Source organism: Lynx rufus, unplaced genomic scaffold (assembly GCF_022079265.1).
Source record: "Lynx rufus isolate CCGP_SWC_20201006 ecotype Redwood Valley unplaced genomic scaffold, mLynRuf1.p SCAF_10, whole genome shotgun sequence".
Classification (NCBI taxonomy): Eukaryota; Metazoa; Chordata; class Mammalia; order Carnivora; family Felidae; genus Lynx; species Lynx rufus.
Genome location: NW_025814824.1, coordinates 71,985,405 through 72,057,493, shown reverse-complemented (window position 1 = coordinate 72,057,493; position 72,089 = coordinate 71,985,405). Strand labels below are relative to the sequence as shown.

Sequence of the window (72,089 nt, the reverse complement as noted above, 5' to 3'; positions counted from 1 at the left end):
AATAACAAGATACTCAATTTCATAGGACATTTCATTAAATGGACTTAGTTTATAATCTGTTAAGTCAAACAGAATTTTATAATCATGTAAGATTAATCTGAATAAAAGAACTGAAACTATCAAAATAAAAAAATTTCCCACCACTCTTCAAAGGCACACATAAATTTGTTTCTAGAACTTTAATATTAGGTATAAAGCATAATAAAAGTAATCTCTCCAAATTCGTAAGTATTGTTAGTCCTCCTGAAAAAATAAAAACATTTTAATAGCAATTAACCATGATGTTTTAGGCAGCGTTATGGTGCTAATAAGGATGTTGTCACGTTCTTTTAACTTCAGAACATGTTGATACCTACTTTCAATACTTATTCATAGGAACAAATGTTTATCTCTATTATAGATATTCGCCATCATTTTCCAGCCTTGTGTAGAAAGTTTTCTGTTGAAAGCAATGATTAAGACAACAAAAAGCAGACAAAGCCAGTCTGTGCCGTATAAAACTGAATTATGCTCATCTCCAAGAAACACTGATGCAGTATAATGGTAAAAAGTTTAACTTTGTGACTTCAAGTGAAATCTTTAGCCTCTCTGAGCCTCACTCTTCCTCATCTGTAAAACAGAGATAATATCTACCCTTCTAATTTTACAGGGTTATTTCAACATCAAGTGATACATTATAAAAAAAATGTTACAAATACAGAGTATTTTACTATTATATTGTCACAGCCCAGTTCATAAATAAGGTAACATATAGATCTTTCTTAATTACACAAACACGTTGAAAAAAAAAAAAATCACAGCATTCTGAAATGCTGCTCTGAATGTTCACAAATAAAACATTTCTTAAAACCTCTAATTTTGATCAATTTCAAATAGAGATAAATGCCAATCTCTTACTGAGCTACATAGGTTGAAGAACTCTACACGGGGTTATGATTTGCTTCTTTATCACACAGGAAACCTATTTTGTCTTTCTTTTTTTTTTTAAAGTAAACTCAGGGTACCTGGGTGGCTCAGTCAATTAAGCGTCCGACTTCAGGTCATGATTTCACGGTTGGTGGGTTTGAGCCCCGCGTCAGGCTCTGTGCTGACAGCTCAGAGCCTGGAGCCTGCTTCGAATTCTGTGTCTCCCTCTCTCTCTGCCCCTCCCCCTCTCATGCTCTGTCTCTCTCTCTCAAAAATAAACATAAAAAAAAAAAATTAAAGTAAACTCTTCCCCCAATGGGGGGCTCAAACCCATGACCAGAGATCAAAAGTCGCTTGCTCTACCAACTGAGCTAGCCAAGCGCCCCCTATTTTGTCTTATGTCCAAAGAGTGTTAAAGAGTAAAACCACAACAAATTCTTTACTCTCTGTAAGGGAGGGAGTACAACAGAAACCATTATGAAAATTAAAAATCTTATTTAACCTAGAGGCTGTCTTTCTAGCATGAATTATTTAGTATTCATAAAATTGTAAATAAAGGCATTTCAAAATCTACACCCAGTGCTCTACTACCACAGATGAAGGCTCTGGGGTCTATTCAGGACCTCCTGACTCTTCCAACGTATAGTTTCTGAGATTTGAAATGAGTTTGCTAATGACAATATCTCCTCTATACCCATTAAAATCATTATATGTTTTCTAATAAGAATTGTGAGTTTGAGCACATTCTCAGTGACAATTCTCTTAAATTCAGTACATTCAAACTATTTTTTACCTCTGACTAGAATTTGAAACCAAATAAACTAGTATCTAGTATAATGAAATTTAAATATATTTAAAGTCTACTCTACAGCACTATTTGGAGGGCCAGTATGAGAACTGTCTGTTATTTAGAGAGGGCTGAGTTCAGGCTGTTTTTATTTTCAAATTCACTCTTTGAATGTTCTTTTCTGTTAAAAAAAAAGATTTTCTTGTGGCAATTGGCACATGCCTCAACTGTCAATCCATTATTCTTTCTATAAGGCATATTTTATAGCTTCTAACCTAAAAAGGGCAAAACTTTATAGGTCATACAGATAGCTCTGAAGACTAAAACCCACATATCTTGATGTATCTCATTTTGAGTACTTTAAGGCATCTTTTAAGAATTTTTCCATTCTCCCTCTAGTTTTTGCTTTTTGGACTAATTTTATAGAAATGTTCTGCTTTTGGCCTGAAATCTTTGACTTTTCATTCAGCCTCCCAATCTTGGTAGATGCCTTTTGAAATGCGTTTCTTCAAACACAATTCTTCTTGCTCCAACTCGATTACATGTAGTAGTTTTGAAACTAACTGCCACACTGATCAGATTCCTAAAGAACTCCAGCCAGCATCATTATCTACACAGAGCCCTTTGCCCAGCCTGACTGTACTCCTCCTGGTTAAAGTATACAGCACTGTCTTTGAGTGTGACTGAAATCTGCTATGTGAATGTCATGGGTCCAACAGTTATCCTCTCGTCTTTGTTCTCTTAGTGAAGGTCACAATCCATAGAATGCAGATATCCCTATTCAAACATTTCACCCAGATCTTCTACCACGGTCACCATCTTCTCACTGGTCCCTAAATTTGTGTCTTACTTCATTGAGTCCTGAGCTCTTCTAATAGGATGGTCAACTAATGTTCCAGCAACCAGCCACTCCAAAATCTGAACCTTGTGTCTGGCCTCTCTGCTGCAACCAGAGCCTGTGAAGTCTATTCAGAGCCCTCTAATGAGGCCTCAAATTAATTCCTGCAAAAGGTTTCAGGATCAAGTCTGACTTCACAGGATGGTTTTCTTTTCTTTGGGGTCACCATAAATTTATGACCCTGTTTTTGTCACGATTAAAGACAAGAAAGGTTGGCCACCTCCTTGTTATAGGATTTAATCAGCCAGAATCTTTACTCTTGGGTTTATAGCTTTCTCTCCAGATTGAAGAAAATTATCTTAGGCTGAGGTATGCATAATATACCTTGGAAGGTATTCAAGGTTGGCACAAATTGGAGAGTTAGTTTTCAACAGTCTAAGTCAAAATTCTACTCTCTAGTAGCCTACAAAGTTTAGAATCAACCTAGTAAGAATACTAGGTTACCAACGATACCAGGAATACTAGCAAAAAAGGATACCAGGAATACTAGCAAGGATACCTGGAATACTAGCAAAAAAGAAAAGACAAGAGGCTGAGACCCAATTGAAAGCTACAGGTACATACATATTTTAAAACCATTATATTTATTTTTTCTCCCACCCATCCTGGAACTCAGTCCTCAATCTCCAGTGATTCCCTGTGGCTAGTAAGTTAAAATTTCTTGACATGCAACAAGGCCTCCATAACTAGTGCACTCTTACCTAGCAACATCTCATCACTTGCCCCTCTTTTGCCCACAGCAAACATCAGATAGTAATTTCTGAAATTTGGTGTGTTCTTCCAGTACAGCATGCCCTTTCATACCTATGTCTTTGAACATATAATTCTTTCTACCTCAAATGCCCATCCCTTTCTTCCAACCTCATGAGCTCCTATTAATCCTTTAGGACACTCTTATTACATATGTGACCTATTTATTATAGCACTTATCACATTGTAATCATTCGTTTTTTTCTTTTGCTTGAGTGAGAACTTCTGGAACATAGGTAGGGTGACACATTAATCTGTGTATATCCAAGACCTACCATAGTGCCTGGCATTCAGTAAGTGTCATTTAAAAAATGAGTAAAATTTTGTAAAGGCTCTCCCTCACTATACACAGGTCTTCATCTCACCAGGAAGGCCGGTGATTATTTCACAAAAACTTGGGCTTAGCAGAAATGACTGCTTGATTTCATAGCTTATGAAAATATGCTACTGTGGCTAAAACAGCTTAAACCTTAAAACAGTTTAATGTCTTACCTTTCAATAAGGTAGTATTTTTTCTTTCAGCAATTTTGTGGATCTTAAGGTCCCAGGGTCAGGAGATTCCAACTTCTTTCCAAAACCAAAACCTTTATACTTGTTTCTTCCTCCTCTCTGTCCTGAGCCTTGACCAGCAGGGCAATAAGCTCCTTGTTTCTAATCTCTACAGGAAAAAATGGTGCTTCTGCTGGTGTCCACTCCACTCCCAATCCTCTTGGGCATATGCAGGAGGACTGGAACAGAACCACCAATATCTAGATCAAAAGTGAACAAGAGGAAACCCACAAGCAAAGAAAGCACTGAATCCTTCCTTCTCTTATGAAAATGATCATTCCCCCCCACCTCCCCAGAGGCAAAAATATATTGTGTTCTTGCCCTTGAAGAAATAATGAATTGTTTGGTCTCAATATACATAAATTGCAATAATTTGTATTGCAGCCACTTATACATTAAAATTTTTCTGTTACACAGATAGTAGAAACCATTTTAGGTTGGATGTTAAAGGCCAGGAATCAATAGTATATTAAAAAAAACGTAGTAATATTTTTGTTCACTCTTAAAAATATATATTAATCCCATTTGAAAAGAAATACACACACACAAATGATCCTTTAAAAAAAATAACATCTGTTCCTACATTTTTATCCAGGCCATTACATCCTACTACAGAGGAAGGAAATTTACTGCTGTCAGTTTCATTTCTCTCCCTGCTTCCTGACCCCAGTCACTATGCCACTGTCTTCCCATGTCTTCTCTTCAACTTCCACGATTTGCAGTATCACCTACATACTAATGATACTCGGATTTGCTTTTCCTGTGTCCTCCTATTTTCAAATGTCTCCTAAGCATTTCCTAAATATAACATAACTATCTCAAAACAAACATGCAAATCTGTCCCTCCGTCTCAGTTAATAGTATAGTATCACCATCTACTTGGTAACCTGAGCTTTTAAAAACCTTGGTTATTTTCAAATCAGGGGCATAATTACACGGGGCATTAAGCCTGTGCTCAATTCAAAGGAGGATAAAAAGACAAATAAGATAACGTCCTGGTCTCAAGAACTCTTCCATTTAGAACAATCTAGCAAGAAAAATGCAATTTGATGTGCTAAGGAAGAAAAGACTAACTCTGCCTGAGACCACTGGTAACAGAAACCACAGCAGAGAAGAAATAAGTACTGGATCTTGAAAAGCAAGTACAGTGTAAAATCTGTTCCAGGCACAGGTAACATCAAGTGTTGAAGTACAGAAGCATCAATGAATTTAATGGATTCAGAGAAGGTTGCACAGTAGGGAAATTTAGGAAGAAAGTGTAGTAAATGTGCCCAGGAAGACAGATTTGGATAAGAACCATGGAGAGAACCTTGTATGCCATGCTGAAGTGCTAGAGTAGTATTGTCTGTGCTATTCAAAAACAAAATGTTTTAAAGCATGAGAACAATACCACTAAGTAGAAGTGTTTATTTTTGAAAGCTAACTCTGACAATATCGTGCTTAATGGAATGAGGGTGCCTGGCTGGCTCAGTCCACTAAGCATCAGACTCTTGATTTCAGCTCAGGTCGTGATCTCATGGTTCAAGAGTTCGAGCCCCATATGGGGCTCCACGCTGATGGTGCAGAGCCTGCTTGGGATTTTTTCCCTCTCTCTCTGCCCCTCTCCTACTCATGTACTCTTGCTCTCGCTCTCTCTCTCTCTCTCTCTCAAAATAAATAAGCTAAAAAAAAAAAAGAACAGGATATCAAGTTTAGAGAAGATCATAGAGAAAATAGTGGAAGATTCTGAAAAAGGAAGAAAAAAATTACTGGAATCTTTTCAATTCTTGGAGCCTCCTGGGATTATCTATTCCTGAAGGAGGGTTGCACCTTTATAGGGACAGAAGTAACATGTAGAAAACTGGAAGTAATGCACATAATTCTTCTTCACAGAAAGATAAATTGTGTCCAATGGAATACAACTGACTATTGCCTTGTCATACTGGCCAGTTTTACAGGCACTTTAGTGTTCCCTGTTCGTGAATGTGTGGCAATTTTTCTCTTTTGAACTGATTTTAATATCTTAGTGGTTCCTTCATTAATTAATTAAATAAAATCTGACAATGTTCATTTTGTGTTTATATGAGTCATAATTACATCCTCTTTTAAAATGTATGCTTTAACAAACATAACAAGATTGACTTCTCAAATGTTTAATTTTGGGTAACTATGCTACAAAATGAGACACAACTGAAAATATGAACCCAGAGAACACAGATTTTAGAGTTGTCACAGATGTAGTTGAGTTTCACCAGGAAGAGATTAGAAAACAAAAATAAAAAAGAGTACCCAAAGGATAGAACTCTAAGGAAAAGCAATGTTTAAGGTGTTGGCAGAAGAAAAGATTATAAAGACTGAAAAGAAATGACTAGAAAGACAGGTGAAAAGGGAGAGAATAACACTGAGGGTGTTTAGGGAGAACAGCTTAAAGAACTATATGATCAGCAACATCAAATGCCACAGATCACACCAGGAGGGAGAAAGGAAGAGCAGCTCTCAGATCTGACACCTAGAGCACCACTGTTCACCTGAAGAACAATTCCAGTATGTGTGCTGATACACGTCAGTCTACGGCAGCTGGAAGGAAAAGGAGGTGAGGAAGTAAAGACAGCCAACAGTGAAAAAAGAAGAAAGATGTGACAGTAGCTTTGAAAGAAGCAAAATTAAGTGAAAGGAATGTGAAATGAACCAACTAAGAGATTTTCAAGTTACCAAAGAAGAATGACAAAATTCCAGAAAATGGTGGAAATGAATTCAGTCAAAAACCTCTCCGTCTTCCCTAACCCATTCTCAATATTGTTCTCAGAATTTTCTTCCTGAGAGAAACATCAGGTTGTGTTATTTCTCCTCTTTAAAACCTCTGGTAACTATTCGATACATAAAGTTCGAATTCCTGAACACAGATTAAAAGGTTGTTCATTATCTGATCCCAAACTATGTTCCAGTCTCCTGAAACATCTCCTTACCATATGCCTGACAGGCTTCTAACCTAAAAGTAGTGGATCCTCTAAAATCTGTGAAAAATGCTATAAGGGTCTCTGTGCTGTGAATATCTCAAAATGTTCTTTTTACCCATGATAAATCTGCACAGGCTAAATTAAAATCTCAAGTGCTCAGTTTCTGGCCAGAATTCTATCAACTCAGTCGTTTTTGTGTTAATCAAAAGCTCTGATTGGGTGTTGATAACATCATGTGTCAGGTAGTCACAGAACTAAAATTAAATACATCTGGTATACAATCAGTCTTTGCCATAAGTAGGGAATAACAGTTGAAATTAAGGGATCAGTAAAAAATAAACACTTAGGACTCACAGCAGAAATAGTGTGTGTGGTGCATAAGGTACCACACCCTTCTTCTGGGCCCATGGGAGAAATCACTATCGAACATGTCCTCCTTCCTTCTCACTAAACCCAGACAAGATCTCAAAACCTTTACAAGTGTTTCAGGGAGTCATAACCAATCAGAGTTGACATGTAAAATGAAAACTATCTGCCATCAAGCTTAATTAAGTTGGCTGTTTATCAGCATCATAACTGTATTCAAAATTTACATGCTTTTTATTATTTTTATGAATACCCAATTATTATGAATGATTGATTAATCTGGATAGATGCTAGGAAAGAAAAACAATAATTCTAAGAAATGCAGTTAATTGTTCCTCAAAACAAAGAGTACTTCAGAGAAATATAATAAAAGTGATCATTGGTGGAGAAAATACTATTATAATACCTTACCAAACTAGATCTCATTCCTGGAATGAGTCTTACATACTCATGACTCCATGTTTTTGTTGATCAGGTTTTCCCTCTACCAAAAATATCCCTTCACTGTCAACTGTTGGTGACTGTTCTAGATCCAGATCAAAGAGTACATTCTTCTCCAATCCCCAAAGAAGAAATAATTGTGTCCTCTCAGTGCTGCAATATAACCTACACATTTTATTATATAACTTAAATAAATAATAACCACACAATAAGTACCTGTCTCCTTGTTATGTTAAAAGATTAAAGGCAAGAACTGTGCCTTCTTCATTGTTATTGTCTCCTCCCTCAGCGCCTCCCTCAGTACCAGTTACAGAAAGGACTGAATAAGAGAATAAACTAAGGAAGAACAATAAACAGTCACATAAAAGGGTAGGGTGTTCAGAATCCCCCCCCCTTATGCCCAATTCTTCATAAGTGCTAAAGCTCTGCTACACCAACTAGACTGATAGAAAACTAAAGTGTTCTTTTGACTTCCCTGCCAAGACAAGGCTAAAGTAGTAAAAGGCTCTCACTACAGATCTCCTACCTTATCAGATAACATTCATGCCAAGATCTTTTGGCAATACTGCCAAGATCTTTTCTGTTCTTTTGTGATTTTGCAAAATGGTGTCAAATTCTATTTTCCCATTTTCTAAGTGCATTCTTTCCACCTGTTCCCTCATCTGCTTACTTCTATGCCTTCCGTATTCCATCTACTTCATCCAATTGTTATCTATATTCAAAAAGGGTTAATGTTTTCACTCAAAAAAACAGAATTTATCCTTAAAAATAGATGTGCATTTTCTCTCATGCGGGAACTTTTCATTCATAGCCATCCAATCTACTTTATCTATACCACTCTTTAAAACTACAGTTAATTTAGGGTAAAATACCAAAGTAGGCTTCACATAACAAGGTCGCAATGTCAGAAATCCACTTTCAATTTCCATTCAATCTGAATCTCTCTCCAAATATGAGTTTTCATTTAACAAACATTATCTGATGTGCCAGACACTGAGCTAGGTTCCATGGATATACATACAAAAAGGCAAGGAGATGGTTTAGTGAAGAAAGGAGGGCTACTCCATATTTACAGTGCAGTGTGATAAGTGCTATATCCACATAAAAAGATTCAATGTTGACACAGCAAGTGAGAGTCCATTTACTTAACTTCCAAAGTCCACAAATTCCCTGAATCCCAGTAGTCGAATACACTAAATACTATTTCATTGTCTTAGCTTTGCTTATATGATGAAGCAAATATAACACAGTGTGTAAAATCATAATGGTTTGACGTCCTGCTGAGAACTGCATTTTTAAGTTATTTGAAAATCTGAACTAAGCATGACTTGATGAAAGCATCTGACCAGTGCCTTCGCCTTCCACAATTACCCATCCTTCTTTTTCTGGTTTTCCTCAGTATCTCTGTGCACAGGTAGAATCCGTGTTGCTAAAATAACAATGACCAAGTGTGATATCTCCTGTCTTACCAACTGTATTTAAATCCCATTAGTGTACTTATTTTTTTAACAACCGCCATCTTAAAAAGCCTCTCTCTCTCAAAGAGGTAATTATTTGACCAAGACAACTTTAGGCATAAATCCACAAGAATTCACAAATATAAGTTCCCATTTTGGTGATGTATTTTATTATCAACATTCAGAGATCCTTGGTTATTAGAAGTTTTGATGGAAAACCACTATAAGCTTATAATGAAGATATAATGTAGCTTCTTATATCACATATATTAAAAATATTAAGAGACTTGAACAGACTAATAATAAGAGAAATCAAAAGGTTATCAAAAAATTATGGGGGAAGAAAAAAGACTCCTAGCTCCAATGAATTTATAAGTAATCATTTCAGATTTCAAGAAAGGAAAAATTTCTTTTAGATACACTGTTTCAAGATGGAATCTACCTGTGCATTTTACAAAGCAAATATAAAATCACCTTCTTCCATATGCCAGGAATAACTGCACATGGCTATGAAGGAGGACACAGTCTTCCCAAGTCCCTTCCTCTTTCTGGCTGGCTTTGTACATAGTACACCTCTCACAGGGTGTACTGTTATTCTTTATGGAGAAAGATACAGCGCATACCAAAACTAGCAAACAGAAAAGAAGTGGTCCCAGGTAGGCATCTGCTACCTCCATGAGATGATATGTGGAATTCTAGATAGGCTTCTGCATCTCCTTATTCCAGAGCCACTGGAACCTACCAACTCCTCCCACTATTCTATCTGATCTGCTCTTAGCAAAGGCCATGTGAACCTCTTATCCCTCACAAGCCCTGATTCCAGCCTGCAGATATAACTCAAGTAGTAGTTACATCCCCATTGCCTCAAAGGGATAATTTGAAGGCTGAGGCTGTCCAAATTGGATGACCCCAGTTCACTAGATCAGAAATGAATTCTCTGGCCGCTTACTCACAGTTTTTCATTATGACAGAAATAAAACCTGACCACCCTGTTTGTTTTTAATAACTTCCACATACAGCAAATCAAAGTCCTTTTCTTTATTCCAGGAGAGGGAATCTGCAATGAAGTTTGAAAAAGAAAAGTTTCTGGAAGTGTTCCACTTAGAAGTCCATCTCTATAACTGTAAACTGTTTTCATAGAGCTGAGCTAGGTCTGATTTTCAGGGTCCAAACCATCCCTAGACATCCCTTTCCTCTGACAGTAACTCTGAATGGGGCTGGGGAAACTACTGCACATTCTCTCACTCCCTCCTCCATCAGCACAACTCCAATTGTTTCCTGTTTGGAGACATTTGTAGTACTGCAAACCTCTTGTTGGAATCAAGATTAAAAGTGTTACTTTTGGGGTGCCTGGGTCACTCAGTTAAGCATCCAACTCTTGATTTCGGCTCAGGTCACAATCTCATGGTTCATGAGTTCCAGCCCCATGTCAGGTTCCACACTGACAGTGCGGGAGCCTGCTTGGGATTCTCTCTCTCCCTCTTTCTCTCCACCTCTCCCCAACTTGCTCTTTCTCTCTAAATAAATAAATAAACTTGAAAAAAAAAATTAAGTGTTACTTTCTCCAGACATACCAGTTTTTAACTGCCAAAAAGTGCACAAATTATTTCATTGAGCTTTCATTAGCTAACCAATCAACCCTAAACTTTAGGGGTAAAACCTTTTAGAGGCAACCAATGCAGATCTGCCAAATCAGCCTCCAAATATGTGTCTGCAAGAAAATGGCAAGAATAGTTAAGAATCTTGGGGTTCCTCCCAGCAAGAATTTATCTACCATCTCTCATTCTTGGTTCTCGTTTACTAACATGCTCACCACTCTCATGCCAAACCATCTCCAACCCCAGCATAAGGCAACAGTTGCCAGTGTTTCTGCTGCCCTCTCTTCTGGAAGTTCTCCATCCCTCCAGTGCTTCCTTATATGCCACCAGGTCCTTCTGCCTGTTTGTCTGAACCACTAGATTTCCTCACTGCAGAAAAACACAGATTGGGGCTTTAGATGCTGGGTTGTCCTGGATGGAGAAGTTCTTTCCCATTTTGGGGAAGTCTTTCTTCAATCACTCTATATCCTAAATAATAAGCAACTAAACCCTCTGGTATCTGCACTTTCCCCATGCCCCACTCATTTCTTCAGTTAAGTGCCAGTAAGAATTACAATCTAAACAATGCTAGTCATAATTTAGCAAACTCAGCACACTCATTAATATGACTCCGTATTATATAAACTGCTCTGGAAAGCATGAATGAAAAGCCTTTAACTCCTTGTTTCAGTATTTTCAGCTCTGGGAAGCTAATCTATAAAAATAATCCATGGTTAAATTACAGTATACCCAAAGTAGTCATTAAATTAAGCAGACAACATAGCAACATGGAAAACTTTGACTCCAAAAAAAAAAAAAAAAAAAAGGAGGGGGGCGCCTGGGTGACTCAGTCAATTGATCACTCCACTCTTGATTTCGGCTCAGGTCATGATCGCAGGGTTGCGGAGCAGCTCAGAGCTGAGTGTGTGTGGAGCCTGCTTGAGATTCTTTCTCTCTCTCCCCCTCTACCCCACCCCCACCCACCGCAAACATACTGGTGATCTCCCTCTCAAATTAAAAAAAAAAAAATATATATATATATATAAATATAAAAAATATATATATGTATATATACATATATATATATATTTATATTTATTTTTTTTTTTAAGGCTGGAAAGAAGTACCTTACAATTGCTGTAAATTGCTGGTACATTTGCATGATGGGGCCCTTGAAGCAGTAACATTTCCATCCAATAGGAGTTATACTTGTGATTCCTTATATGGTTTGATTTTTGCAGTAGGAGAAGAGAACAGGATCAGGCTAAATCTCCCCATCCCCAAAGGACTCCGTAAAGCCTTTGTCAAATGACTACACACATATTCACAAACTTTTCCTGTCAAAAATTCTCAGAGTCTTGAATCCCAAGTCATTAAGCACCTATTTACAGGTCCTATACAGTGGATTTCTCACACTTATTCAATCCTCATAATAACCCTCTGAGGAGGTATCTCGGCTTTAATTTTGCATATGAAGAAACAGCTACTGTGACATATTGAGTCACTATCCAAGGTCATACTTGGGGTGTAGGAGCCAAGAGTCAAATATCCGGTCTTCTGACTGCTTGTTCATTGTTTTGTTTTTCTAGATCCGTAAACCCATGCTAAATGGCACATTTAATACCATGCCCAGAAATCAAGTTTCTGTCATGTCAAATTGGCGCCATCACAGTCATTCAATATTGGAGACCTTTCCTGTGTTCTATCACAGATCCTGGTAATAACAACTACCTTGCTTTACAAGTGCAAGCTACACGTTTTTAAAGCGCTTTCACTAAATCCTTAGATGCCCAAAGCTTTGCAAAACTGTAACAAAAAAGGAGAGGGCTGTCCCCCAAGGCCCGAGGGGGCTCCCATCTTTGTCAATGAGCCGTATGGGTTCTTTCGCGGGGCCACGTAGGAAATCGCGAACATCCTAGATAGGAGTCGTGGCGGTGGCCGCGCCCGGAGTCGGGGTCACCGAGAACCCTGCTCCGCAGGCCAGGAGTCTTCGCAACCCATCTGCTCCCCCAGACCTCACCTTAAGAGTCTCGTAGGCGGTCGCCACCAACAGGAAGGCCTCTTCGGCGCTCTGCGGCGTCAGTCCCGGGCCCTCATCGCCAGGCTCAGGCCGGTAGCGGTCGGGGTGGTAGCGCCGGGCCAGCTGGCGGTAGGCCCGCGCTATCTCCGCCTTGCCTGCCGTGCGGCTCACGCCCAGCACCTCGTAGCAGTCGCGCGTGCCGCAGTAGAGCCCCTCCACCAGGGCCCCCGCGGGCCGCACCAGCAGCAGCACCAGCAGCAGGGGCGGCAGCAGCACCAACCAGCGCCGGCCGGCAGCCCCGGCTCCCCGGCGCGGAGCGAGCGGCGCCGCCATCCCGGCCTCGGCCGCTGCTCCACCAGCACCTCTGCCGCACACCGCCGTGCGCCGGGCTCCGCCTCCCCGACCTAACTCCACATCAGCAGGCGCCGCCTCCGCGCAGGCGCACTGGGCACTGCTGCGACAAGCACTTGTTTCGCGACCGTTGCTAGGGGAGAAGGACGCCTCATCCGCCGGGCCGCTTCCGGTATGCAGCTGACCTCTTTCCTAGCCTCAGCTGCTGGAGGATTTGTTGTTAGACTTAAAAGATGTCTCAGTGTCGCACGTAACCAGTGTGCGCAGAGCGCTTTACGTAACGTCCACGGTACCCTTCACACGCGATCTTTTGTACGGCCTTACTTCATCTGCGTCAGTTGGTAGTCTGGCTCTCTTACCGTCTGGTTATCGCCGTGAAGATGTGTGCACAGGGTTTTAAAGCGAGTCCCGAGCCCCAGACGCCTTCCTTTAGTCCCGTGCTGTCTTTCCCAAAGGAAGATGAACTTAGAGATTCTAGTCACTCTCTGCCTGCTGGGGACCCTTAAAGGGTTTCTCAGCCTCCACACTGGTAACATTTTGGAGAAGATAATTATTTGCCAAGTAAAGGGCTGGCCTATGCATTGTAAAATGGTTAGCAGCCCTGACCTCTACACGCTAGTAGTACCACCTATCTGAGCGTGACAGTCAAAAATGTCTCCAGATAGTGCCAAATGTGTTCTGGGTGTAGAAAAACAATACAGGCGGCTCACTTAAATTTGAATCTCTGACACAACAAATAATTTCTTAGTGTAATTGTATCCCAAATATTTCACGGGACTATACAACAATATGAAGAACTTTGCCTCAAAAAATGTGTTTCTATCATTCGCTTAGTACATATTTATTGAGTCTCGAATAGGAGCTAGGCACTGTTGGAGGCTCTGGGGACATAGTGGTGAGTAAGGTAGACAAAAGTTCTTGATCTCAGGGAACATATATTCTGGTGGAGGGTGACAGACAATAAACAAGAAAATAAGTAAACTTTAAGATATAATAATTTCCTTTAAGAAAATGAAACAAAGAAAAGATACACATATATGTATGATATATAGCATACATACATAGAAGAGAGAGAGAATTAATGAAACACATAGGAGAGTCACCTAAGCTGAAATTATTAGAGCCAGGGTCAATTGTTAGGGTCAATTCCAGGACATCTAAACCGAGTTTGAAGGACAAATAGAGGATGACTTGAGGAATGGGAGTTAGGGAGTTTTGGGATAAGGGAGTTGTGAAGGAAGTACCACGAAGGGGAAAGAGGCAGGCAAGAAGAGAACATGAAGCTTTTCAAGAAATAAAATATAGTCCATAGGACTGGGATGGGAATGAGGAGTGAAGGGGATGAAACCAGAAGCAGCCAGATTGTGAGGGGACATTTTATTCCATGTCGAAGAAGTTACTTTTTATCCTAAGAGCAATGGAGAGCCAGAGTGGAATTTTAAGTAGTAAAATGACACCTTCAAATTTGCACTTCAGAAAAATTACTTTGCTGAGAAAATAAGTTGGGAGATGTTAGGACGACCATTATGAGACAGTTTTAAGAGTCCAAGTAAGAGATGCTACAGGCTCATTTCAAGGTAGTACACTGAGAATAGAGAAAGCATAGTGAAAAGTTGAGGCACTTTCGTGAAACAAAATGGGCAGTTTAGGATCATTGGTTCTGGAGAAGCTAAGGAGAGGAATAAGTCATGATAATGCCCACATTTCTGGATTGGACAGCCAGGTGCCGTCTCTAAAATAAGGAACACAGAAGGAAAGTGGGTTTATGGTGTAAGATGATGCATCCATTTGGGACATACTGTGTTTGAAATTCCATCCATGTCCACATCAGAGCATGGCACATCCATATTTGAAACATTTGATGATTCTCATTGAACCTCACATCCCATGAGGCTCTCAGATATGCAGATTTCCCAGTCCACTTCCTCCATGCAAGCTCTTCTTATAGAAGCTCATTGCTACCTGTTCAGGCTCTCCTTCCCAACTGGAAGAACTTGCTGTTCTACCTTGAGTTAAAGGAAATTTTCTACATTACAAATGTGATAGTGTTACTCTCACTCGACTTTGCCCTCAGATTAGAGTTCAAATACTTTAGCAGGCTCTCAAGATTCTGTGACAATCTAGGGCCTCATACACTCTGCTTTTGCTCACACTGGTCTGTCTGTGTAAAATATCATCCCTCCCCTGCTGCAGTCCCCTCCAACCCCCTATATCCTGCAGGACTTAGAGATAGTTCTCTTCTATTTGAACTCTCCCCTTGTCGTGTCATAGTCCCACAGCTGATTTGGAGCTTTGTACTCAAGATCAAACTAGCAGAGGGAAAGCTCACTTCAGAGCAGACAGAACTGTGGTGGATATTAATTTAGTGCCTCTGAGTTGCAATCTCACAATTCCTTGCCCTGGGGAACAGGACTCTGCAGACTGCATTTCCCTCATGGCCACCTGACTGTTAAACTCTACCTACAGAGGGTGCTGGGGCACACTGCAAGGCTGGAAAAGAAAAAGAGCATTGCATTTTTTTTCTCAAACAGATCAATATGCAAAATTCCCTGTTCAGCACCACTTTCTTTGCCACCATGTTGGTGATGGCTCCTACTATGGGTTGATTCATGTCTCCCCCCAAAAGACATGTTCAAGTCCTAACCTCTTGTACCTGTGAATGTGAACTTTTTGTTGGAAATAGAGGCTTTGCAGATGTAATTAGTTAAAATAGAGTCATGTTGGAGGTGCCTGGGTGGCAGTTAAGTCAGTTAAGCATCTGACTTGACTTTGGCTCAGGTCATGATCTCATGGCCATGGGATGGAGTCCAGAGGCTGACTCTGTGCTGATAACACAGAGCCTGCTTGGGATTCTCTCTCTCTCTCTCTCTCTCTCTCTCTCTCTCTCTCTCTCTCTCTCCTCCACCTCACATGCTTTCCCTGTCTCTCTCTAAATAAACTTTTTTTAAAAAATGAAAAAAAGAAAATGAAGTCATGCTGGATACAGGTGGGTTCTAATCCAACAACTCTTGTCCCCTTAATAAGAAAGCGGCCAGACACACAGGGAAAATGACCATGTGAAGACAGAGGCAGAGATTGGAGTTATGCTACCCCAACCCAGGGAATGCCAAGGATTGTCAGCAGCTGCCAGAAGCTAGGAGAGAGGCATGGAAAGGTTTGCTCTCAGAGGCCCCAGGAGGAACCAACTCTGCCAACAGCTTGATTTCAGAATTATAACCTCAAGAACTGTGAGAGAGTAAGGGTATGTAGTTTTAAGCCAGCCAGCTCATGGTGATTTGTTACAGCAGTCCTAGGAAATGGATAAATCTCCAGTCAGGGTCTTAGTCACCACACGGGCGGCAGCTGTTAGCTTTCAGCAGTTTCTTCGCCACAGCAGCAGGCAGCCTGCTTCGGTGATAACCACACTCTCTCCTCAGAGCCAAAGGAATTACAGTAATATATAATAAATGCATGCTTAATGGATGATGAAAAGTTCTGGAACTAGATCATGGTGATGGCTGCACAAAATGGCTAAGATGGTAAATTTTATTAAAAAGAAATAGTAAATACGGGGTGCCTGGGTGGCTCAGCCGGTTAAGCAACCGACTTCAGCTCAGGTCATGATCTCATGTTTCATGAGTTCAAGCCCCACGTCAGGCTCTGTGCTGACAGCTCAGTAGGCCTGGAGTCTGCTTCAGATTCTGTCTCCCTCTGTTTCTGCTCCTCCCCACTCACACTCTGTCTCTGTCTCTCTCTCAAAAATAAACATAAGAAAGAAAGAAAGAAGGAAAGAAAGAAAGAAAGAAAGAAAGAAAGAAAGAAAGAAAGAAAGAGTAAATGCAAAATGCAAAGGGTAACAGCTACCCCTGAGGCTAAGGGGAAAAGGAAACAAGGAACTCAGAAACTCAGAGGAGTGTCTTGCCCCACATCTGAGATTAATTCTTTTTATTGAGGTAAAATACACATAAAATTTATCATCTGGACCATTTTTAAAATGTACAGTTCAGGGGCACCTGGCTGGCTCAGTCGGAAGAGCGTGCGACTCTTGATCTCAGGGCCATGAGTTTGAACACCATGTTGAGTGTAGAGATTACTTAAAATGAATTAATTAAATTAAAAAATAAAATTAAAATAGGGCACCTGGGTGGCTCAGTTGGTTAAGCATCCGACTTTGGCTCATGTCATGATCTCACATTCGTGGGTTCAAGCCCGGCATCAGGCTCTGCACTGACAGCACAGAGCCTGCTTTGGATCCTCTGTCTCCATCTCTCTCTCTCTCTCTGTGCCTCCCCTGCTTGCTTACCTGCTCTCTCTTTATTTCAAAAATAAATAAACATTTTAAAATAAATAAATAAATAAATATATAAATAAATAAATAAATAAATAAATAAATAAATAAAATGTACAATTCAATGGCATTAAGTACCTTAACAGTGGCCTACAGCCATTTCCATGATCTAGTTCCAGAACTTTTCATCACCCCAAAAAGAAATGCTGTATCTGTTAAAGCATGCAATGCATTTACTACTTCTTTTGCTCTGTACCCCTTAGAGCTCTCTTTAGCCCCCTTTTAGTCACTATGGCTGGCACCATGAAGGAGTATCCCTAATCCAGGGTTAGAACTCCGAGGGAAGGTAAGGCAAACCAGAGGGCAGCCAAGGAGGGTCACAAAAAGCCAGGCCAGACCAGGATCAGGGGGCTACATCCTGGTAAGAATTACCCTACTCAGAGAGGTGAACAAGGTGCTCTAAAAGTGTTGACCCACCTATGTGTCACTTCTTCTCTCTCACTATAGGAAACTCCATGAATCAGAATCTGGAATAAAATATCAGGAAAACTCCTATATGGGTAGTAAATTGGAAAATTTGGATGAGATGCAAAAGTTCCTAGAAATATATAAAACGCCAAGATTGGTGTTTATGTAAATATGAAGGAAACTGAAAAGTCATCAAATTTTTGGGGTTTGAGGCTGTTATTACCTGTGACTCAACTGCTTAGGTAAAAACATGTTCAATAAATTAGAAAAATCATCTGGGTAGGTTTGGTTGACCACTATAACCTATCTGAGTAATAATATCTTAAGCCAAAATATCCTTATTACTTAAACTCTGGCCTTTGGTTCCACTTATTATAGTCCAAAGTTCAATATTAGATGATCACAGATGGAATTTTGAGATGTAGTTTCTACAGACCAATTATCTGTACCTTGAATTTTTTCCTAAGGTATACGAAAGGAGAAATAATAAGCATGGTAAATAGTGATTTCTTCACAGATAACCCTTTGCCAAATGACTTCAATGAGTTAGTAGGTTCATAGGCTAACCAGGTTTGTGATTAGCAACTTGATGACAACTGTATTTAGGATTCTGGTAATTGAGATTGAACTCTACATCATTTCTAGGTTTTGATAAACCATAGTGGAAAGTCATATGGAACACAATTGATTTTATAGCGTCAGCATGGTCTTGAGACTTCCATAAACTTTATTTCACTTGATGTTAACTTGTTACATTTGGAATAAGCACACAAACTTGTTCCAAAATGTAAGTCTCTATTAAAAGTAACATTTGAGGGACGCCTTGGTGGCTCAGTTGGTTAAGCCTCCAACTCTTGATCTCAGCTCAGGTAATGATCTCACGGTTCATGGGTTTGAGCCCCACATTGGGCTCTGCACTTACAGCATGGAGCCTACTTGGAATTCTCTCCCTCTCTCTGCCCCTACCCCACTTGTGCTCTCACTCTCACTCTGTCTCTCAAAATAAATAAATTAACATAAAAAAATAAAATAAAAGTAACATTTGAAATATTATAAGTACAAGCATAATTAATTTACACACATAGCAGAAAGTCTCAAAATTTAAATCACTCTGTTCAAAGTGGAGGAAGAAATGCCTTAATTCATATATATTTAAAAAATGAAATTATGGTTTAAAAAGCTAAGTCAACTGGAGTATGGTGGTGACTTAAAAAATACGACACCAAACTCCTAGGGGCGCCTGGGTGGCGCAGTCGGTTAAGCGTCCAACTTCAGCCAGGTCACGATCTCGCGGTCCGTGAGTTCGAGCCCCGCGTCGGGCTCTGGGCTGATGGCTCAGAGCCTGGAGCCTGTTTCCGATTCTGTGTCTCCCTCTCTCTCTGCCCCTCCCCCGTTCATGCTCTGTCTCTCTCTGTCCCAAAAATAAATAAACGTTGAAAAAAAAAATTAAAAAAAAAATACGACACCAAAGATGCAATCCATGAAAGAGATAATTGATAAGCTACACTTCATTAAAATTAAAAACTTATGACCTGTGAAAGGCAAGCTCAAGAGAACGGATGAGCCACAAACTGAGAGAAAATATTTGCAGAGAGAAAATATTTGCAAAAGACACATCTGATGAAGGACTGTTATCCAAAATATACAAAGAACTCTTAAAACTAAACAAAGAGAAGGGTGCCTAGCTGGCTCAGTCAGAGGAGCATGCAACTCTTGATCTCGGGGTTGTGAATTTGAGCCCCACATTGGGTGTAGAGATTGATTAAAATAAAAATCTTAAAAAAATAAAACACTCAACAATGAGAGAACAGATAACCTGATTAAAAGGTGGGCCAAAGATCTTGACATCTCACCAAAGAAAGTATATCAATGTAAAATTAGTATATGAAAAGATGCTCTGCATCATATGTCCTCAAGGAAATACAAAACAAAACAACAATGAGATATCACTACATACCAATTAGAATGGCCAGAATCTGAAACACTGCCAACACCAAACGCTAGCAAGGATGTGGAGCAACAGGAGCTCTCACTGAATGCTGGTGGAAATGTAAAATGGTACAGATGCTTTGGAAGACAGTTTGATGTTTTCTTATAAAGCTAAACATACTCTGGGACACTGGCTGGCTCAATTGGTAGGGCGTGCCACCCTGGACCTCACGCTCATGAGTTTGAACCCCACATTGGGCATAGAGATTACTTTAAAAAAAAAAAAAAAAAACCAGGCGCCTGGGTGGCTCAGTCAGCTAAGTGTCCAACTTGGGCTCAGGTCATGATCTCACTGCCCATGGGTTCAAGCCCCACTTTGGGCTCTGTGCTGACAGCTCAGAGCCTGGAACCTGCTTCAGATTCTGTGTCTCCCTCTCTCTCTGCCCTTCCCCCACTTGCGCTCTGTCTTTCTCTCTCTCTCTCTCTCTCAAAAATAAATAAACATTAAAAAAAACACTGCACTAAGTATACTCTTACCATATAATCCAGCAATTGCTCTCCTTGGTATTTACCCAAAGGAAGTGGAAATTTATGTCCACACAAAAACCTGCACATAGATGTTTATAGAAGCCTTATTCATACTTGCCCAAACCTGGAAGTACCAAGCTGTCCTTCCGCAGGTGAAATGGATAAACTGAAGTACCTCCAGACAATGGAACATTATTTAGTATTACAAAGAAATGAGCTGTCAAGCCATGAAAAGTCATAGAGGAAGCTTAGATGCCTATCACTAAGTGAAAAAAGCCAATCTTAAAAGGCTACATATTGTATGATTCCAGCTATATGACATTCTGGAAAAGGCAAAACTATATATGGAGACAGTAAAAAGATCAGTGGTTGCCAGGCAAGAGGGAGGGATGAAAAGGCAGAACACAGAAAATTTTTAGGGCAGTGAAAATGTTCTGTATGACACTGTAATGACAAGTACATGCCATTATACATTTGTCCAAACAAATAGAATGTACAACACCAAGAATGAACACTAGTATAAACTATGCATTTGGGGCGATTATGATGTGTCAATGTAGGCTCCTTAATTGTAACCAATGTACTACTCTGGTAGAAGACGTTAATAATAAGGGAGGCTATGCATATGTGGGGGCAAGGGCCATATGGGAAATCTCTGTACCTTCTTCTCAGTCTTGCTGTGAACCTAAAATCGCTCTTTGAAAACGTCTATTAGGGGCGCCTGGGTGGCTCTGTCGGTTAAGCGTCCGACTTCAGCTCGGGTCATGATCTCGCGGTTTGTGAGTTTGAGCCCCGTGTCGGGCTCTGTGCTGACAGCTCAGAGCCTGGAGCCTGCTTCAGATTCTGTGTCTCTCCATCTCTCGGCCCCTCCCCTGCACATGCTCTGTGTCTCTCTGTCTCTCAATAATAAATAAATGTTAAAAAAATTTTTTTTAAGTCTATTAAAGGGGTGCCTGGGTGACTCAGTTGGTTAAGCATCCAACTTTGGCTCAGGTCATGATCTCATGGTTCATGAGTTCTAGCCCCACATCTGACTCTGTGCTGACAGCTCAAAGCCTGAACCCTGCTTCAGATTCTGTGTCACCCTCTCTGCCCCTCACCTGCTCACTCTCTGTCTTTCTCTCTCTCTCAAAAATCAACATTAAAAAAAAATTTTTAAGAACTAAAAAAATTCTATTAAAAAACACTAAGGGGACACCTGGGTGACTCAGTCACTTAAGCGTCTGACTTTGGCTCAGGTCATGATCTCATGGTTCATGAGATCAGTCATTGCAGAGCCTGCCTGGGATTCTTTCTCTCTCCCTCTCTCTCTGCCCCTCCCCTCCTCAAAATAAAAATCAACTTTAAAAAGAAGCCACTAAGGCCATGCCTTCTAATTCTTTGTATTCTTTTAGTGTCTTTATGTAATTAGCATTCAATAAATACATTTCAACTGATGCACAAATTGATTCATCTACCAGGTGAATAATCTGGGTAAAATAGTTTAGAATCGATTGGCTTTTTCTGTGTCTCCAATGGTGAAACAGTAAAGATAAGAAACTGCTCTAACCATGGATTTTAGCCTAGTGGATCTACACTGTCCAACTAGAGCAGTGGGGTGTTGTAATTCACACTCCCAGATAGATGACATTTGTACCACTATGCTAGATGACTACTGGTCAGTCTGGCCAAAAGTCACCTGAAGTGAGAGGAAACCTTGTTATAATTTCTGGTATAAAACTTTTAAAGGTCTTCCCATTCAAATTGAGCATACTTTTTTTCACACTTACATTGAATTGCTTGGCCCAAAAGTTGACTTGAATTAAGTGAACAAAAGTTACACCTACATACCCCCAAATCAATAAATGGTTGAAAAACAACCATTCTATATACAACTTGGGATATTATAGTGTTTTAAAGTTCTCTATACTTCTAAGGCAAGGAATTGGTACTATAAGATCTTTTTAAAAGATTTTTAAGAATGTTCTAAAACTAGGAAGGCAAAAAAAAAAAAAAGGCTAACTCAAAACCAGCATTGTTCTTGAACTTCATTTTGGTCATATCTGTTAGCCCAGAGGTCTGGTCATGTGAGTGAGGTGATTTATGCAGTCAGAACACCACCAATTTCATTGCCAAACCCATTTTTAAATTTTGTCAGACTCGTATGAATATACCCTCTCTCTTGTTTTCTTTACATATGCCTATCTTTTTAAAAATTAATATCTGTTTCTTCCTTATCTCTTCTACCAGCCACCCACTTGAAGAATGGGAGAGTGGTAGTATCTGACTGTATTAATTCTTGCTTTTTTTAACATCCATTTGACTTGTAACTATTTAGCCCACTCAGTCACTAATGTGGAGAAGCTCATTTTGCAATTCTCCCCTCCTCTGTTATTCTTATTGAAGGCAAGAACAAAAATTGCACAACACACGCCCCCCACTCTTACTGGGCTTATATCCTGGACCTGCTAGGTTGTCAGGAAGACAGAAGCCAGTTGTGTATTTGCTGACCACCAGGAAACCACAGATAAAATCTCATTGAGCAGAAATTCTGGAGAGAACTCAACCTGGCCCTGTACCTCTAACTGTTTCCAAAGCACCCAACAGAGACTGATGCCAGTTCCAAATTGTCCACTAGAGGATGCTACCCATTCCTGCACAGTCTGTTATAAATGTCTGATGGATAAACCCCATAATTTACAATGGTTTCTGTTTTTCTTAGCCTTCCCTCAGAATTCTTGAATGAAGCACTTTTTAAAACCAAGCATCTAATAAGGGAAATGAAACCTGATTGGTTGCATAGACAAAAGGGGAAAGCTAAACACAGTTCCAGCACCCACTCCCTGGCATGCTTCATAACAGGATGGTGCTTACAAGGATTTTGCACCAAACATATAATTTAAACACTGGCGTTGGCTCTGTTTTTAAAGGGAGGAAAAACATCTCCGATGTACAAACATATATCTATTTACTTTTTGTCAAAATAATGTGTAAACTTAGGTAAACAGTCACTTCAGAAATATTCTCCATGGTAAGGTTTTACATGGGAAGTTTAAGGACGTATAAATTTACTAATTAGCATAATACCCACTCAGATATGGATGGCTCCTGAGTGGAAGCAGGGGATATAAATTTGAGAGCCTTTAGTCTACAAGGGGTTTTTGCCTTTTTATTTGTTGTCGAAAGTACTCTAGTTGATACAAAAGAGGTTGATTATGCGGGAGAAAAGAAATAACCTAAGTAGCCTAAGAAGTTAGAAGGGATGCAATCCAAGTTCATTAACCTTCAGTAGGAGGAGATGGCTTCCCCCATCAGCAGAGGAAGAAAAGGGAAGATGTGTACACATGCAGAGAAATTTGTAACTTTGACCATGAAAAGTCAAGGTCTCTGATCTAATGGTTTCTATTTTCTTAATGAAACCTAAGGTAAGATTATCTCTTAAGGGATAAGACTTGAGAACAGAAGTGAAAATATAAAATTGTTATCACACTGTGTGAGAAAGCAAATTTCCTGGAGAATGACTGGGATTGTTGGGTGGGGTTGAGCCAAACCAGTTGTGTGGTTTTCTCCAGTAATGTTTAGCTGCTCATGATCAGATGTGAAAAAGGCAATCATTTTTACTCAGGGTTAGTATTATGCCAAGGTGACTGATAAGGGAAGAGAAAAGCAAGGAAGCTGAAGGCATTTGCTAGGCAGTAATTATAGTGAAGAACCTTGGAATCTTACCTGAACTAAGTTGGACTAAAATTCATACCCACTATGATAATGGTAATTAAAAGTCAGAATGTCAAAACCAGGGAAAGAAAAGCACATAAATAAAAGAACCCATAGGTTATTAAAATTGAGCTTTATGCCCTGCTGACTCTGCCAACGCCTCATTCCTTGTTCCTTTCCCGTCAAGGGGCTTTTCACAAAGCCTGACAAGTGTAGTGAAGGCAGTAGCAAACACCAGCATTGCATTTCAGCCTCAGCCAAAACAAACATGCCCAGAAGTGTCTAGCCAGAGCCCTTAGCCTCTGCTATGGGACCCAGCCAAGAGATGTTTCTTCTCCTAAGCCTTCCGGAAAGATCAAAGAGCATAGACAGTTTGTTTGTTTTTAATTTTAGAGAGCAAACACAAGCAGGAGATAGGGGTAGAGGGAGGGAAGGAGAGAGAGAGAGAGAGAGAGAGAGAGAGAGAGAGAGAGAGATTGAGTCCCAAGTAGGCTCCATGCTCTAGCCTAATGTGGGGCTCAATCCCACGATCCTGGAATCATGACCTGAGCCGAAATCAAGAGTCAGATACTCAACTGACTGAGCTGCCAGGTGCTCCTATAGACCACTTTCTTACTGATTCACTTTTTCCTGGCCAAAGGCTTCTAGCTGGGCATGTAGAACTCTAGCAGGGAGGTGGGTGTGTGTCATTAAACCCCACTCCCACACAAGCAGAATTTGGGAGGGCTAACATGGGGCTTGTGGGATGCAGGCAGGATGAGATTGTCCCATGGCCATGTGGAGGTGAGGATGAAAGGTGGAATTGGGTGGAGCAGACAGCTAAGCATCAGGGAGATGATACCCAGTACAAGATAAGGAGATAGCAATCAGAGACCCCAGAACAGATTACATGGCTTCAGAATGCCAGACAGGATTGGGAGACATTTCCTGGGATGATGGAGCAAAACCCACAATGATGTGTGAAGAGTATTAGGGGCTACAAGGCCATTTAGATTACACACACTCTGTCTCACACCCAGGTCATCATTAACAAAGCAGAACTTGTATTTCTGTGGGTTTCCCACATAGAAAGCTTTAACGCAATACTTCTCAGTCTGTAAAATATGCATCTGAATCATCCAAGAATCTTGTTGAAAATGTAGTTTCTGAATCAGTAAGTCTGAAGTGGGACCTGAAATTCTGCCTTTCTAACAAGCTCACAGCTGGTGCTGATGCTGCTGATCAAGGGATCACATTAGGAGGGGCAAGGCTCTGGTGATCCATCCCCACAGCCATCCTCTGTGTACTGGGACTTACCAGGAGTCCAGCCTCTCCGGAACAACATTCTCTTGTTATCTATTCTGTGCCCTCGTTAAACTTGGCGTGACAAAGAATGGTAAAAGACAGAGTAAATACACTGGGATCCAAAGGGCTTTGGTCTGACAGCTTTCATCATTTAAAGAAAATGTTTATTCATTTTGAGAGACAGAAAGAGAGTGCAAGCAGGGGAGGGGCAGAGAGGGGGGAAGGGAGCGAATCCCAAGCAGGCTCCGCACTGTCAGCACAGAGCCTGCCATGGGGCTGAATTTACCAACTGTGAGATCATGACCTGAGCCACAATGAAGAGTCAGACACTTAACTGACTGAGCCACCCAGGTGCCCCCAACTTCCATCATGTTGAGAGAACTCAAGTAACTGTGCTCCTCCTTCAGGCTTGAAGATATGTAAATCATGATGGAAGAACCAGGCAGTGTCCACCACTTAGGTTTTCTGTCTGGAGCTAGTACCACTAATCATTGTTCTAATAGTGTTTGACACACACACACACACACACACACACACACTCACACACTCAGGGTTTCCTAGATGTCCTTCTTGGTGAGTTGTATTTCTTTTAGGCCTGGGTCAGCCATCAGGATGTCATTGGTACTGACTGGACTGAGAAGTAACAGGGACACAACTATATAGTTGCTCTGAAGTCGGGTGTTTGGGAAGAAGATACTAGGAATTGTGCATCACACACCAGAATCAATGAGGAAGGGGTCAGTCGAAATATTGGAGGGAGTTCAGAAATGCCAGTTCTCTTAAAACATTCTTTACCCCTTGGCCACCGATCAGTGATTTTGGATAATGGCCAGATAGATTTAGATTCCATGGGTCATTTGGAGTATCCTTCAAATCAGGAGATAAGATGGGGACCATAATTGTATGTGGAAGAAGCTGGATGGTGCCATGGTTGTACAGTAAGATAATTATGAATTGAATCCTTTAAATATTCATTTAGAGATAGGAGTGAAAAATGAAATTACTTTTTATAATCACTTTTGTTTGCCAAATTGTTCTTCCTTATATATGACTGCATGCTTTTGTACTTTGTAATTGTCAGGAACCGTGAAGGGGTTGAGATTTTTACCTTCCTTTGCAAGCTAGCAAGTTAGCCTGCCACAGTTTCACAGATGATGGCAGAAGACACAGACTCCTTGGTCAGAGAAAAAGGACTTTATTATTTATAGCCCAGCAAGCAGCATGAAGTTCATGTTCACATTGGCTCCCCACCTGCACCCCACCCTAGCCCACAGGGGCAACATAGGGGAGCCCAGGTGAATACTGCACGTGCAGTGCAGTATATCACAGCATAGGAACTCTGAGCTTAGGAAACCCAGCTCCGTGCTGAATGTGGAGACTGCTTGGAATTCTCTCTCTCTCTCTCTCTCTCTCTCTCTCTCTCTCTCTCTCCTCTCTCTCTCTCTCTCTCTCTGCCCCTCCCATGCTCACTCTCTTTCTCAAAATAAATACATAAGAACTTTAAAAAGTTTTTTAAAAGATGGGGCACCTGGGTGGCTCAGTCGGCTAAGCTCGGGTCATGATCTTGCGGTTTGTGGGTTTGGGCCCCGCATCAGGCTGTGTGCTGACAGCCTGGAGCCTGCTTCGGATTCTGTGTCTCCCTCTCTCTGCCCCTCCTCCACTCATGCTCTGTCTCTATCTCAAAAATAAATAAAACAAAACATTAAAAAAATATTTTTTAAGTTTTTAAAAAGAAAATTATGCTATGTGAAATAAGCACATCACAAAAAGACAAAAGCTATATGACTTCACTCATAGAAGACATCTAAAGAGGTCAAATATGTAGACATAAAAAATAGACTTGTGGGTACCAAGGGCTAGGGGGAGATGGCAATGGGGTGTTGTCATTTGGAGGGTATGGAGTTTTAGTTTTCCAAAAATAGTTCTAGAGATCTGTTGCACAATAACGTGAATATAGTTAACACTATGGAACTTAAAAATGACTTAGATGATAAACTTTATGTTTTGTGGTTCTTTTCCATAATTTTTAAAAATGTTAAAACCATTTTTTGCTTGCCAGCTATATAAAAATTGTAGGCCGGATTTGACCAGAGGGTCATACACAGTTTGCCAGCTCCTGTTCTAACCAATAGTACATATTCAGATCTCACAGGCTGTTTCTATCATGCAGTTAGAGCTGTCTTGCAATCCCTATTCCAACCCAGTTTCCTTCACTGCATCTAAATGTCATGTCTCTTAGTCTTCTTTGATCTAGAAAGTCAATCTTTCAGGCTTTCCTTGACTTCCATGACCTGGACACTTTTGAAGATCACAAGCGAATTATTTTGTAGAAGGTCTTCTTTCAATTTGAGTTTTCTGTTTCCTCATGATTAACTCCAGGTATGCATTTCTGTCAGGATACCACAGAACCGATGCAAGGTCCTTCTCAATGGATGATATCAGAAAGAACAAGATAACATCTGTCTCATTATTGTTAATGTTAACTTTGGCCACTTATCTGCCAGGTTTTTATACTGTAAAGTTACCTTTTCCCCTAATAAATAATGTGTGAAGAGAAACTTTTAGGTGTATTCTTTTCTGAAACAAACTTTCACCTATTTGTTTTAGCTTCCATGATTTTTGCCTGAACCAATGATTAATATGATGGTTGCAGAATGGTGACATTCTAATTTTGTCGTTCCAACCACATTTATTTTTAAAAATTTTTAATGTTATTTATTTTTGAGAGAGAGAGAGAGAGAGAGAGAGAGAGAGACCATGAGTGGGAGAGGGGCAGAGAGAGGGACAGAGAGAGAGAGAGGGAGACACAGAATCTGAAGCAGTCAGGCTCCAGGCTCTGAGCTGTGAGCACAGAGTCTGATGCAAGGCTCAAATCTGCAAGCAGTGAGATCATGACCTGAGCCAAAGTGGAACGCTCAACCGACTGAACCACCCAGGTGCCCCCCAACCACATTTACATTCTTACTATAAAGAAGATCTTTCTCTCACTCTTTTTTTAAGTTTATTTATTTATTTTGAGAGAGAGAGGGAGAGAAAGAATCCCGAGCAGGCTCCATGCCGTCAGCACAGAGCCCAAGCCAGGTCTCAATTCCACAAACCTCGAGATCATGACCTGAGTAGAAATCAAGAGTCAGATGCTTAACTGACTGAGCCACCCAGGTGCTCCAACGAAGATCTTTCTTTGCTTCTACATTTATAAACTCATGGAAACTTATTTTATGGGCAATAAAATACGTTAATTCCACTAATGTATTAATCGTTATTGTTAATCATATGGGTGCTAATCTGTCAATTTCATTACTTGTTTTGATGCTCAAATTGTCTTAGAATCAGCCAAGGGAAGCTCCTTTAAGATGGTTCTGTATCCTTTTAACATGTTCCATGTCCTTTTTTGTTCCCATCATATTTTATGTGTTTTCTTACTTACTGGTACCAAAAGGTATTTCAGGTTCATTTTGTATTTTCTCTGTCCCAGTCCCAGCCACAGCCTTCATGCGACAGAAAGGAGCTCTGCCACGGAATTACATCAGACACCAGCCAAGTGGAGAGGAAGGTGGAAAGAGGGACTAAGAGAGGAAACCAAGATGAGAGAGTGACATTCCAAGACAAGTATATTTGTATGTACAAAATAACATTACTAATAGTTGTTTACAGAGATCCCATAAGTGTGATCTTTTCCACGTTTGTTCTTGCCTACAAGAGGAATCCATCTCACTTATATTGGTAGGTAACATGGAACAGTGAAAAGTGCAGGGCTTTGGAGCATGTTAACTCGGATTCAAATCTCAGCCCTCCTACTGACTAGCTCTGTGAGCTTGTCTAACTGTTTTAACCTCTTAGAACTTCAGGTTCTTTAGGCTTCTGAGGAAGATAATAATAATATTTGCTTCTCTGGACTGTTATGAGGATTATAAATACTAGATACTGGGGTGCCTGTGTGGCTCAGTCAGTTGAATATCTGACTCTTGATTTCAGCTCAGGTCAAGATCCCAGGGTTGTGGAAAATAAATTCAAAATGGATGAAAGATCTAAATGTGAGACAGGAAACCATCAAAACCCTAGAGGAGAAAACAGGCCATAACCTCTTTGACCTCAGCTGCAGCAACTTCTTACTCGACACATCTCCAAAGGCAAGGAAAATAAAAACAAAAATGAACTATTGAGATCTCATCAAGATGAAAAGCTTCTGCACAGCAAAGGAAACAATCAACAAAACTAAAAGGCGACCGACAGAATGGGAGAAGATATTTTCAAATGACATATCGGATAAAGGGTTAGTATCCAAAATCTATAAAGAACTTAACAAATAATAAAATAAATAATAAAAACAAATAATCCAGTGAAGAAATGGGCAGAACACATGAATAGACACTTCTCCAAAGAAGACATCCAGATGGCAAACAGATACATGAAAAGATGCTCAACATCGCTCATCATCAGGGAAATACAAATGAAAACCACACTGAGATACCACCTCACTCCAGTCAAAGTGGCCAAAATGAACAACTCAGGAAACAAGAGCTCCTGACGAGGATGTGGAGAAATGGAAACCCTCTTGCACTGTTGGTGGGAATGCAAACTGGTGCAGCCACTCTGGAAAACAGTGTGGAGGTTCCACAAAAAATTAAAAATAGAAGACCAGTGGAATAGAATATAGACTCCAGAATTGGACCCAAAGATTTGTGGCCAACTAATCTTTGACAAAGCAGGAAAGAATATCCAATGGAAAAAAGATAGTCTCTTTAACAAATGGTGCTGGGAGAACTGGACAGCAACATGCATAAGAATGAAACTAGACCACTTTCTTACACCATTCACAAAAATTAACTCAAAATGGACGAAGGACCTGAATGTGAGACAGGAAACCATGAAAACCCTAGAGGAGAAAGCAGGAAAAAAAACCTCTCTGACCTCAGCCGCAGCAATTTCTTACTTGACACATCCCCAAAGGCAAGGGAATTAAAAGCAAAAATGAACTATTGGTATCTCATGAAGATAAAAAGCTTCTGCACTGCAAAGGAAACAATCAACAAAACTAAAAGGCAACTGATGGGATGGGAAAAGATATTTGTAAATGACATATTGGATAAAGGGCTAGTATCCAAAATCTATGAAGAACTCACCAAACTCCACACCTGAAAAACAAATAATCCAGTGAAGAAATGGACAGAAGACATGAAAAGACACTTCTCTAAAGAAGACATCCAGATGGCCAACAGGCACATGAAAAGATGCTCAACGTTGCTCCTCATCAGAGAAATACAAATCAAAACCATACAGAGATATCACCTCACGCCAGTCAGAGTGGCTAAAATGAACAAGTCAGGAGACTACAGATGCTGGAGAGGATGTGGAGAAACAGGAACCCTCTTGCACTGTTGGTGGGAATGCAAACTGGTGCAGCCGCTCTGGAAAACAGTGTGGAGGTTCCTCAAAAAATTAAAAATAGATCTACCCTATGACCCAGCAGTAGCACTGCTAGGAATTTACCCAAGGGACACAGGAGTACTGATGCATAGGGGCACTTGTACCCCAATGTTTATAGCAGCATTCTCAAGAATAGCCAAATTATGGAAAGAGCCTAAATGTCCATCAACTGATGAATGGATAAAGAAGTTGTGGTTTATATATACAGTGGAATACTACTTGGCAATGAGAAAAAATGAAATATGGCCTTTTGTAGCAACATGGATGGAACTGGAGAGTGTTATGCTAAGTGAAATAAGTCATACAGAGAAAGACAGACACCATATGTTTTCACTCTTATGTGGATTCTGAGAAACTTAACAGAAGACCATGGGGGAGGGGAGGGGGGAAAAAGTTACAGAGAGGGAAGGAGGCAAACCATAAGAGACTCTTAAAAACTGAGAATAAACTGAGGGTTGACGGGGAGTGGGAGGGAGGGGAAAGTGTGTGATAGGCTTTGAGGAGGGCACCTGTTGAGGTGAGCACTGGATGTTGTATGGAAACCAATTGGCCAATAAATTTCATATTAAAAAATAAATATAAATAAATAAATAAATAAACAAACAAACAAACAAACAAACATTAGGAGATACAGTAAAAAAAAAAATTTAAAATAGCACTACTAGGAATTTATCCAAAGGATACAGGAGTGCTGATTCATAGGGGCACACATACCCCAATGTTCATAGCAATGCTATCAAAAATAGCCAAATGGGGCACCTGGGTGGCTTGGTTGGTTAAGCGTCTGACTTCGGCTCAGGTCATGATCTCATGGCCCGTGAGTTCGAGCCCCGAGTCCGGCTCTGTGCTGACCGCTCAGAGCCTGCAGCCTGTTTCAGATTCTGTGTCTCCCTCTCTCTCTGACCCTCCCCTGTTTATGCTCTGTCTCTCTCTGTCTCAAAAATAAATAAACGTTAAAAAAAAAAACAATAGCCAAATTATGGAAAGAACCCAAATGTCCATCAACTGATGAATGGATAAAGATGATGTGGTTTTCCCGGTGCTGCAGGGCCCCTCCCGAAGCGGATCACCGAAGGATAAGCAAGCTGAGCCTGCCCCTCCTGCCCCTGTGCACCTTGCCGATCCACCCCAGCTAATATGCCAGATCCCCAGCACCACAAGCCTGGCAATGTGCAAGTAGCCCAGACGGGCCACGCCACCCCACAGTGAATCCCGCCCCTAGGAGAGGTGAAGAGAAGGTACACACCAGTCTGACTGTGGCCCCAGCGGTGGGCTGGGGGCAGACAATATAACAGAAAGTGAATTTAGAATAATAGTCATAAAATTAATCACTGGGCTTGAAAACAGTATAAAGGACAGCAGAGAATCTATTGCTACAGAGATCAAGGGACTAAGGAACAGCCAGGAGGAGCTAAAAAATGCTATTAACGAGCTGCAAAATAAAATGGAGATGACCACGGCTCAGATTGAAGAGGCAGAGGACAGAATAGGTGAACTAGAAGATAAGGTTATGGAATAAGAAGAAGCTGAGAAAAAGAGAGATAAAAAAATCCAGGAGTATGAGGGGAAAATTAGAGAACTAAGTGATGCACTAAAGAGAAATAATCTATGCATAATTGGTATTCCAGAGGAGGAAGAGAGAGGGAAAGGTGCTGAAGGTGTACTTGAAGAAATAAGAGCTGAGAACTTCCCTGATCTGGGGGAAGGAAAAAGGCATTGAAATCCAAGAGGCACAGAGAACTCCCTTCAGACGTCACTTGAATCGATCTTCTGCGTGACATATCATAGTGAAACTGGCAAAATACAAGGATAAAGAAAAAATTCTGAAAGCAGCTAGGGATAAACGTGCTCTAACATATAAATGGAGACCGATAAGACTCGTGACGGATCTCTCTACTGAAACTTGGCAGGCCAGAAAGGAATGACAGGAAATCTTCAATGTGATGAACAGAAAAAAATATGCAGCCAAGAATCCTTTATCCAGCAAGTCTGTCATTTAGAATAGAAGAAGAGATAAAGGTCTTCCCAAACAAAAACTGAAGGAATTTGTCACCACTAAACCAGCCCTACAAGAGATCCTAAGGGGGATCCTGTGAGACAAAGTACCAGAGACATCACTACAAGCATGAAACCTATGGACATCACAATGACTCTAAACCCATATCTTTCTATAATAACACTGAATGTAAATGGAATAAATGTGCCAATCAAAAGACATAGGGTATCAGAATGCATAAAGAAACAAGACCCATCTATTTGCTGTCTACAAGAGACTCATTTTAGACCTGAGGACACCTTTGGATTGAAAGTGAGGGGATGGAGAACTATTTATCATGCTACTGGAAGTCAAAAGAAAGCTGGAGTAGCCATACTTATATCAGACAAACTAGACTTTAAATTAAAGGCTGTAATTGGGGCGACTGGGTGGCTCAGTCAGTTGAGCCACTGACTTTGGCTCAGGTCATGATCTCACAGTTTGTGAGTTCAAGCCCCACATCAGGCTCTATGCTGACCGCTCAGAGCCTGGAGCCTGCTTCAGATACTGTGTCTCCCTCTCTCTCTGCCCCTCCCCCACTCATGCTCTGTCTCTCTCTGTCTCAGAAATAAAACATTAAAAAAATTAATTAATTAATTAATTAATTAATTAAAGGCTGTAGCAAGAGATGAAGAAGGGCATTATATAATAATTACAGGGTCTATCCATCAAGAAGAAGTAACAATTATAAATGTCTATGCACCGAATACGGGAGCCCCCAAATATATAAAACAATTACTCACAAACATAAGCAACCTTATTGATAAGAATGTGGTAATTGCAGGGGACTTGAACACCCCACTCACAGCAATGGATAGATCATCTAGACACATGGTCAATAAAGAAACAAGGTCCCTGAATGATACATTGGATCAGATGGACTTGACAGATATATTTAGAACTCTGCATCCCAAAGCAACAGAATATACTTTCTTCTCGAGTGCACATGGAACATTCTCCAAGATAGATCACATACTGGGTCACAAAACAGCCCTTCATAAGTATACAAGAATTGAGATCATACCATGCATACTTTCAGACCACAATGCTATGAAACTTGAAATCAACCACAGGGAAAAGTCTGGAAAACCTCCAAAAGCATGGAGGTTAAAGAACACCCTACTAAAGAATGAATGGGTCAACCAGGCAATTAGAGAAGAAATTAAAAAATATATGGAAACAAACGAAAATGAAAATACAACAATCCAAACACTTTGGGATGCAGTGAAGGCAGTCCTGAGAGGAAAATATATTGCAATCCAAGCCTATCTCAAGAAACAAGAAAAATCCCAAATACAAAATCTAACAGCACACCTAAAGGAAATAGAAGCAGAACAGCAAAGACACGCCAAACCCAGCAGAAGAAGAGAAATAATAAAGATCAGAGCAGAAATAAACAATATAGAGTCTAAAAGAACTGTAGAGCAGATCAATGAAACCAAGAGTTGGCTTTTTGAAAAAATAAACAAAACTGATAAACCTTTCGTCATGCTTCTCAAAAAGAAAAGGGAGATGACCCAAATAGATAAAATCATGAATGAAAATGGAATTATTACAACCAATCCCTCAGAAACACAAGCAATTATCAGGGAATACTATGAAAAATTATATGCCAACAAACTGGACAACCTGGAAGAAATGGACAAATTCCTAAACACCCACACACTTCCAAAACTCAAACAGGAGGACATAGAAAGCTTGAACAGACCCATAACCAGCGAAGAAATTGAATCAGTTATCAAAAATCTCCCAACAAATAAGAGTCCAGGATCAGATGGCTTCCCTGGGGTATTCTACCAGACATTTAAAGCAGAGATAATACCTATCCTTCTCAAGCTATTCCAAAAAATAGAAAAGGAAGGAAAACTTCCAGACCCATTCTATGAAGCCAGTATTACTTTGATTCCTAAACCAGACAGAGACCCAGTAAAAAAAGAGAACTACAGGCCAATATCCCTGATGAATATGGATGCAAAAATTCTCAATAAGATACTAGCAAATCGAATTCAACAGCGTATAAAAAGAATTATTCACCATGATCAAGTGGGATTCATTCCTGGGATGCAGGGCTGGTTCAACATTCGCAAATCAATCAATGTGATACATCACAGTAATGAAAGAAGAGATAAGAACCATATGATCCTGTCAATCGATGCAGAAAAAGCATTTGACAAAATTTAGCATCCTTTCTTAATAAAAACCCTCGAGAAAGTTGGGGTAGAAGGAACATACTTAAACATCATAAAAGCCATTTATGAAAAGCCCACAACTCATATCATCCTCAATGAGGAAAAACTGAGAGCTTTCCCCCTGAGATCAGGAACACGACAGGGATGTCCACTCTCACCACTGTTGTTTAACATAGTGTTGGAAGTGCTAGCATCAGCAATGAGACAACAAAAGGAAATCAAAGGCATCAAAATTGGCAAAGATGAAGTCAAGCTTTCGCTTTCTGCAGATGACATGATATTATACATGGAAAATCTGATAGACTCCACCAAAAGTCTGCTAGAACTGATACATGAATTTAGCAAAGTCGCAGGATACAAAATCAATGTACAGAAATCAGTTGCATTCTTATAAACTAACAATGAAGCAACAGAAAGACAAATAAAGAAACTGATCCCATTCACAATTGCACCAAGAAGCATAAAATACCTAGGAATAAATCTAACCAAAGATGTAAAAGATCTGTATGCTGAAAACTATAGAAAGCTTATGAGAGAAATTGAAGAAGATATAAAGAAATGGAAAAACATTCCGTGCTCATGGGTTGGAAGAATAAATATTGTTAAAATGTCAATACTACCCAAAGCTATCTACACATTCAATGCAATCCCAATCAAAATTGCACCAGCATTCTTCTTGAAGCTAGAACAAGCAATCCTAAAATTCATATGGAACCACAAAAAGCCCCGAATAGCCAAAGGAATTTTGAAGAAGAAGACCAAAGCAGGAGGCATCACAGTCCCAGACTTTAGCCTCTACTACAAAGCTGTAATCATTAAGACAGCATGGTATTGGCATAAAAAACAGACACATAGACCAATGGAATAGAATAGAAATCCCAGAACTAGACCCACAAAAGTATGGCCAACTAATCTTTGACAAAGCAGGAAAGAATATCCAATGGAAAAAAGTCTCTTTAACAAATGGTGCTGGGAGAACTGGACAGCAACATGCAGAAGAATGAAACTAGACCACTTTCTTACACCATTCACAAAAATTAACTCAAAATGGATAAAGGACTTGAATGTGAGACAGGAAAGCATCAAAACACTAGAGAAGAAAGCAGGAAAAGACCTCCCTGACCTCAGCCACAGCAACTTCTTACTTGACACAACCCCAAAGGCAAGGGAATTAAAAGCAAAAATGAACTATTGGGATCTCATGAAGATGAAAAGCTTCTGCACTGCAAAGGAAACAATCAACAAAACTAAAAGGCAACTGATGGAATGGGAAAAGATATTTGACATTTGGCAAATGACATATCGGACAAAGGGCTAGTATCCAAAATCTATAAAGAGCTCACCAAACTCCACACCCGAAAAACAAATAATCCAGTGAAGAAATGGGCAGAAAATATGAATAGACACTTCTCTAAAGAAGACATCCAGATGGCCAACAGGCACATGAAAAGATGCTCAACGTCGCTCCTCATCAGGAAAATACAAATCAAAACCACACTCAGATATCACCTCATGCCAGTCAGAGTGGCCAAAATGAACAAATCAGGAGACTATAGATGCTGGAGAGGATGTGGAGAAACAAGAACCCTCTTGCATTGTTGGTGGGAATGCAAACTGGTGCAGCCACTCTGGAAAACAGTGTGGAGGTTCCTCAAAAAATTAAAAATAGACCTACCCTATGACCCAGCAGTAGCACTGCTAGGAATTTACCCAAGGGATACAGGAGTACTGATGCATAGGGGCACTTGTACCCCAATGTTTATAGCAGCACTCTCAAGAATAGCCAAATTGTGGAAAAAGCCTAAACGTCCATCAACTGATGAATGGATAAAGAAATTGTGGTTTATATATACAATGGAATACTACTTGGCAATGAGAAAGAATGAAATATGGCCCTTTGTAGCAAGGTGGATGGAACTGGAGAGTGTTATGCTAAGTGAAATAAGCCATACAGAGAAAGACAGATAGCATATGTTTTCACTCTTATGTGGATCCTGAGAAACTTAACAGAAACCCATGGGGGAGGGGAAGGAAAAAAAAAAGAAAAAAAAGAGGTTAGAGTGGGAGAGAGAGCCAAAGCATAAGAGACTCTTAAAAACTGAGAACAAACTGAGGGTTGATGGGGGGTGGGAGGGAGGGGAGGGTAGGTGATGGGCATTGAAGAGGGCATCTTTTGGGATGAGCACTGGGTGTTGTATGGAAAGTAATTTGACAATAAATTTCATATAATAAAAAATAAAAAAAAAGATGTGGTTTATATATACAATGGAATACTACTCGGCAATGAGAAGGAATGAACTCTTGCCATTTGCAACAATGTATATGGAACTGGAGGGTATTATTTCTAAGTGAAATGTCAGAGAAAAGACAGATATCCTATGTTTTACTCATATGTGGAATTTGAGAAACTTAACAGAAGACCGTAGGGGAAGGAAAGGGGAAGAAATAGTTTCAAACAGAGAGGCAAACTATAAGAGACTCTTAAATACAGAGAACAAGCTGGGGGCTAACTTTGGCGGGGGGTGATAGGCATTGAAGAGGGCACTTGTTGGGATGAGCACTGGGTGTTTATTGTATGTAAGTGATGAATCGTGGAAATCTACTCCTGAAGCCAAGAGCACACTGTTTATGCTGTATGTTAGCTAACTTGAAAATAAATTATATTAAAAAAAAAAAGATCCCAGGGTTGTGTGATTGAACCCCACGTTGGGCTCCCCACTGAGTGTGGAGTCTGCTTACGATTCTTTGTCTCTCTGCCCCTCTCCTCCTCTTGTGCTCTCAACCTATCTCTTTCTCTGAAATATTTTTTTTTTAATTTAAAAAGAAGAAAGAAATACTAGATACCAAAGGCTCCTAGTTGGTGCTGCACCAGCCACACGTCATAGTTCTGTGTGGGATGAGGCATAATTGTTATCTCTCCAAACATAGTGTCTAATGTTTATTAAGGGATTCTTTCACTTATGAGACTAATATTACTATCCAGTTTTCTAATAATTTCACAAACCTTATCTCACTGGACCAATGCAATGGAAGTTGTAGAAAAGAAAGGGAAGACAGGTCTGTCTGTTTTTAAAGTGCATTGCCATAGAAAGCCATCAAGTAATTTCCACGAAACAGATAACGACTTTTGCTTTTTATGCTCTACACATCTGTATTATCTGAATTATTTGCCCAGATACATACTCTTATTATTTGTGTGATTGTATTGTTTTAAGTGGAGTGTTCCCTCAGCTCGCTAGATCAGAGCTCTTTGAAACCTAACTTCAGAGCACTGAATTGAGTAAGATTTTGTCCTAAAGCAAAGTAAGGGAAAATCTTCCTTAATCCTTTAAGACATATTCTAACTAACTCTGTGTGATGATGTAACAGCCTTGATTGAGCTTAATCGTCATGACACTCACTTCATTCATAAGCCTGAGCCACAATGACTGACTGAGAAAGAGATTCTGGTTGGCCCAGAGTGGTCACATCTTACCCATACCTTCCATTTAATGTCAAGAAAGTAAGTGTTCAAGGCAGACTTTGTTCCTGGCACTTTCTTTCTATAACTCTTTGCTTTACAAAGACTTTTCATACCTGTGATTTTATCAGCTTTTCCAATATTCAATATCAGAGAGTGTCTTTCTCATTTTTGAACTCTGATGTACCTTACCTGAAACATGCTTTGTTCACAATAGGTACTCAAGAAGTAATTTTTTTTTTAATTTGAGTATAGTTGACATACTGTGTTACATTGGTTTCATGTGTACAACTTAGTGATTTGACACACTTATACATTATGCTGTGTTCACTACAGGTATAGCTACCTCTGTCCCATTACATCACTATTACAATATGATTGACTGTATTCCTTATGCTGTGCTTTTTATTCCCATGACTTATTCATTCCATAACTGGAGGCTTATATCTCCCACTCTCCTTCACCCATTTTGCCCAATCCTCGCCTCCCTCCCTTCTAGCAACCATTGATTTGTTCTCTGTATTTATAGTTCTGATTCTGCTTTTTGTTTGTTTATTCAATTTTTTTTTTCAACGTTTATTTATTTTTGGGACAGAGAGAGACAGAGCATGAACGGGGAGGGGCAGAGAGAGAGGGAGACACAGAATCAGAAACAGGCTCCAGGCTCTGAGCCATCAGCCCAGAGCCTGACGCGGGGCTCGAACTCCCGGACCGCGAGATCGTGACCTGGCTGAAGTCGGACGCTTAACCGACTGCGCCACCCAGGCGCCCCTATTCAATTTTTTTAGATTCCATTTGTGAGTGGAAGGAATCATATGGTATTTGTCTTTCTCGGTCTGACTTATTTCACTTAGCATAATACCCTCTAGGTCTATCCTTGCTGTCTCAAATGACACAATCACATCCCTTTTTATGGCTGTGTAATATTCTGGTGTGTGTGTGTGTGTGTGTGTGTGTGTGTGTGTGCGCGCGCGCGCGCATGTGTGCTGTTTTCCTTGTACATTCATCTATTGATGTACACTTAGGTTGCTTTTATGTCTTGGTTATAAATAATGCTGCAGTAATGTAGGGGTGCATCTGTCCTTTCAAGTTTGTGTTTTTATTTTCATTAATGCCCAATAGTGGAATCATTGGATCATATAATATTGCTATTTTTAATTTTTTGAGGAACCTCCATACTGTTTTCCACAGTGGCTGCACCAGTTTACATTCTTACCAACAGTGCATGAGGGTTCCTTTTTCTCCACGTCCTCATCAACACTTGTTGTTTCTTGTTTTTTTTTTTCCTTGTCTTTTATTTTATCCATTCTAAAAGGTGTCAATAAGTATTTTTTAATGGCTTAAAAAAAAACAAGATAGAGAAGAGGGGAGGGAAATGAAGATGTTTTGGAGGCTTGCCACTTGCCGGTACTTTATATCCCATGTCACAACCTTTTCAACAATCTTGTTTAATAATGTAGTGAGCACTGCAGATATTTCCCCAAAATCTAGTCCATGCATGCCGGATAAGCTTTGGAAATTCTCACCCCACAGGCAGAAGGGGCTTCTTGACCAATAGTCATGATTGTCCTCTCTTTATCTAGAAGAAAGATAGCCTTGATAAATTCTCACAACAGCAGCATGGTGGTACAGGCTTATCTTGTTCCATTCCCCAGATGTAGGGCTGCATTCAGTGGTTCCAGAAACCAAAATCACAATGCTTGAAAACCTTTTTATTTATTTATTTTTTTCATATAACAAGGAGTCCAAAGTAGAAAGTCCAGAGCTTCTGCAACTGCTCAGGAAAACAGACACCTTTTCTCTTCTTCTACTGCTGTCTGTAGTGAAAGTCTTTCTTCCATAGTCACAAAGTGTTTGTTGTACCACTGGGCAGTATCTCCACATCCCAAGCAGGAAGAAAGACCAAGGACAAAAGATGCATATCTGGGGGCACCTGGCTGGCTCAGCTGGTAGAGCATGTGACTCGTGATCTCAGGGTTGTGAGTTCAAGCCCCACATTGGGCTTAGAGCTTACTTAAAAAAAAAATCATGTCTATTAAGTTTGTCCCTTTTCATCTTAATCAGGAAAACAATAACTTTCCTAAAAGCCCTACCCATTAGGTATTAGAGTTCTGTTTCTATCTTACTGACTAGAACTGTGTCAAAACCCCAGCTGCAGGGGAATCTGGAAAGCAGAGTTCTTTAACTGGGCACACTGCTACCCTGAACAAAATTAGGATATGTTTGTAGGAAAAATGAGGGGTAAGTGGATATTGGACAGGCAATACCAAGCATGAAATATTTTTCTAAGTGTTTATATCTGGCTCTTTGCCATTAATTGTACATGCTTGCCACTTTGGTTACTTTGCAATGTTTCCGTTGGATAATAGAGAAAACCATAAACTCTCTGCATCCCAAATCAGAAAGGATATGTTGCAATTGGATGTCACCACATGGGCCAAATATTTTAGAGGAAAAAGAGGGACATAGGTTGTCTTGTGTCTGTGGAGCTGGACTGTGGCAAAAGCTTTCTGTCACCCTGCTAAGAAGAGAGGTATCCTAATTTCTTCACTGTTCATATTTGATTTTGGACCTCAGGGCCAGAGGGTTGAGTTCTTCATACTCATCATAATTTACGGTGTATCATCATCACTGGTCTGTCCAAAATTCTCTCTCTCTCACTAATTTATGTACTTAAAAAAAGGCCCGTCCTCTACTCTTCTCCTCCTACTATAGACAATTAGAGTGGTGTGTTTAATGTATAGTTGTCTTTTTTTGTAAATGTTCTTGCATAATGCATATTGGAGGTTATACTTGTATTTATTTTTTTATTTTTTTAAGATTTTGTTTTTAAGTAATCTCCACACTCAATATGGGACTCAAATTCATAACCCCAAGATCAAGAGTTGCATGTTCCATAGACTGAGCCAACCAAGCACCCCTCTGGGCATATACTTTTAATTTGTAGAAAAGATATTGAGTTATATGCCCCACTATGTTGGGGCATATGATGTTCTTTTCTTAGGCAGCATTGGGTTTTTAGGATCCATCCAAGTTGCTTTATGTACATCTAACCCAGTGCTTCTGATTGCTGCATTATACCTCACAGTGTGCATCCATCTACTTTTCATACATACATTTTGTTATGAGCTGAACTGTGTTCCCCCAAAATTCATATATTGAAGCCCAACCCCAGTACCTGAGAATAAATCGTATTTGGAGATAGAAACTTTAAAGAGTTAATTCAAGTTCAATGAAGTCATAAATGAGTGAGCTTTAATCTACATGATTGTATTTGGAGACAGGACCTTCAAAGAGATGAGTAAATTCAACTGAGACTCTTAGGTGGGGCTCTACTCCAATATGACCTGTGTTCTTAAAGAAGAGAGACACAGCAGGGATGTGTGTACACAGAGAAAAACTATGTGAGGACACAGAAAGAAGGTGGCCATCAGCAAGCCACGAAGCATGGGCTCAGGAGAAACCAAACTTGCCAACACTTTGATCTTGGACTTTCAGCCTCCATAACCATGAAAAACTAAATTTCTGTTGTTTGAGCCACCCAACCTATGGTATTTTGTTATGGCAGTTCTAGAAATCCAACATACTTTCTCAGAGACACCCAGATTTCTTTCAATTCTTCTGTTGAAAGCCTTCGAAGCCAACAAACAAGGTTTCCTACAAAACTGACAATACTGTACCGCTAACGTCTGATTATTACTTAATGCCATTTTATGTTGAAAACTGAGAAGTCTTTCTCTTGGAGTTCTGAATCTTTCAGTGCCTTGTTAATTGAAAGCCTGGCAAAAGGAAAAGAGGAATCCTATCCCTGATGACATATGATAGGTTTAGGTTAACCCAGGCCCAAGCTTTTCAGTCTTTAATTGGCCAGAGATTGGTTTAGAGACATTTCAGTCAATGAGAGGTAGAGGGCTCTGGCTAGGAATTTTGTGACATGGTATTTTTCTTTCCTTTAGGTTAGTGGAGCTGCTGCAGCCATTCTGTTACCATAAGGAAAGCAAGCTTTAGGATTATGCTGATGCCACATAAAGCTGTAGGTAAGGATGAAATATGCCAGGTCTTGATTCAGACCAACCCTGAAGCCCATTCTACTTCTGCACTTTTCAGTCGCATGAGCCATATTTTTTAAGCCAATGTGAGTCCTCTGTAACTTGGAAGAAAAAATATTCTAAATGATACTACAGGTAGGTACAAGGGTACAAAGGTGAATAAAATCAGATCTCAGCCATTTGTGGGCATAAATTCATTTGCACTGATCAGTTTGGCAAAAAGTGAATACAACAATAACACCAGTCCTGATTATTGGCTTTAGGTAACAGAAGCTCACATACATTGATGGTAGGAATGTAAATTGCTGGGGCATCTTGGTGGCGACTCTTGATTTTGGCTGAGGTCATGATCTCACAGTCATGAGATCAAAGTCTCATGATCTCACAGTCATGCAGATCAGCCCGAGTTGGGCTCTGCACTGAGGGCATGGGGCCTGCTTGGGATTTTCTCTCTCCTGGCTCTCTGCCCCTCCCCCAAGCTCATGCGCACATGCTCTCTCAAAAATAAATAAATAAACATTTTTTTTTTAAGAGAGGAATGGAAATTGCTATTTATTTTTGGAAAGCAAGGTTATTAGGCTTAACCTTTTGAAATTGTGATTTCTTTAGGTCACAGTGGTTGAGTATCAATAGTTTCATGTGATTCAACTCAATATATTAAAAACACATATTCTTTGGAGTGCCTGGGTGGCTCAGTTGGTTGAGCTTCTGACTTCACCTCAGGTCATGATCTCATGGTTCATGAGTTCGAGCCCCGCGTCTGGCTGTGTGCTGACAGCTCAGAGCCTGGAGCCTGCTTCAGATTCTGTCTCCCTCTCTCTCTGACCCTCCTCTGCTTGTGCTCTCTCTCTCAAAAATAAATAAAAACATTTTTAAAAAATTTAAAAACACATATTCTTTGACCTAACAATCTCAGTTTTGGGAAACCAGCCTATAAGAATAAAATCATTATAAAGCTCTTCCTAGATAGGCATTTATTGCAACACTGTTGATAGTGACAAAGCAAAGCAAGATTAGAAACCATCTCAAAAAAAAAAAATCTCAACATTGAGGAATAAAGTATCATACACCCAAAGTATGAAATATTATCTAAGAACTATTTCAGTAATGAGTTATATCTGTATCTCTTTACTTGGAGACAGGTCCCTGATGTTAAATCAGAAAAAAAAGAAAAAAAGATGCAGAAGGAAAAAAAAGAAAAAGGAAAAAAGATACAGAGTACCATGTTGACAATGATCCCAGTGATGTCAAAACAGGGGAAAAAGTCTTCTCTATGTATATGCCTGCCTGGCTACAGAGAAGGGAGTGAAAGGTAAATACTGCACTGGTAACATGAGTTAGCTTAGTGAGAGGGTAATGGAGGAAATTAAGGGGTAGTTTTAAAATTCCTTAAACATCTTTGCATTGTTTCACTATTTACATGACATGGCTGGCAAGAATTGGGCTAGAAGATGGGGATACATGATTGAATCAGACACAATGTGGGGCTCCTGGGACTGACGTAGGGTCAACGGGGAAGTCCAGAGATTTTGTTACTGGGAGCTAGGTTTATTGCGTTTACCACACACCTGTGTGGTAATCTCTAAGCACTTGAGCTTTATGAACTCATTTTGTTCTTTAAAAAGACACGTAAGGGGTGCGTGGGTGGCTCCATCTGTTGAGCTCTGGACCCTTGATTTCCCCTTAGGTAAGATCCCAGGATCACGTGATCCAGCCCCTGCTCAGCACGGAGCCTGCTTGGGATCCTTTCCCCCACTGGTGAGCTCTCTCTCTAGAAGAAAAAAGAAACGGGGCAGAGAAGATATTTAATGTTCATAAAGCACTATTTTTCTTTTAATGTCTTATTTATTTTTTTAAACACCCAACATGGGGCTGGAACTCAGACCCAAGATCAAGAGTCGCAGGCTTTGCGGGGTGGGCAGCTAGGGGGAGCCCCCATAAAGCACTGTCTTATCCCCATTTTGCAGAGGGGTGAATTTAGGCAGGAAGAGGCTGAGGAACTCCCTCAAAGCTGCACCACTAGGAAAAGGGAGACACACCAGCTTCGAATCAGGGTAGCCCAAACCAGCACTTTGGCTTTGTGTACATTCCCTCCCTTAGACCACCTCTCCTCTCCTCCCCGAGTCCCAGAAAGGCCCTGTGAAGGGCTAGATGTTCTGACTCGGAGGTCGCCTCAGTGAAGAGCACTCACTCCTGCCTGGGGGAATCTGACCACAGCTCACAGACGTTGGGACCTTTGTATCGACTTGTGAAAGGTAAACAGGTGTTCATTAGGGAGACTTGGGGACTGGACACGGGGTGGAGGTGTGGACACCAGGCAAGCTGTGATCTGAGGAGGATCCTGCGGATCGAAAGCAGCACTGGGCCAGACCTGGGCTGCGGCCGCCGGGGGACCCTGCGTTTGGCTCTTTCCTTCCTGAACGGTGGACGCCAAGGCTCGTTCTTCTAAGCGGAGTCTTTCCACCGGATTGCCACTTAGGACGCTAGTGGAAGCACAGTTCCACCTGGGCAGGGCTCCAATAGAGGCCATCATCACACACACACTTGTGGGTAATCCTGGCTTTCCCTTCCGAAGCCCTCTGCGGGCCCGGGCTCCACCACTCTTGCAGGAGCAGCTCCGCCCCTGCGGGAAGCCCCACCCTCTCCCGGGACCCGCCTGGATTTAAGGTGGAAGGTCCGCTGCACAACCTCAAACACGTTCTGTGTCTAGCTAGTGGAGCCCGCGTATTCTCGTAAGTAAACATCCTCACCGTTTTTTCCTGCTGATTTTCTAGAATTCCCTATTGTGGAGCGTTTGCGCGTTGCTCTCCCTCACCTCTTGCTGCATAACCTCTGAGTCTTGGGCTAGGAGGAAACTAGAAAGCCAGATGTCCGGATCGGTTCCTCCCAGTCCCAGCACGTTCTTGGAGAAATCAGAGACCTACTGGAGGGAAGGGCACGGCCTGTCTGCATTCCGGGTTCTCAGCATAGCTGCCCAACCCCGGCGGCGGCTGGCCAAGTAACTTGCGGAACCGCGGAACTGGGACAAGTGTGGAAGGACAATTAAGATAGGGGTCGGAATTCGGTTAGTGGGCACGGGTGTGTGCAGGCCGACGAGGTGGGAAGCTAGGAGCAAGCGCGCCTGCGGACATCTCCCTCTGGTGGGTGGGACTCCGTGAACTCTGCGGCCTCTTCGGCTACGCTCTTTCCGGGGTAGGGGGGCTTCTGGACTGGCAGCGAGTTCAGAAATCGCTCTCAGCTGCCTTTTTGGGAAAAGAAGTAGAAGAGCAGGACTACGGATCCGCCCGCCGGGATCGCTCCCCTGGCAATGCAGAAATGTCCAGGGCCCTGCTGTTACCCTAAACTGGGGTCGCCTCTTGGTGGGTGTTCAGTGAAAAGACACAACCGAGCCAAAGAATAGGAAAAGTAGGGGGTATAGCTCAGGGGTAGAGCATTTGACTGCAAAGAATAGGAAAAGGAAGGATTTTATTTGCGAGTAAAGGAGAACACCAGGGATGTTTCCCAAAGTAGTGTCTCCCCGAACAAGAAAAGTGAGGAGGTTTTAAGCTAATGATACATGCATATTCATGAAGGGGCTCTGCAAAGGCAAATTCATTAGGAATTGGGGCAAAGGTCAACCTGAGTCGACGGAGTCCAGGTCCTAGTTGATTGAAGTCTTGAGGGTCAGCAAGGGTGGGCATCGTCAGTTCTCTGGCTCCAATTAACCCGGAATTTGAGTGCTCAAAGGGTTTCAATCTAGCAAAGAACAGCCCAACCATGTGCATGAGGTCAGTCTTTGCTTTTGAAACAGCGCTGGGAGCTTTGGCATTGATTTATTGTCTCTGATAAGGTTAGGCTATTCGCTGGCTCGGCAAAGACGATTTGTTTCCGTAAAATCCTTAACTTCTGAGGTTTTTGCATTCCTTTGTAATTCTAACACCTCCTAGGAAATTCTGAAGGAGGTGCACTTGGGTAAGTAGTGTCAGGAGGGCCTAAAATGACTTCTGTGTCGGCAAAGCTCTATTTCAGCTTTTTATATCCGTCAACCCCTCTTTCTGCTTACATTGCTGGGGGACAGGCCTGTCAGCTTGCAGTACACACGTGAGGAAGGAGAGGCTCCCACATGATGTGGGGTAGATCGGTCCAAGCAAAATGTCCTGATTCCAAAGCTCAGGGCAGCCTGGATCATCTCTCTTGGTTCCCTGTGAAGGCAAGTTTAAACCCTGGATTTCCCTTTTGGTGCCAGAGTAAATTCACCACTGAGCAGAGCAGCAGCGCCATGCCGTGGTGTTCAGCAGGATGAGACTGTTTGCCTTAGAACGTTGCTTTATCCGGCTGAAAGATGTGAGTGTTCCTCCCTTCGGTTCTTTGTGTTTGACACTCTTTCTCAGGATTCGCTCTATGTGAGGTGAGAAACAGAATATTTGCACATGAGGTGGCTGTTGAGTGTCCTGGTGAAACCCTAGCGGTAGCTGAGAAGAATTTCTGTGTTGGTTTACATTTTCCCTTGCCTTGGAGAGTTCTGAGGAAGCCTCAGTTTCCTCATTGGTACTGGCAGTGACAATGCCTATCTAATAGGGAACTTAGGAGGATAAAATGAGATAATGCATTTGAAGTGTTTTGCACAGCAATAGAAATATAATAAATAATAAATGTGGTTGGTATTAAATGATAATGAAGAGAAGTAGATGATGAGTAGACCCTCCTGACTGTCTTCATTGCAATGGCTAGGAAGTCTTAATAATCCAGTCACTTCGTGGTAGCTGACTACATCTTTACTGTGTTCCAGGAACTTCAGGATGGTTTATGCTAAGAGCTGGACCCTGAAGAAGCACTTTGAAGGCAGCCCCACTCATGGTAACTTTGAGTTGAAAACAGTTGAACTCCCACCCTTAAACAATGGAGGTAAGTCCTAAGATTTGAGTTGGAAAAGACTGTATCAGTTAGCCTTTGCTTTATAACAAAAGTACCTCAAAGTTTAGTGATGTCAAACAACAATCATTATTTGCTCACAATTCTGTGAGTTGGCAATTTGGGCTGGGTTAAGTTGGTGGTAACTCTTCACGTCTCATCTGGGCTGACTGTTTAATGTAGGATGGGCCCTCCTCATATGTCTGGTGGTTAGCAAGCTTTCTGCTGAGGTGTGTGTCTCAGTTCTTTTAGTAGGCTGACTTGAGCTCTTTGTTTTCACAATGGCCTCATTGATCTAGAACAGTAGGAGTTGGCAGGCTCCAATGTGCAAGTACTTTCATGCCTCAAGTTATATCATGTTTGCTAATATGCAAAGCAAGTCACATTAGCCAAGTCCAGATTCAAGGATTGAGAAATAGACTTCTTGTTGGGAGGAGTGGCAAAGAGGCCCCACACAAAGAGATGGGAGGCATTTGTGACAATTTTGCAATCTGCCACAGAGACTTTTTCAGGGTGTTCTTGTGTGAAGCCTTCATGTCATGTGGGATCCCTCTGATTTCCTGAATAATTGAAACTCACGGTTGGGTACATTGTTCATGACTTTGACCAGACTCTGGGGAGGATTTCCTCTCTGTCCTGGCAAGCCTGATGATGGGGTAAGCAAGTGGGGAAAGCAATACCTAGCAGCTGTGTGCAAAGCTCAGATTATCCTATACACAGACAGGAGGGATAAACCCTCTTCCTTCATTGAAGAGTCTCCCGTCCCCTTAGGGAAAGTGAAAGGACAAGGTAAACCTAAAGAAATCTAGGGGAGAGAAATGGCAGCACGTGCCATAACATGTTTGGAGATTAGCTTTGTAGAACAGACAATAAAAGGTGTTTACAGGTAGGTAGGCAGGCTTTGAGAAAAGGACATGCAATCAAATAGTATGGCAAAGTTCAGTCCCATCTAAATTGGGGTAGCCAGGACTCAGATTCAAAATTCCAGAGAATGTGTGCATGAGGTCACTGCAACAAAATATAGATTCTTTAATACTGATGGGGGCTGTTAGTGAAACCTTCTATGATCATTGTAACATAGTGATCACAAATGTGGCCCTGATCAAGTTCCTTAACCTAGGCCTAAATAAAATGAAAACAGTAATCGTTGAGAATATCATCTAGAATAATCCATGTAAAGCATGGAGTGCTGAGTAAATAACGTGATGATGATGATGATGATGATGATGATGATGATCTGGGCTGGACCAAATGTGAGAGCCCCTCTTGTCTCTTCCATAGAAAGTACTGATGGAAGGGCAACCTTGAAGCAGAAAGGTTATCTGTGTTTATTTGGAGTGCCAAAGTCAAGGAAGGCATCGAGTGTTGAGTATCTAATTGCCTATGGAATGCTTTATTTTGTAGAGGTCCTGCTGGAAGCTTTGTTCCTCACTGTGGATCCTTACATGAGGTATTATTTTCCTCCTAAAAATTCATGTATTGTGTTTGGGACCTTGTTTTGAAATAGTCCATCTTTTATTTAATTAATTAATTGATTAATTAATTTTTTTTTAATTTTTTTTTAACATTTATTTATTTTTGAGACAGAGAGAGACAGAGCATGAACGGGGGGAGGGGCAGAGAGAGAGGGAGACACAGAATCAGAAACAGGCTCCAGGCTCTGAGCCATCAGCCCAGAGCCTGACGCGGGGCTCGAACTCCCGGACCGCGAGATCGTGACCTGGCTGAAGTCGGACGCTTAACCAACTGCGCCACCCAGGCGCCCCGATTAATTAATTTTTTAAATTTAAAAATGTATAATGTTTTTTTAATGTTTATTTATTTTTGAGAGAGAGAGAGAGTGTGAGCAGGGGAGGGGCAGAGAGAGAGGGAGACACAGAATCTGAAGCAGCCTGCAGGCTCCAAGCTGTCAGCACAGAGCCTGATGCGGGGCTCAAACTCACAAATCATGAGATCATGACTTGAGCTGAAGTCAGATGTTCAACTGACTAAGCTACCCAGGCGCCCCTGAAATAGTCCATCTTTTCAAATATCCAACTGATTGTCATTTCCCCCTGTTGTCCCAGTATAATATCAGCGATAAGATTCATGGATGCTCATTCTGCCAGCAAAGGTGTGAGAAGGTTGACGAGGGATTACCCTGCCCCTGTATTTTACCATCATCTCTTATCTTAATGTACACAATTTGCCTCAAATTGCTTATCAGAATTGCTTCCCAAAAAAATAAGACAAATCCAATTTGTCCATTTTACTACTGGCACTTATTTGTGTAGAGGAAGATGGTAAGACTAAAATAAGGTTTTCTTGACTTCCATTTACCTGTATTCCTGTAATCAAATGTGTGTACTCAGGAAACAATTTGAGGGGGGGAGGGAATAAAAGGCCTTTATGGGGCAGTAACTTCTCAGTGGTTTTTGCCTAGGTAAATAATGTAGTCATCATTCTTTAAAATGATTGTTTTCAGAGCTGATCAATAGAGATTCAAATTTAATGTAAAAAATGTTTCAAAATGTTAACTAGCATCCCTTTATGTGTGGCGAGTACGATTCTGCAATAATAATTCTAATTTGTAGGTTTTCCCCCCACAATACCAACCAATTCTCTGATAACCCCTGGGTGTCCTACAATTCGACTCAATTCTAACAGTATCTACAGTTAGATAGTGTCAGATCCCACACGTGAAGGAGTCAGTCCTACAAGACTGCCCCACACACTTCAGATGCCAGACTCAAGTCCACATTGTTACCTGTACTTTGGAGTTTCCAACGACACCTTCCTTGCTAGAGTGGCTCATAGAACTCATGAAGCTAGTTTACTCACTAGATTACTGGCTTATTATAAAAGGATATATAACTCAGGAACAGTCCCATGGAAGAGATGCGTAGGGCAAAGTATGTGGGGAGGGGTAAGGAGCATCCATGCCCTCTCCAAGGGCACTACTCTCCCCAGATCTCCTTGTGTTCACCAGCCCAGAAGCTCTCTGAACGTGTTTTATGAAGGCTCATTACATAGGCACAGTTGATTAAATCATTAACCATTGGCAACTGATTTGACTTCTAGTCCCTCTCCCCTTCCTGAGATCTGGATAAGGGAAATGAAAGTTACAGCCCTCTAATCACATGGTTGGTTCTGGCAACCAGCTCCCATCCTTAGGTGCTTTCCAAAAGTCACTTAATTAACATAACAAAAGATACCTTTATCAGTCTCATTAATTAGGAAATCCCAGGGGTTTAGGTGCTCTACCAGAAACAGGATATAGACAGAATATAATAATTCTAATTCTAAATCACAATATCACAGCTTGTGATTTGAGTAACAAGTACCCAGTGGTGTCTTTGTCATCTTTTAAGTCATTGGTAGAAACTCAACCCCAGTGGAATATGATGGTAAGATTCTCATGTTCATTTCCCAGAAAAATACTATCAGAATGCTTCTTTGGAGTCACAGAGCAGAACTACTTACTTCTAGCAGCTCTCCCGCATTTCACCCAGTTATATTACCTTCATGTATCAGCACACACTTTCCCACTGATTTTCCATTTGGCTTGAAACTCAAGATGGTTTTCCCTTGATGCTGTTATGTATTAAGAAATTTTTTTTTTTTCCAGAGTGGCAGCCAAAAGATTGAAGGAGGGTGATACGATGATGGGGCAGCAAGTGGCCAGGTATTTCTATTTGTCCCAGGGCTTGAAAAATACATCTCTCTTTTACCTTCTGTTGGGTCCTGAGTCTGTCCATCGCCCCTACAGTTTCTTCAGCCTGTATGGTTCACTCACTGACCTTGGAAGCAACTTGGGACATCTTGCCCCTTTCCTGGGGGGGAGGGACGACTGTGAGATTGTCATCACTGCAATTTCACTTTGCTAGTCTTGCTTTTAATTAGTTAAAAAATTGCATTTGTCCAGTTTATGACTATAGTCAAAATTCCAATGAACCACAATTTTTTATTTTGGAAACTGAAAGTTCCTCCATCATCTGAGCCTTAGAGATGACTATTGTTAACGTATTCTTATTTCAAAAATTGTTTAGTACACAAACCAATGTCTATAATTTTTCTTAACCAGCAGTATTATATGCCCTTCAGCAAATTTATTTTTCTCACTTAATATGGATATCTTTTGTTGATAGTATATAAATATACTACCTACCTTTTAATGGCTGCAAATTATTCCACTGTTATCTGTCATTTAAGTAATCTATTCCTGATAGCAAATGTTTCCTATTTTTTCTATTACAAATAGTTCTGCTGGGAATATACGTACATCTTTATGTGCATGTCTGTGTATTCTTTGCCTACTTGGATAAATATTGCTTCACATTAAATTCCCAGAAGCATAAATTCTAGGTCAAAGGAGATGCACATTTTTAATTTGAGGATTTAATGTCAAATTGCTCTTCAAAAATATTGTATGAATATCCACTCCCACCGATAGTATTAAAGAACCTTTCTCATACCAAATAAATGCCCATTGCTTACCATCAATTTTGGCAATCTGAGGTGAATTCACGTTGATACTTCATGCTTAGTTTAATTTCCATTTCTTTCATATTAGTGATGTTGACATTCTTTTTGTAAATTAATTATCAATTTTTTTTTCTGTGAATTATGTTTATGTCTTTTCCTTTCCTCCTTTAGGTCTTTTTATCATTTATTAGTGATTTGTACAAGCCTTTTTATATGTTAGGAATAGGAGTGTTGCAAATATCTGTGTCTTTATCTTTATCTTTCCCCTGTGTCCAGTCATAATTTAAAATTTTTATGTGATACAATTATTAATATTTGTAATTGTGGCTTCTGGGTTCCATTTCATCATTAGAAAGGCATCCTCCCCTCCAAAATAACTAAAATATTTATTCATGTTTTCTTCTGGTATTTTATTTTATTTTAAGTGGACTGGCACTGACAACAAAGAGCCCAATTCCAGGCTCAAACTCGTGAACCATGAGATCGTGACCTGAGCCAAAGTTGGATGCTTAACCAACTGGGCCACCCAGGTGCCTCTCTTCTGGTATTTTATATGCTAATTTTTTATAATTAAATCTTCAGATCCTTTAATTTTTATTTTGGAATATGGGTGAAGTATTTACTTTATGTCCAAGTGACAAGCCAGTTATAACACCATTTATTGAAATTATATTTGGATTTTTGGGATTTCAATGACTTTATAGATTCATTTAGAGGAAATGTGTTATCTTTAGTACATTTTTCTCCAGGCACAAAGTATACCTCTCCATTTATCCATCTTTGTCTTATGGCCCATTAACAGTTTTCTTCATATAGGTCATATACATTTCTTGCTGATGATCAAAGATATGAACAACATATGTCTGTGTTTGCTGAATTGGCAAAGTTGTCTGTTTTTTTTTTTTTTTTTAAGACAGTACTCAGGGATGGAAATGTTGTTATGATACACTTATACCCTGAAGGTGGAAGCAAAAATTGGCATAACCTTCTGGAAAAGAATTTGGCAATATGCATGCAACAAGAGTTAACAAATGTTTTAATAGTCTCTGACCTAGTAATTCCATTTATAGAAATATTGCCTAGGAAAATTATAAATTCATATTTACGAATATTAATTGAAGTATAATTTAGAAAATACTGGAAATAACCTAAGTGTCTAATACTGGTATAATAAATTCATTTCAGGTTTTTTTTAGATTTTATTATTAAAATTTTTTCTTTTTAACGTTTATTTATTATTGAGAGACAGAGAGACACAGATCGTGAGCAGGGGAGGGGTAGAGAGAGGGGGAGACACAGAATCCTAAGCAGGCTCCAGGCTCTGAGCTGTCAGCACAGAGCCCAACATGGGGCTGAAACTCACAAACTATGAGATCATGACCTGAGCCAAAGTTGGTCACCTAAGCAACTGAGCCACCCAGGCGCCCCTAGATTTTATTATTAAGTAATCTCTACACCTAGCGTGGCATTCCAACTCCCACCTCCAAGATCAAGAGTTGCTCACTCTGCTGACTGAGCCAGAAGGGCGCCCTGAAATTCATTTCAATTTTTAAAGGATTCTTACTAACATGAGAAAAAGTATAAGTCATATATGCTAGTGTAGAGAGAGAAAAGCTGGCTTGCAAAACATAAGGTGATTTCAATTATGTAAATATATATAATAAATATTTTTAAAATGCACTTATTTTCTTTTCAAGTATAATTACCATACAGTGTTATATTAGTTACAATGTAGTGATTCAACAATTTTATACATTACTCATTGCTCATCCCAATAAGTGTACTCCTTTTAAAAAAAATTTTTTTTAATTTTATTTATTTGGGGGGGCCTGGGTGACTCAGTCGGTTGGGCACCTGACTTTGGTTCAGGTCATGATCCCACAGTTTGTGGGTTTGAGCCCCGTGTCAGGTTCTGTGCTGACAGCTCGGAGCCTGGAGCCTGCTTCAAATTCTGTGTCTCCCTCTCTCTCTGTCCCTCCCCTGCTTGTGCTCTCTCTCTCTCTCAAAAATATTAAAAATTAAAAAAAAATTGTTTTTCTTTATTTTGAGAGAGAGCGCAAGCAGGGAAGGGCAGAGAGAGGGAGAGAGAGAATCCTAAGCAGGCTCTGCACTGTTAGCATGGAGCCTAATGCGGGGCTCAATCCAATGAACCAGGAGATCATGACCTGAGCCAAAATCAAGTCAGATGCTTAACCGACTGAGCCACCCAGCCACCCCAATAAGTGTACTCTTAACCCCCTTCACCTGTTTTACCCATCTCCTCACCCACCTCCCTTCTGGTACCATCAGTTTGTTCTCTGTATTTAAGGATCTATTTTTTTGTTTGTATCTTTTTTTTCTTTGTTCATTTGTTTTGTGTCTTAAATTCCACACATGAGTGAAATCATATGGTATTTGTCTTTCTGACTGACTTATTATTTCACTTAGCATTATACCCTGTAGATCCATCCATGTTGTTGCAATTGTAAGATTTCATTCTTTTTTATGGCTGAGGAATATTCCAGTGTGTGTGTGTGTGTGTGTGTGTGTGTGTGTGTGTGTGTGTGTATCTTACTCCATTCATCTATGGAAGGACACTTGGGTTGCTTCCATAGTTTGGCTATTGTAAATAGTACAGCAGTAAACATAGAGGTTCATATATCTTTTTCAATTAGTGTTTTCCCATTCTTTTGGTAAATACCTAGTAGTGGAATTACTGAATCATACGGTAATTATATTTTTAATTTTTTGAAATTCTATACTGCTGTCCACAGTGGCTGTACCAGTTTGCATTCTTATAATACACATTTTTAAATATATCATTAAGACTGCCATAACATATCCCAAAATATTAGCAGTTATCTTTGTATTATGGGATTAAAACTGATTTTTTATTTTATATATTATAACTTTTCTAAAATAAATGTGTTAGATGGGTATTGAGGAGGGCACCTTTTGGGATGAGCACTGGGTGTTGTATGGAAACCAATTTGTCAATAAATTTCATATATATAAAAAAAAAAGAAAAAAAATTAAAATAAAATACCATTGCTTTAAAAAGATAAATAAATAAAATAAATGTGTTACATAATTTTATGATCAAGGGAAAGACAGTAAAAAAAAAAATGGTAACAGTGCGAGAAGATGGGAGAATAAGAATCAGCAAATGAGACAGGAAAGGAGCAGCTTAGAGGGAGAGGCAAAAAGCCCAGTGAAGGCAGTATTGTGGAAACCAATGAAGAAGAATTGGGTAGCCCAGAGTGCTGAATACAGTTGAAAGGTGAGATCAGATGATGAGTGAAGAGTGTCCACTAGATTTTGCAATCAGAAATTGTGGCTTTAGTGGAGTAACAGGGGTGGAGGCCATGTTGCATTGGGTTGTCAAGTGATTGGGCAGTGAAGAAGTTTGAATATAAAAGGGAAAGGGGGCAGTGGAGAGGACAATGTTAAATACTCAGGAGAGAGGAGGGGCTAGGAGATGGAGGGTGGCCCCTGAAGAACAGAACAGAACACCTTGAACCAGAGGATGTACACCTGTTGCTTAAAGAGAAGTGGGTGAGGACAGAGACAGATGTTGAACCAGTTCAGAGAGTTCCTCCCTAATGGCCCATATTTTTTTCTCAAGGAGGAGGAGAAACCAATGGCTAGGAATAAGATGGAGAGATGTGGTGGGGTATTCAATCATGGAATATTAACTTCCATGCCCTTTTAGGAATACTAACCATGCAGCATCCTAAATCCCTTGAAAGAAAAGAGGTTTCCCACATCTTAATGTGCTTTATCTTTCAGAGTTGTGGAAAGTAAAAACTCAGCCTTCCCAACAGGAACTATGGTAGTGGCTTCTTCAGGCTGGACAACTCACTCCATTTCTGATGGGAAAGATCTGGAAAAACTGCCTGCAGAGTGGCCAGACACATTACCAGTGTCTTTGGCTCTGGGAACAGTTGGCATGACAGGGTGAGTTTCATGGGTATGTTTCATTTATTTGAATATCTGACATTCTGGTTTTCCAAAATAGTTTGTCTAGAATGTGGTCAACAAGAAGAGACCCAAGACATTCTAGGCTCAGGGGCTGGTTAGAGTAAATGGTGGGACTGAGAAGGGAATAAGATGGGTTAGAGTTGGCCTTGGACTAAAGGAAAGAAAGGGAAAAATCCATCCAGAGACCCTCAGAACCAGAGAGCGGCAGTGAGAAGCAGCATGGGGCATGATCCCTCTTTAGCAGCTGGCAAATGGTAACACAAAGGGACCAGCTCCTTTTGTCCCTGGAAGGGTCTTGGCTTCAGGGTCTCGGTCTCCATTTCAGAGTTTAAAAAGGGGAAGAGAATTCAATATACCTTGGCTTTTCTGTGCTGTCTCTCATTCCTCACCTTTCCCTATGCACATCTGAATCTCCTGAGGTATAAAGAGATCTGAAGTTTAAATGAGCTGAATCACAAGTATGGTTGCACAGTCACTCAGCTGACACAGACTTAAACTCCACAAGAGTCCTTTGGCCTTGTCCCTCAGGAAGACTCCTGGTCAGTTCATCCTATCTCAGCTGTACTTTAGGCTCCAAATTTCCTTTTGTGGCCTGGAGAAGCAAGGTCAATTGAATTCCTTTTGGAATCCCCCAAAACTTTTTTAGCCTGAAATTCATGTATTTCCTTTCTTTCTCTAAGTTATTTGATCTCTTCCTCCCTCCCTCCCTCCTTCTTTTTCATACTTTGAAGGACTTCTAAAGAATGAACTGGATATGTATACCTCAAATGATCAGCTTCTAGCAAAAACCAGTCCCATACACCCCAACTTCATATTGCACTCAGATTATGAACTCCTTAGTATTGCCGTGACCAAGAGGCAATGTTGAAATTAATGTGAAATTAGAGGGTGCTTAATACCTTTTTGCTTTTTTTTTTAGTCTTCTTTTAAAGTTTATTTATTTTTTGAGAGAGAGAGAGAGAGAGAGAGAGCGAGCATGAGCAGAGGAGGGGCAGAGAGAGAGAGGGAGAGAGAGAATCCCAACACAGGGCTTGATCTCCCGAACCTTGAGATATGACCTGAGCCAAGATCAAGAGCGGGACACTTAACTGAGCCCCCCCAGGCGCCCCCTTCTTACTTTCAAATAAGCACTAAATAGAATTATAGCACTTCCAGGTCCTGCCTACCTACCCCATAACCTCTACCAGGGAGAGCTTCTCCTCCCACCTTGTTATCCCACCTGTCGTTCTAAGTTGTGAGCCAGGTGTAGGAATGCAGGGGTGAAGGCAGACATGAGGAAACCTTGGAGCAAGTCTCCCATGACTTAGATGGGGAGAAAGTAATCTGTAAAATATTAGGAGATTTGAATCCTAAAACAGAGGATAACTTACTCATTTGTGTGTACTTCTCATTCATCCTGTTCCAAACCCCCAAGGAGTGCATTTTTACTCCATAAACAATCAACTTCATACCATTGGTTCTTACTGATTGAGGGAGAGGCATTATCCCATGCTTCTAACCTTCTCTAGTGACACACTGCCCATTCTTTGAGCAATTCCTGCCATTCTGGACTACTTACCAGTGGGATGGGTCGGCCCTTCAAGAGTGCTAGAACTTCTGCTATAGACCATAAAAGAAGTTGAACTTTGGGGTGCCTCGGTGGCTTAATGGGTTGAGCGTCCAACTCTTGATTTTGGCTCAGGTCGTGATCTCATAATTTGTGAGCCTGTGGGTCTCTCTGCTGACAGTGTGGAGCCTGCTTGGGATTCTCTGCCTCTCTCCCTGTCTCTTCCCCACTCCTCCCCCTCTCGCTCGCTCTCTCAAAATAAATAAATAAACATTATAAAAAAAGAAGTTGAACTTTGAAACCTAGGGTGCCTTTCAGCTGTCCAGGCTCCAGAGATTTAGCATTCCCTCCAGGTTTGCATTATTTCCTTCAGTGGACCTCTGTTTTCTCAGTTAAGCTGGAGGAGTTCATGTGTTTTGCTCTCCAAACTGTTATATGTTAAGTCCCCCTTAGTCCCAAGGGTACCTTTAATTTTTCCTCTAAGATTGCTTTACTGTTGGCTTCTCCATTTTACTTGTAAAAGGATATGATGTTTGGGAGAGGCCTTGTGTCTTCTAGGGCAGTATGTCTAATTGAGAGGTGATTTTAGGGTTTCTAGAAGGGAGATCGGGGTTGGGGGGTGGTAACGATTGTCATGAGTGGAATGATATAATCAGAAAATGCACCTTCTGCTTCTCTTTTGAGGTTATGCTAGCTCACCCAGTGTGCTTTGGTTTCGGCATTCATTAAGGTGGTGGTTCTCAGTTGCTTAAATTCCTAAGAATCACCTACTCTTATGAAATTCAGATGTTCATGTCCCAGTATTTCTGGACCAGTGGGTCTGAGGTGTGAGGCCTGGGAATCTAAATTTTTAATAAAACTCCAGGTGATTCTGAGGCAGATGGTGCTCCATTCATCTTTTGAAAATTACTGGGAATATTAGCTTTTGGGTCCTCAGAAAATGTGTAGATTTCTATGCCTTTCACTGCCTTGCCTTTAATGTCCAACTCTAATGGGTCCCCGGATATAGGCAAAGGCTAATGTATAGTTTGTTTCTTATAGAAACAACTTTACATGAATTTGTCTGAAATTTTGCAAGTGGCTTAGCAATTGCCACAGTGGATATAGATTTCTTTGACTCAGACTCAGGGGCGTGATTATAAAACTTAAAATTTTTCTATTGCTGTACTTCATCTCTATCCCAAGCCTGCATCTTGGCTTGTGTAGTAAAACAGAGCCTCAGTTTAATTTAGTGATTTCTCACATTGTTCAGGTTCAAAACTCAGAATTTTCTTTTTCTTCACCCCAAGATTGATGCAGAGCTTCCAGGGCTAACAGATTCCATGTCAGCAGGGGGGCGACAGCAACTTCTTGATCTTTTTTTTTTTTTTTTTAACTTTTAAAACCTGTTTATTTTTGAGAGAAAGCGAGTGCAAGCGAGGGGCAGAGAGAGAGGGAGACAGAAGATTTGAAGTGGGCTCTCTGCTGACAGCAAAGAGCCCAATGTGGGGCTCGAACTCATGAGCTGTGAGATCATGACCTGAGCCGAAGTTGGACACTTAACCAACTGAGCCACCCAGGTGCCCCAATAACTTCTTGGTCTTGATCTATCTTAGTCTTATGCTGTTCTCCTGCTTCAAAGTGTAACTTTTCCCACTGAGTCCTCAGTGACATCCCCTTCCAAGCTGGCCATCCAAGCTGGTGGTTTCTTCACTCAGTTCTTGTCAGTACTCTCTGAGCTGCATCTTTGTAGACCCCATAGTTTTTTCCCTGCAAGCTAACTTCAACATCTCACTTAGGATGAGATGGGGAAATTTCAGAAGCTCTTCCATACCATTAGGAGCCATGGAAAACTCAAGGTGTTTCTCTTGGATCTTCTCATCTGCTCTATGGTTATGGCACCATGATGACATGGAGGCTTTCCCCATGAAGTTCACCATCTCCCCAGGGCGTATATAGGAATGAGGCACAAACTCTCTATTCTAGGACCCCCAGAGTCCTAGAATCTTCTTTTGCTCTTGAGACTTGGCCTAGGGATAGACAGGGTGCAGCCCCTTTCCAACCAACTCTCCATTTCTTCTCTGGTTCCCATCATATTTATTCCTATCTAGGAGTGAGGAAGGGGGAGGTGGACCATTAGTGGCTGGTAATATTCAATTCCTATATTTTCTGTCTTTTATTGGACCCATGGCACTGGGCTGTTGAGAAGGCCTCCAGGATATATCTGAACAACTTATAAGAGAAAGCCACAAATCAACCCACATATCTTTAATTTTCTTCCCTCAGGCTAACAGCCTACTTTGGCCTACTTGACATCTGTGGTGTGAAGGGTGGAGAAACAGTGATGGTTAATGCAGCAGCAGGAGCAGTGGGCTCTGCTGTGGGCCAGATAGCTAAGCTCAAGGTAAGTGTCTTCTTCCATTACCCAACATTTACTCAATACCCACAGTGTACACTGAGAATACAACAGTGAACAGAGCAGACCTTCTCTGATCTCAGGGAGTTTTGTTTAGTGGGTCTTGCTTGGAAGTTGAAGATACATTGAGAATGCAAGAGAGATTTCTGAAGTGCTACTCTGTGTGTACCAATACAATCTCTAGCTCATCCTGAAAGTGCTTTTCAGAATGCTCTCCAGTTCCTCTATGAGTCTATGATTAGACAGGTTCTATATAGTCCAATGCTTGAGCCCAAATCAAAGAATAAAGGGGCAGTCACCAGGAGAAGTGACAAGATGGCTGAGAGTTCCAGAGCTGAGCCCAAATTATAGTCTAAAGCACCACTGTTCCAAAAGATAGCATGCAAGTCACTGCAAGAGAAGACCCAAAATAAAGAAATGAGAGTCAGATGAATAGGTTGTCGAGTCAGTAAGTTGAAACAAGCTGTAAACCACATAAACATAGACCAGAATCTGTTGGTTGGTCAGAGACAAGCTAAAGTTAACGTTGGGTTGTAGGCTGATTCAGGGACCAATTTCACCTATGGGTCTGTTGGCCCATTATGGTATCTTCATGTATGTGGTTCAGTACCTAAGAGGGTGTTCTTGGGGAACCTGACCATACTAGGCTAGGAAGGTGAGTTAGTCCATGCTTTTGGCTTATAAATGGTCTCCATTTTTTTCTCCCCATTTAGGGCTGCAAAGTTGTTGGAGCAGCAGGGTCTGATGAAAAAGTTGCCTACCTTAAAAAGCTTGGATATGATGTTGCCTTTAACTACAAAACAGTAGAATCTTTGGAAGAAACTTTGAAAAAAGCCTCTCCTGATGGTTACGATTGTTATTTTGATAATGTAAGCACCAAATGGACTTAATATCTTATTTACTAACAAAGTACTATACAAGGGAATAGCCTTCTAGAGTTCCATCTAAAATATATAAAGTACATATGCCTTTTTTTTTTTTTTTAATTTTTTTTTTCAACGTTTATTTATTTTTCTTGGGACAGAGAGAGACAGAGCATGAACGGGGGAGGGGCAGAGAGAGAGGGAGACACAGAATCGGAAACAGGCTCCAGGCTCTGAGCCATCAGCCCAGAGCCCGACGCGGGGCTCGAACTCACGGACCGCGAGATCGTGACCTGGCTGAAGTCGGACGCTTAACCGACTGCGCCACCCAGGCGCCCCAGTACATATGCCTTTAAAAAACAGCTTTATTGAGATATAATTCACCCATTTTGAAGTGTTGAATTCAGTGGTTTTTAGCATATTCACAGAATTGTACAACCATCACCACAATGAATGTTAGGGCATTTTCATTATCCCAAAAAGAAATGCTGTACTCAGTAATTACTCCCCATTCCCCCCCCCCCCAAAGTGCCTTTTGTGACTGGCTTCTTACACTGTACATTAATTAGCATGTTTTCAAGGTTCATCAATGTTGTAGTATGTATCAGTACTTCATTCCTTTTTTATGGTTGAAAAATAATATTCCATTGTGTGGATATACCACATTTTATTTATCCATCACTCGATTGATGAGCATCTGAGTAATTTTCACCTTTTGGCTATTACGTATAATGCTGTGAACATTCATGATCTTGGGTATATGCCTATAAGTAGAATTGTTGGGTCATGTGATGACTCCATATTTAACATTTTGAGGAGGAACTGACAAACTATTTTGCAAAATGGCTGCACTATTTTACATTCTCACCAGCAGCGTATGAGGGTTCTAATTTCCCTACATCCTCGCCAGCACTTACTATCATTTTGATTATGGCTACACTAGTTGGTTTGAAGTCGTATTTCACTGTGGTTTTGATTTGCATTTCCCTAATTGCTAATGGTATTGGGCATCTTTTCATGTGCTTATGAGCCACTTATATATCTTCTTTAGAGAAATGTCTACTCAGATATTTTGCCCATTTTTCAATTTGTTGAGTTTTAAGAGTTTTTAAAATTTGTTTTAATGTTTATTTATTCTTAGAGACAGAGCGTGAGCAGGGGAGGGGCAGAGAGCGAGGGAGACCTAGAATCTCTGAATCTCTGAAGCTGGCTCCAGACTCTGAGCTGTCAGCACAGAGCCCGATGTGGGGCTTGAACTCACGGACCATGAGATCATGACCTGAGCCAAAGTCAGTCACTCAACCAACTGAGCCACCCAGACACCCCAAGAGTTCTTTTTTTTTTTTAATATATGAAATTTATCGTCAAATTGGTTTCCATACAACACCCAGTGCTCATCCCAAAAGATGCCCTCTTCAATACCCACTACCCACTCTCCTCTCCCTCCCACCCCCCATCAACCCTCAGTTTGTTCTCAGTTTTTAAGAGTCTCTTATGCTTTGGCTCTCTCCCACCCAAGAGTTCTTTATAAGAGTTATGATACGTTCCTCATCAGATACAGTCAATTCTCAGTATTCCTGGTAGTTATGTTCTATCAAGTCACCACGAACAACGAGCATTGCTTCTAGGGCAAGTATGTGCATACATGTATATATTTTATCTCCATTGCAATCTTAAATCCTAGAAACAACTCTTCCTACAGCTTTTCTTTTCTTCATTTTTTAAAAGAGAAAAGGAGGTTCAGAAGTGTTAAGAAGTTTGCCTATGGCTGCCCCACAAACTGATCCTCCCAGAGTTGGGATTCAGACCCCATCCAACCAACCCCAGAGCTAGAGCTTTTTGAACTACTCTGTACTGTGCCCTTCTGCCTTCCCTCCTTGGTAATCTCTGGGAGAGGTGAAAAAAGGAGAGAGAACCTCGACTTTTTTTTTTTTTTACTTTAGCTGGGAACTTTGTGCATCTTTCACTGCTTTAGGCACGTCTGCAAATGAGCAGGAAAGCCCTGTGAGTGTTGATTTGAGGGATATAAATAAATGTTAGCAAGTAGTCTCTTTCTCAACTACGGAATATACCAATAATGAGGATTGACTGAATATGGTTTGCAATAATTTTCTCCTATTCTGTGAGTTGTCTTTCACCTTCTCTTTTCTTTTCATTCACTTTCTTGATGGTGTCCTTTGAAGCACAAAAGTTTAAATTTTTAAAAAATGTTTATTAATTTTAGAGAGATTGAGAGAGAGAGACAGAGCGTGAGGAGGGGAGGGGCAGAGACAGAGGGAGACACAGAGTCCAAAGCAGACTCCAGACGCGGAGCTGTCAGCACAGAGCCTGATGCAGGACTTGAACTCACAGACCACGAGATCATGATCTGAGCCAAAGTCGGGCACTTAACCAACTGAGCCACCCAGGAGCCCTGTAGAAGTTTTAAATTTTGATGAAGGCTGATTTATGTCTCCTTTTGTTGTTTGGGCTTTTGATGTCATGTCTAAGAAGGCTTTATCTTATCCAAGGTCACAAAGATTTACTCCTGTTTTCTTGTAAGAGTTTTATGACTTTAGCTTATACCTTTAGGCCCATGATACATTTTAAGTTAATTTTTAGGTATTGTGTAAGGAGGGGTCCAATTTCATTCTTTACCATAGCCAGTAATTGTGCACCAGTTGTTGAAAAGACTGTTTTTTTCCCTTATTTCATTGTGTTGCGACTTTGTCAAAAATCAATTGACCATAAAGTAAGAGTTTATTTCTGGACTCACAACTTAGCTCTGTTGATCTATATTTCTGCTCCCATGCTGTCTTGATTGATACAGTTTTGTAGTAAGTTTTGAAATTGTCAAATATGAGTCTTCCAGCTTTGTTCTTGATGTGCCTTCTGACTATTTTCTTCCATGGTTTTAGATAGGGGCAAAGAGATTATTGAACTGGTCAGAAAACCCCAAAATATAATAAAGTAAAATGTATGTTATATATGGTATGTTCCTACAGTAAAACAGAAATGTCCAACGTCACATGTCCCTTTCAAGTGCAATCTTCTGCACTGTTGTGCTAATTCAGTCTGATTTTTTTCCTTCTAAAATAAATGTTATGAAATGGTAATTGTGACTTAATGATTCTCCTGAATCTTCTAGTGTTTAGATTAAAGTGGATTGTTTGTTTGTTTTTTTTTCATCCTGTTTAGGTAGGTGGAGAGTTTTCAAACATTGTTATCCCCCAGATGAAGAAGTTTGGAAGGATTGCTATTTGTGGGGCCATCTCTGTGTATAATACTACTCGCCCACTTCCCCCAGGTAATGAGCTCATGCACACGATCACAGATGTAGAAAGACTGGGCAAGGAGAAAATTCATGGATATGGTATATAGGCAGGCCAGTGACTATCAAAATATTAAAAAGACTTCCTGATAATAATTTTCTCCTTTTTAAAAAATAATTAAAAAATAATTTTCTCCTTTTTCCTCTTTTTAAAAAATTTGTTCAATGTTTATTTGTTTTTGAGAGAGAGAGAGAGAGAGCAGGGGAGGGGCAGAGAGAAACGGAAACACAAAATCCAAAGCAGGCTCCAGGCTCTGAGCTGTCAGCATAGAGCCCAACCTCGGGCTTGAACTCACGAACTGCGAGATCATAACCTGAGCCAAAGTTGGACACTTAACTGGCTGAGCCACACAGGCTCCCCAGACTTCCTGATATTCTTGATGAAGTAGTGTTTATTAAACTAAAACTATGTATTTTTATATGTTTGTGCTAAATAGCTTATGTTAGATTTTAATATAGAGAAATAACAGAATCTGAAAATAGGGAAGAAATGTTGATAATTGTTAAAAGTTTTAATTGTTTACCTATTGTTTTGGGCAAAGTTGTGAAAAGACAACCATGCTTTGATTTAGAGACAGAACACCTTGGTCTGGCTCATGCAATATCAGGGTTCTTTAGGATATTCAGAACGTTGCTGGAGGAATGGGGATCGGAGAGGATGACTCAGTGTGGGTGAAGCAAACAACAGGCCGCCATTTCCTTCCGACAGTGGAGGGCAGTGCCTCCTAGAGCTTCAGGACACACTGGCTCCCCCAGACTGACAATTTCCATGGAAAGGGAGAGGAGCATGCATTTCCCCTCTGTTCCTGGACTGTCCTTATTTTGTTTCTTTTGTGCATCCATCTCCATTCTCCACTCTTCCTATGCTGAGACTGCCCTCTGCCCTCTTCATACCCACAGAGGTCCAAAAGCAGTATCAACTAGAGAACTCTATTTGTGAAATCCTAACTCTCTGAGAGATGTTGTGCAGGCCTCTTGTTTTATGAATGGGGAGATGAATGGGCAAGAAGGCCAGAGGCTCTTTAAATCCTATTAGCAAGAGACTCAAAGACAGGCCTTCTGCACTCCTCCTACAGAGTCCTTTCCTACTACAACGATTTTGTGCTGTTGGTGAGATTATAGATTGACCTGTGGTCCAAAAAAAGAAAAAAAAAGCAAAAGGAATCTTAGAGATTATCATCAAGATCTGGGATGATAACCATAAATAAATTTGGCTTCTGTGATGGGCTTCACTCATGGGAATGAAACCCTACAGCCCTGCTAGTTAACAATCCCACAACTGCACTGAGACAGGTGAGTGAGAGTGGAAGGGACTGAGAAAGGACAGCTTGCAGACTCCCTCTTGGGCTGGGAAAAATCAAAGATACTACCATCTCCAAAAAGACTCCAGGTGCACTTGGCAGTCTTATTGCTATGGACTTTTCCCCCCTCTATTTTTCTAATTGAAGCTAAGCTAGAATCCTGGGAAATCTTCTGCCTGTCCGTTGAGCAAAGCACCAGGATGCGTTTTCTTGACCATAGTCCAATAAGGTACAGCCAAATATTTGGGTCCAGTAACTTGATCTCGTCTTGTTAGCAATTAGATTGGAAGTTGAAGGTCTTTGAGACGTCAGCTGGCCTTGTCCATTCATTTTAGATGAGATCCTGCCCTGCCTCTGAGCTCCAGAAATTCTAACATATATCACTGTTAGGATAGCTCAGAGGTAATTATTTGCCCCAGCATTAATGCCACGTTCAAATGCCACATTCTTCTTGCTCCCAATAAAGAAACTATATTCCCATCAGGGTGGATAAGCCCAAAAATGGTATTTCATCCTCTTCCAAGATGAGGAAATGAGGATTCCAGTTCTTAACCTAAAGAGAAATATGGTTGGTGTGCATCTCCCAAAGAAGCACCCTCTCTGCAAGGGCAACCTGACATTTGGACGTGCTGCTGTCTTGTGTCACCCTCATATCTCACTCCTCTTGCACCAGTTTCTTTTGGTTCAGGACAAGGCCTTATTTTTCTGACTGCTAATGTGACTTTCTCCAAAGTAGGGAGTAGGAACTTTCAGCTTGAGCGATGCCAGTTATCAAGGATGCCGCAAATAAATTCTGCCAGTCACCTCGGCTCATCTGGTGCTGAGGTTTCAGGGGCATGTTCACCTGACTTACTGAAACTTTTAAGACTATGTTCGGGTGTCATTCCCTCAGTTTCTGGTCACTCAGGATCCTTGGGAAAATAAGCCAGGCAACCAACACAACCTTTTCTCTCTCACACAGAAAAGTACTACCTTTTTTTTTTTTAATGTTTATTTACTTTTGAGAGAGAGGGAGAGAGAGAGCGCGAGAGTGCGTGTGAGTGGGGGAGGGGCAGAGAGAGAGGGAGACAGAATCCAAAGCAGGCTCCAGGCTCTGAGCTGTCAGCACAGAGCCCGACATGGGGCTCGAACCCATGAACCATGAGATCACGACCGGAGCCGAAGTTGGATGCCCAACTGACTGAGCAACCCAGGAGCCCTGAGTACTACCTTCTTGATAGGCTGCAGAGTAGGCTGGTACTTTTTCTAGGCTGGTGGTTCTCAAAGTGTGGGCCCAGGACTAACAGCATCACCATCTCCTGAGAATTTGTTAGAAATATAGATTCTTGGGACCCATTCCATATCCACAATCAGAAACTGGGGGAGGGGCCAGCAATCTCTTTTCATAAGCCTTCCATGTGATTCTGAAAAAGAACATTCTACATGTCGGGAATATCAGGGTATTTATGGTTGATTAGCACAGGAACATTTTCACGTTATCTTCAGGACCCACTTCTGTTCCATAGAACACTGTTCTATGGACTGCCATTGGGCAGTGTTTGGTGGGCCTTGCTTCTGGCATGTGCAGGCTGGACATTCCCTGGCTTCCTGGCCTGTGCAAGGACTGAGTGTGTATTAGTTTCCTATTGCTGCTGTAACAAATTACCACAAATTTAGTGGCTTAAAACAACACAGATTTATTGCCTTATAGTTCTGGAGGTCAAAAGTCTAACATGGATCAGCAGGGCTGAATTCTTTCTGAAGGCTCAAGAGGAGAGTCTGTTTCCTTGCCTCTTCCAGCTTCTAGAGGCTGCCTGCATTCTGTGGCTCATGGTCCCTACCTCCATCTTCAAAGCCAGCAGCACAGAATCTTCCAAAGTCTCTGTTTCTCTCTCTTTCACTCTAATCTATACTTCCATCATCACATATTTTTTCCTGACTCTGACTTTTCTGCATCCCTTCCAAGGACCCTTGTGATTATATTGGGCCCACCTGTATAATACAGAATAATCTCTTCATCTAAAGGCCCTTAACTTAATCATGTCTGCCAAGTCCTTTTTGCCATGTAAGGAAGCACATTCATAGGTTCTGGGAGTTAAGATACGGCCACCTGTGGAGACCATTATTCTGTCTACCACAGAGGGCATGTTGATTTTTGGACAACCTCGTGGATCAGAAAAGAGTGGAGAAATATAGAACAGTGATGTGACTTATACTGCTTGTGTTTTCACCACGGCCACCTCCCTGGACCCTGTCACCTAAATGTGTCCTCCTCTTTCACAGGCCCACCCCCAGAGAATATCATCTATCAGCAACTCCGCATGGAAGGGTTCATTGTCACCCGCTGGCAAGGAGATGTCCGTCAGAAGGCTCTGAAAGACTTGCTGACATGGGTCTTAGAGGTGAGGAGCTCCAGAGCCACTCCCCCAGTTGTACACTGGATCCCATTCTCTTCTGACACGATAGGCTTCATTTCCACTGCAGATACAGGTCCATCTCACTGCTCCCCCTTTTAGAACAAAATACCAGGAAGTGTTTGTTTTTTAATGTGATTTTTTTTTTGAGAGAGAGAGATAGACAGACAGACAGGCAGAGTGTGAACAGGGGAGGGGCAGAGAGAAAGGGAGACACAGAATCTGAAGCAGGCTCCAGGCTCTGAGCTGTCAGCACAGAGCCCCATGCAGGTCTTGAACTCAGGAACCATGAGATCATGACCTGAGCCCAAGTGGGACACTTAACCAGCTGAGCCCCCCAGATGCCCCAGGAAGTGTTGACACTCAATGTCTGCAGTTCCTCTCTTTCCATTCTCTTGTGAACCCACATATCAGGCTTTTGTACTCTTGCCGCTCCACCATAATTGCTTTGGTCAAGGTTGACGATGTCCTGATTGTGAACTGCAGTGGTCAGTTCTTAGTATCACTTGGCTCTGGGGGGTGTTTGACAGAGGTGATCACATTGTCCTTGGTACACTTTCTTCTCTTGCCTTCCCTTGGCTCTTGGTTTTCCTCACAGATTTGTCCTTCTCAGAGGACCTCCTCCTCTGCTAACTTCTTTTTCCCTCTGCAGATCAATAATAGAGTGTCCCAAGGTATGGTCACTGGACTTCTTTTCTTCTCTGCCCACAGTCTGTCTATCCCTTACTTAGCTCATCCAGGCTCTTGGCTTTAAATATCATTGGTATGCTGACAGCTCCTGAATGTCTGTCTCCAGCCTGGATCTCTCCCCAGGGCTCTGGGCTGCTCAACAGCTGCACTTAGATGTGTAATACACATCTTCGACTCAACACGTCAAAAACTAAATGTGTCTTGATCTTTCCTGCCAAATCCATTCCATATACAGACCTCACCATTTCAGTGACGGCAATTCTATCTCCACCCCCACCCCCCCAGTTGCTCAATCCAAAAACCTTGAAATCATCTTTGATTCCTTTCTTTCTCTCAGACCCACATTTAATCTGTTGGGAAATTCTGGTGGCTCAGCCTTCAAAATATACACAGAATCTGTCCAGCTCTCCCACCTCTACTGCTACCACCCTGGGCCAGGCCACCTTCTTATCTAGCCTAGTAGCCTCTGTCTGGCCTCCCAACTTTGTGCCCCAACAGACAATTCCCAACACAGCTGCCAGTGTGATCTTTTAAGGCATAAATCAAACCATGTCATTCTTATGCTCAAAACTCTGCAAAGCTCCCCATTTCACTTACAATAAAACCTACAAGGGGCGCCTGGGTGGCTCAGTTGGTTGAGTGACCGACTTCGGCTCAGGTCTTGATCTCACGGTTTGTGAGTTCGGGCCTGCATTGGGCTCTATGCTGACAGCTCAGAGCCGGAGACTGCTTCTGATTCTGTGTCTCCCTGTCTCTCTGCCCCTCCCCCACAGGCACTCTGATTCTCTCTGCCTCTCAAAAATAAACTAATAAAAAAAAAAAACCTACGAGATTGTACATGATCTGGCCTCCATTACCTAATTTCATTTCTTAGTGTTCACCCCTTGCTTTCTTTGCCCAATCCCTCCCCACTTCCCTCTGCCCTCTGTAACTGCTTCCTTAATTCACTCCTCTCCTTCAAGTCCTAACTACATTCTGAACGAGGCAACTTTTAAAATGGCCCTATTTTATTTTTTATTATTTTTTAAATATTTGTTTATTAAATATTAATAAGAGAAAGGGACAGAGTGTGAGCAGGTAAGAGGTTAGAGTGAGAGGGAGACACAGAATCCGAAGCTGGCCCCAGGCTCTGAGCTGTCAGCACAAAGCTAGATGCAGGGCTCAAACTCATGAACCACCAGATCATGACCTGAGCCAAAGTTGGACGCTTAACTTGACTAAGCCACCCAGGTGCCCCATAATGCCCCTATTTTAAATTGCAGTCCCCCTCCATTCTTGATCCTCCTTATCTTACTTTTACCCATAGCAATTATTATCTTTTAACATGATGTATACTATAATTCATGTATATTTATTGCCCATCGCCCTCCTGTGAGAATGTAACCTCCATGAAGGCAGCAACATTCATGCGTTTTTTTCTGATGTATCCCCACCACCTAGAATAGTGTCTGAATCAATGTAAACTCTAGATGAATATTGTTGGATAAATGTTGGAGAGGCATATATTTGGGGCTGTGGCTCTTCCAGGTCCCAAACTGGCATCTTCCTATAGCCATGGCTCTTTCAATCCACAGGAAGAAGCCAATCCTGTCCTATGTTGTGATACTTTTCCCGTCTTTCACAATTTGCAGTTTTAGTCAACAGAATTCTGAATAACCAAGGGGCATTATTTTAGTTTTGGAGGGGAAAAGTGATATCACACTTCTAAACTCTTGGCTTTATCATCCTTTCCCAATTCAAATAGATTGCTCCTCTGGCAGCCACTGGAGCTTGGTGTTTTTCCCAGTCCAACGCTTGGAGTGCTGAGCTGGGCTCTTTCCAGGAAGCTGGGAAGAGCTGAATGATTTTCAAGCTCCCAGTGTGGAGCCTCTTTGTCCCTGTTGGTGAAATCTGATCTAGCCCTCCCATGATGGCAACTGACAACAAGAAACCACTGTGCTGGTCTTCCTAATGCCTCCTTCTAACAGAGTGGACCTAATTACAGTTTTGTTTTCAGTAACTAGTGAATTGGCCTAATTTCTCTCTCAACTACTTATTTTTTTTTCTCATCTCTTTTTCTTCTTGAAAATATACTTTTCTTTTAGAATAGTTTTAGATTTATAGAAAAATCGCAAAGATGGTACAAAGGGTTTCAATATGCCCTGTATTCTGCACCTTAATTTACCATATTATTATCACCTATATATTAGTATTCATCCTCTACTTTTAACTTATAAACTTTTGATTACAGCATTTGCCCCTTTACAGGTTCTTTGCCTCCTTTAAAAAGAGCTGGGGCTTCCTAGTCAAGGCCTCCTCAAATCCCAGCCTCTGTACTTATCAATTAGTTGAGTGACCCCAAGCAAATTGTCCCTCCATAAATTCATAAAGGGTACTAAGCCATCACTGGAATATGTTAAGAAAATAAATGGTATCCGGTAACGCCAGTCTCCACAGAAGACCCTTTATAAAAACCTTGAAAATGTAAATTCGTTCCACTTAGTAGACTGCCTTGTAGCAGAGAAATGAAAAACCCTCACTAAATAAACCCTTCCCTCCCACATTCCTAAGTGAATGTTCAACACATATTGAAAGAATCTGGGCTTGAAGGGAGGACGAATTATTAGATTGCCATGGTATTTACAATTCCTGAACAGGCTCTGCCGCTTCAGGGGTCAAAGAGAGGTAATGATGCTACATCATGAAGCTACTGGAAGGATTAAAGTGGATAATACTCTGGAAGGGGGCCCCTTTTTCCATCTTCTTCCACCTCTTCTGAGATCATTACATTATTAAGCTTTTCCGTGTGATTTACTTATAAATTGCTTAATCACTTCCTGTAACATTTCTTCTATTGTTATACTGTGACCTAACACCTGTTACCAAACTTTTATGTGTATTTGGTGGCTCATGCCACTAGATTGACTATTCACTCATGGTGGATTGGGCCTCCCTCTTAGATGTCCAAGATAATGATGTTCCTGATAAATTTGTTGCTATGATGAGAAAAGTGTATCATTCAGAATATGAAATTAATCTGTTATATTTGTTGTCATTTTGATACAGGGTAAAATCCAGTACCGTGAATACATCACTGAAGGGTTTGAAAACATGCCAGCTGCGTTTATGGGAATGCTGAGAGGTGAAAATTTGGGGAAAACAATAGTGAAAGCATGAAAAAAAAAAAGACACATGGAATCTAGAATTCATTTGGATGATTACCACGTCTTTTTAACCATTTAGTAAAAATATATACTGCCTTCATTATCTAAAAATTGTAATGAGTTTGATCTATCTAATAAAACACATTTAAGTGGTATGTAATTAGCAACAGAGAGTGAAAATTTCATAGTGAACAATGGCCAGTCATGTCACTGCCTACTACAGCTCCTTCTAGGTTAAGGGAGAAAATAATGGCTTAGAGGCCAAAAGTTTACTGCCTCTGTGACTTTGGAGTTCTTTTTTTTTTTTTTCCAATCTGTAAAGTGAGGATAGTAACATCTGCGTTACGTACGTATTATAAATTTATTTAAAATACCAGCATAATGCCTGGCCTATATTAGGTACCCAGTAAGTGTTAGTTTTCTTCCTGCAGAAATCAGTGAATTTGAAGTCATAAAATTATCACTCTTATTGCTTATGATTACATGAGCAGAAATAATCATTGCTCATGGGGGTCTCAGGGCAGCCCAAACTGGTTCTCTGCAGCTGAGTCTAATAATATGACAGACCAAGGAAGGGATTTATCATTCCCAACAGCTACAAAAAGATAGCACATGGGGATATAAGCCTCCAAAGTGTTTGAGAGTTAAATGAAGACCACTTTCAAGCTCTCTTTTTTTTTTTAAATATACTCTCTACACCCAAGGTGGGGCTTGAACGCATGACCCTGAGATCAGGAGTCAGAAGCTCTATTGACTGAACCAGCCAG

The 72,089-nt window shown here is 40.9% G+C and overlaps 2 protein-coding genes and 1 non-coding gene across 5 annotated transcripts in view; 2 read left to right on the top strand and 1 right to left on the bottom strand.

The window, feature by feature from the left end:
• The window catches only part of DNAJC25 (DnaJ heat shock protein family (Hsp40) member C25), a 19,720-nt gene extending 6,666 nt beyond the window's left edge, over positions 1-13,054 (bottom strand). The window contains exon 1 of the mRNA XM_047067721.1: positions 12,688-13,054. Coding sequence (XP_046923677.1) covers positions 12,688-13,020 — 333 coding nt within the window. The 5' untranslated portion in view covers positions 13,021-13,054. The remainder of the gene's footprint in view (positions 1-12,687) is intronic.
• A 27,195-nt stretch (positions 13,055-40,249) lies between these two features.
• Positions 40,250-40,322, top strand: TRNAT-CGU (transfer RNA threonine (anticodon CGU)). The gene has a single exon. It is a non-coding gene; the product is annotated as a tRNA-Thr (tRNA).
• A 3,193-nt stretch (positions 40,323-43,515) lies between these two features.
• Positions 43,516-71,579, top strand: PTGR1 (prostaglandin reductase 1). Of its 3 annotated transcripts, XM_047067696.1 has the most exons (12): positions 43,516-43,679; positions 44,055-44,125; positions 44,468-44,622; positions 44,943-47,251; positions 48,662-48,707; positions 50,865-50,921; positions 55,490-55,657; positions 59,493-59,610; positions 60,336-60,491; positions 63,663-63,771; positions 67,359-67,477; positions 71,225-71,579. In XM_047067696.1, the coding sequence occupies exons 4-12, from the start codon at positions 47,146-47,148 to the stop codon at positions 71,333-71,335; spliced, it is 990 nt and encodes a 329-aa protein (XP_046923652.1). In that variant the 5' UTR covers positions 43,516-43,679; positions 44,055-44,125; positions 44,468-44,622; positions 44,943-47,145; the 3' UTR covers positions 71,336-71,579. The 3 variants fall into 3 exon arrangements, with proteins under 3 accessions (XP_046923652.1, XP_046923660.1, XP_046923667.1); XM_047067704.1 differs by lacking the exon at positions 44,055-44,125; XM_047067711.1 differs by lacking the exons at positions 43,516-43,679; positions 44,055-44,125; positions 44,468-44,622 and having other exon boundaries at positions 44,911-45,099; positions 47,136-47,251.
• The last annotated feature ends 510 nt before the right edge of the window (positions 71,580-72,089 follow it).

What these genes read in the sequence shown, in the direction of transcription:
- PTGR1 (XM_047067704.1), top strand. Translation starts at nt 47,146, where the DNA reads ATGGTTTATGCTAAGAGCTGGACCCTGAAGAAGCACTTTGAAGGCAGC. An exon ending in ATGGGGCAGCAAGTGGCCAG is followed by an intron (nt 50,922 to 55,489) that starts GTATTTCTATTT and finishes TTTATCTTTCAG; the next exon opens with AGTTGTGGAAAGTAAAAACT. An exon ending in ACGATTGTTATTTTGATAAT is followed by an intron (nt 60,492 to 63,662) that starts GTAAGCACCAAA and finishes CATCCTGTTTAG; the next exon opens with GTAGGTGGAGAGTTTTCAAA.